The sequence below is a fragment of the Helianthus annuus genome, chromosome 11 (genome assembly GCF_002127325.2).
Source record: "Helianthus annuus cultivar XRQ/B chromosome 11, HanXRQr2.0-SUNRISE, whole genome shotgun sequence".
Classification (NCBI taxonomy): domain Eukaryota; kingdom Viridiplantae; phylum Streptophyta; class Magnoliopsida; order Asterales; family Asteraceae; genus Helianthus; species Helianthus annuus.
The window spans coordinates 156,100,648-156,172,736 of NC_035443.2; the positions used below are offsets into that span (position 1 = coordinate 156,100,648).

Here is a 72,089-nt window from a genome sequence, read left to right on the forward strand (position 1 = left end):
TCAAAAGTTCGAACTCGATGCCAAAGCATTTAGCATCATAGCTTCTGCATTACCCAATGAAATCTATGCTGGGCTATTACACTGTAACAGTGCCAAAGAATTGTGGGATGCATTGAAGGAACAATCTGGGGGAATGGAAGAGGTTATTGGAAACAACAGGGAAATTCTGAATCAGCAGTATGAAACATTTTGTCACATCAAAGGTGAATCATTAACCCAACAATTTGAACGTTTTAGCTGTCTCATTAGTGAACTAAGGCTTGTTAAAGTTACATTCCCAAATGCAACTCAAAATAGCAGGTTTCTTAGATCACTACGTGAAAAATGGGACACAATTGCTTTTGTCACCAGGAATTCAGTTGAGTTCAAAGATCTGACCCTGACCCAACTCCATGGTAGACTCCTGACCTATGAAAGGGAGTTAAACCAGAAAAGGAAGTTGCAAGAGTCTGGTAAAGTTGCTGATGACTATTCATTTGGCAGCACAGCTCTTTTTGGTCAGGAAGAATCTGGTAGCAGCAGTAAGGATCAGAGTTATGATCATTTTATTGACATAACTGCTGGTGGAAATTTTAACAACTCTGATTCTCACTCTGCAAATTATGCTTTCACTGCAAATTGTGAAAACCAGATGTCAGATAACTTGTGCTTTGAACTCAATGATTTGTAACACTTTGATCCCACTGACTTAGAAGAGATGGACATTTTGCATCAATTGGCTTTGCTTAGTGTTAGAACAAGCAAATTCTACAAAAGAACAGGGAGAAAATTCCCAGGACTTCATGGGAATTTGAGGGTGGGATTGGATAAATCAAAACTGAAATGTTACAAGTGCAATAGGCTAGGTCATTTTGCTAGGGAATGCAGAAGTCAAACCACGGGTCCAATAATTACGCATCCTAGCTCAAACCCTAGACCTCAACAACAAAGCACTGTGCACTATACCCAATATGCCCCTGCAGCACATGTTAACACTGCTCACTATGCTGCAACCCCTGTGCCTGTGCATTATGTTCAAACCACTGTTCCATAAATTCAGTATGTTCAAGCCCCTGTTCCTCAGGCACAAGTGCAACCTGTTGCACCTCAACAGGCTGCTCCAACAGTGGTACAACCAGATCAGCAAAGCTTTTTCACACAAGGCTTTGTTGATTGGAGCAGCATGCCTGATGAGCTTGGTGATGAAAATTCTGCTCTCTATGCTTCTAATGATACTTTTGATGATGAATTTTGTTTGATGGCATTAGAGTCAATACCAGAAGGGGTAGAAACTGAAGGTGAACAGCTAAGTGCTGAAACAGTGGATGAAGTTGCTGAAGTAGTGGTTACTGCAGTTGCTGGAGAACTACTGCTGGGAGAAAATTCAGAAACCCTGATTGAACCACTGTCAGACCCTTGGTCCAAAGAAGACAAAGAGAAAGAGAAAGTGAAGAAAGCTTGTGAGGAATAAGGGAGAGCAGATGAAGAAGGTGATCATCAATGTGATTGTGCCATGATGGCTGCTGCCAAGGTAACACCTCAAGTTCTTGAAAAACTGTGTTCAGACAAATGTATTATTGCATTTGCTAACATTAAAGAGGTAAATGAAAACCTTAGGGATAAAGTCTTGTCTGATGAAGTCAAATTTGAAAAGTCATTAAAAGAACTTAGAAACAAATTGGCTGAAAAAGATAAAGTGATCAGCATTCTCAAAGAAGAGCAGAGCATAACCAAAACTCAACTCTAAACTATGGTAGAAAAATACCAAGTTTGCAAAAAGGAGTTGGAGTTCACCCAGATCACCTGTGAAAGATGGGTGGAATCTTGTAAAGGGTATGAGGTTATGCTTGCAAAATAGCTTAAAAGCAATGTCAAGTTTGGTATAGGACACAGAAAATATGATGATCTTGTAAACACTCTAGAAAAACAAGCTGGTTCAACTGAAATAATACCAACCAACAAGAATGGCCAAGAAGTTAAAATAACTGACAAACTTGGTAACAAAATTACTCTGGAAAGATATGTGGGATCCTCAACTTTTGAGGAAATTGAGAAATATCAATTTAAACCCACATGGTTTGATGAGTGTGACATCCTGGAAAATTTCAAACCAATGGATTTCACAACCACTGATGGTGTAAAAGCTCCAAAAGCAAAGGTCATTCCTATCAAAGATATCCCAACAGTGGTTCAAAACTCTGTTGCAAAGGAATCTGAGAAAAGGAAGAAGGGAGAAAAGATTAAAACCTCTTTTGTGATTTTTGTGAAAAAAGAAATCATCTAACAAAAGACTGTTTTCATCTAAAAGCACATGATCTAAACAAAACAAGTGTCATTGTACCTGCTGAAAGCTGCACCATCTGTGGTAAAAATAACCACAAAACTAAGGAATGTGTGTATCTCAAAAACTTTGATGAGAAAAAGAATGAGTACATTGCAAAAACATCCTTAAGTTCATCAGCATCATCTGTCAAATTCACCAAGAAACAACCACTGTTTGTCCCTGTCCAAACAGCTGTCACAAAACAGCTGAATTAAACATCTGTTCAAAGAGATGTTCAAGTGACTGATGCGCCTCCTGCCAATCAATTCAGGAGAGGCAAAGGACAACCATCATAACAAAGGATCCCACATGTTTATGAGGCTTACAAAAAGCCCTCTAAACCAAGAGTGAACAGGCATCCTTTTAGTTATCAACAGGTGATTGGCAATGACCCACAACAGTGGTTAGAGAAAACCATTTCCAAAAATGTTCAAACCCCTGAGCTAACCACTGTCCATGCATCTGCCTCCATATTAAACACTGTTGAGACTCCATCCAAAGCCTTATTGGCTTTGGAGACCTTAATGAACTAATCCTTTTACTTCATGTGCAGGGAGCTTCTGCATGCTTAGATAGTCTTTGGTATGTAGATAGTGGAGGCTCCAGGCACATGACAGGATGTAAAGCCCTTCTTCAAGACTTCAAAATTCATGGAGGGGGTGATATATCCTTTGGTAATAATAGTAAAGGGAAAGTTCTGGGGTCTGGTACAGTGAAATCTGGTAATGTAAAATTTGAAAATGTCAATCTTATAGACAATCTAAAATTCAACCTCCTGAGTGTATCCCAAATGAGTGATAAGGGGTATGGATCATTCTTCACAAAGGAGTGTTGTAGGATTGTTGGACCAGAAATGGTTGAAAAGATTGAAGCAATAATCAAAAATGGTAAAACTAAACTTGTTGCTCAAAGAAGTGGCAATGTTTATGTTGTTGATATGTCAAAAGAGTGTCCCAGAACTGATGCCTGCCTGTTCTCAGCTGCATCAAACAAAGAGACAGAACTATGGCACAGAAGATTGGGGCACACAAATCTTAAGACAATCACTGCCATTTCAAAACAGGGGCTGGTAAGGGGTTTACCTCAAAAACTATTCACCTGTCCTGAGCATTGTGTTTCCTGCCTAAAAGGAAAACAACATAAAAGCTCCTACAAATCCATTGATGAGTCCAAAACAACCAAATGTTTGCATATGCTTCATATGGATTTGTTTGGCCCAGTGAAAGTCATGAGTCTCAAGAAAAAGAGATACTGTTTAGTTATTGTTGATGACTTCTCTAGGTTTACATGGACTTACTTTCTACACTCAAAAGATGAGACTGCAGGCATTCTGTAAGACTTTGTGAAACAGGTTGAAAAGCAGTTTGACCTTCCAGTAAAAATCTTCAGAAGTGACAATGGCACAGAGTTCAGGAGCAATGAGTTGGATGATTTCTGTGTGTCAAAAGGAATTGTGAGGCAATACAGCATTCCAAGGACACCAGAACAAAATGGGGTTGTTGAAAGAAAGAACAAAACTTTGATTGAGGCTGCCAGAACCATGCTTGCAGATTCAGGTTTGCCATTAACTTTTTGGGCAGAGGCAGTAAACACTGCTTGTTATGTTCAAAACAGAGTTTTAATCAACCCCAGGCATCAAAAGACTGCATATGAACTGCTATATAAAATAAAGCCATTAATCTCATATTTCAAAGTTTTTGGCTGCCCATGCTTCATTTTAAACTTAAAAGATTCTATCTCAAAGTTTGCAGCCAAAATTGATTGTGGATATCACCTGGGATACTCAACCACTGCTAAGGCCTACAAAGTGTTTAACACACGGACCAAAGCAGTGGAAGAGACTTTGAATGTAAAGTTCAATGAACTTTCATCACTGAAAATCCCAGCAAATCCTGCAGATTTGTTTGATCTTGATAGGTTCACTTTTGAAAATACTGCTGTCAAGACTAACAGTGCAGGTCCATCTGAGAATTCATCACCGGACTATGGGTATGAGGTCATCATTCCTCAACAAAAGTCTGCCACAATGGGAAGAGCAACAGGTGTTCAAAACAGTTGTCAAAGCTCAAGCACTGCTACCTCAACTGTTGTTGACCAAAGTAGCCCCTCAGCCACTGCTTCCACATCATCAAGCACTGTTGATAAAAGTCCTCAAACAATGGATCAAAGTCAGCATGTGTCCACACCTCTACCCCCTATGCCACCACCTTTTGAAGCCACTGCTGGGTCATCAAAGTCACCAGCAGTGGTTGGCTGAGATGATACACATCTGCAGCCCTCACCACTTAATGCCATTGTTCCATACCAAGGAGAGCTCATCTTCTTGAAATCTCATCCACCAGATCAAATTATTGGCAACATCAATGAAGGGGTGCTTACAAGAAGTCAATCCCAAAACATTTGTCTTTTTGCTGGTTTTCTATCACTCCATCAGCCAGTCAAGTACCAAGAGGCACTGAAAGACAACAGCTGGGTAGAAGCCATGCAAGAGGAGCTCCAACAGTTTAGAAGACAACAAGTATGGGAGCTTGTTCGATTGCCAGAGGGTGTAAGTCCTATTGGCACAAAATGGGTCTTCAAAAATAAAACTGATGAAAGGGGTATTGTTGTCAAGAATAAAGCTAGGCTTGTGGTTCAAGGTTTCAGACAAGAAGAGGGCATTGACTATGATGAAACTTTTTCCCCTGTTGCAAGACTTGAAGCAATCAGACTATTTCTGGCCTTTGCTGTCAACCACAACATCAAGGTGTATCAAATGGATATTAAATGTGCATTCCTCTTTGGTAAGATTTAAGAAGAGGTATATGTTTGTCAACCTCCAGGTTTTGAGGATCCATTTAATCCAGATCATGTCTACAAGCTAAATAAAGCTTTGTATGACCTGAAACAAGCACCAAGAGCCTGGTATGAAACTCTGTCCACCTTTCTACTCACCATTGGGTTCACAAGAGGAAGAATAGATAAAACATTATTTTTAAAATGGAGAGTAAAAGATTTGATGATTGTCCAAATTTATGTGGATGACATCATTTTTGGAAGCACATGTAATAAAATGTGTGAGGAGTTCAGGCAACTCATGACAGCTGAGTTTGAAATGAGTGAAATGGGTGAACTCCAGTGCTTTCTTGGTCTCCAAGTAAGGCAGCTGCAAAATGGCACTTTTATCCATCAAGGAAAATATGCCAAAGAACTTTTAAAGAAATTTGGTATGGATGATTGTAAGCCATGCAGTACACCCATTGCAACCAATAAATTAGTCATATCTGATGAAAAGGATGATTTGGTTGATCAAACTTTATATAGAAGCATGATTGGGTCTTTATTGTACCTAACTGCATCTAGGCCAGATATCATGTTTGCAACATGTGTCTGTGCAAGATCCCAATCAGCCCCTAGAAAGTCAAACCTTATTGCTGTAAAAAGGATATTCAGATACCTAAAAGGTGCTCCCACACTTGGTATCTGGTATCCAGCTGATGGTAAAATTGAGCTTTCAGGTTTCTCAGATAGTGACTTTGCTGGATGTAACAAGACAAGGAAGTCCACTTCAGGAGGGTGTCAATTCCTAGGCAATTGCTTAGTGTCTTGGCAAAGCAAAAAGCAAGCAGCTGTTTCCACATCCACTGCTGAGGCAGAATATATAGCTGCTGCAAGCTGTACAGCCCAACTGCTCTGGCTTCAAAATCAGTTGCTGGATTTTGGTATCACTGCCTTGAAGACACCACTCATGTTGGACAGCCAGGCAGCTGTAACACCCCAAAAATATAAAACTTTATATTTTATTATAAAGTATTAGTCAAACAAGAATCAACCAACTAGGAACCTATAACCCACCTAGCTACAAGTCTTGAAATAACTCATAATAGGGTTAAAACACTTAAACTTGAGGTTAAATCAAAGTTGAGGGACCAAACTAGTCAAATGTGAAACTTAATTGCTGAATTAGTAAACAAACACACCAAACACACACTGGTGTGTGTGCTTGGATCGAACAGAAAGAAGGGCGACCAGGGGATTCCCTTCAAACCCTAGTTCTTCACAAAAAGCTCAAATTGGAAGCCTAAATCAAGTCTGAATAAAATTCTGGTTATATATTAGTGATCACCTCGACAAAGGGATCATAAGGTATGCAAAATTGTGGTATTTTGATACATCTCAAAATCTAGGTTAAATGTGTAAAACAAAAATTTAACTTGATTATTTGATGCATGGATGAAATTAGGGGTAACATGATGTCTAGGGATAAAACCCTAGATGAATTCTTGTTAAAACTTAGTATGATAATTGTAGAGATTATAATCATCATTATAGGTGATTATTGGGTTTGTAGAGACTAGATAAACACTAGGGTTGTGATTACCATTCTAGTGAAAACTGAATTCATGTATCAAATTCAATATTTTTGATGTTGAAATTTAATGTAAAATGCCTAATTAAGGTGAATGAGGTTAAAAATAACATGTCAAGAACCTAGTAATGATTATTTAAAAATCATTCCCGCTAGGTGTTTGTTAAAACGCCTAAGTGAGGAATAAAAAGTTAAAGATCGGACAAAAACGCAGATTTGAATATCATAATGAATTGTCCGTCGTTGGTTATAAAAGAGTTCTAAATTGATTGTGAATGGAACTCTTTAGGTAAAGAATCCGGATCGTCAAGTGGACAAGCCGGAGGTGATACACGCTTGAAGGATGCGCTTTAAAGGTACGAAATTTACCGTTTCGTTACATTAAGTTTATTGTTAGTCTTATGTCGTTATTTTGAAACATGATAAACAAGATAGACCAATATGTCACAGATGTGACTAAGTGTCTTAAACAAGTAAAACGGGTCAAAACAAGTCTTGTAGTAAACTTTGAAGCTAGATACCATTACTTGATGTATGGTTATAAACAATGCGTAAGCCGTGTAGCGGACACGCTGAATTAGTTGAGAAATTTAACCCCTAATACAGGAGTTAAAGTTCTAAATTTTAAGCATGTCAAGTAGTATAAAAAGGCAAGCTCGATATCTTGAAAATAAGCATGTGGATTATGGCGTAAGCAATCCCTTGAGAGGGAAGCGAATGTCATTGTTGGTAAAGATATAGACATGAGTAATTAGCCTTAGTTATGTGATACACGTGTCCGAAATTAAATTAAGGTGACATAGGAGAGGTATCGGCAAAACTGCAAAAACAAGAAAAGAAGTACAATAGCTACCGTAAATTACGGTGGCTACCGTAATTTACGGTAGCGAGTAAAACATTACGGTGGGTTCCTACTGAGTTACGGCAGACCACAGCTACCCAGGGGCCACCGTAACTTACGGTGGCTACCGTAAGTTACGGTAGCGCCCAGTCACAAAAGCTGAATTTTTATATTTTTCGGTTACTTGAATTTGTTTTTGAACATGGTTTCGATTATGTTAATATCCAAGGACTTTAATACTAACGTTTATCTAAAATTTCAGTTTCTAGGTAATACATGTATGGGGGATGATGATCAAGCAAAAGCAATCGAACTGAACACACCAATCAACGCTTCCGCACTTGATCTATTTTGTTTTATGATTATGTAAACACTTTTAGTTGTGTCATGAATGTTTGATTGTAGAATTTTAAGTTGAATATTAGGATCATATATGGTTTTGAAAACACAAAGTCTTTTGTAAACTCTAAATTTTTATACTAAATGCAAGTTACTTATCATTAATCCTGTTAGTTAAAGTTGGGTGTTACAAGTTGGTAATCAGAGCTCAAGGTTGTCAATAAGTGTTCGGTTCAAGCTCCATCAAGCATCCGGTAAGAGCTAATCGTTTAAGTGAATTTAGAGAATCTAGAAATAAATCATGAACAAATATGCATGAAAAGAGTGTGTAAGCTCACTCAAACACAAGAAATGCATGAAACAAGAACGGTTGAATCAAGTTATGAACTTGATTGAATCAAAACAAGTAAATCATGTGTTATAAATGAAATGTTTAACAATCTATGTAAACATTTTAGTAATAAAGAAGGCGGATGGAGGTAAGGATGATGCGGTGCAAGAGTCACTGAACAAATGAGAGAAGTGATTGCCGACGAGGTTGGAAAGGCGATCGAAAACTGTTTGTCGGGCTTTATTGATAAAATTCAAAACACAGTTTTATCAATAGTAGATGAGAGAATCAAGAAATTGGAAGATGATTCAAATTTAGCAAAGGAAAAGCCTGGAGGACGGGAGCCTTGTTCATACAAGGAATTCATGGCATGTAAACCACCAATATTTAATGGGGAGATTGATCCAATAGTGTGCCAACGATGGCTAAGTGATATCGAAGGGGTATTCGAGAGGACCCATTGTGATGAAGATGACTACGTAGCCTATGGTACGGGTCAATTAAGTGGTCAAGCGAAAGATTGGTGGGACAACAAAAAGAGAGAGGTTGGTAGTGAAGCGACTAAGGTCATGACATGGGAAGAATTCAAGACGCCATTTCTTAAACATCATAGCCCCAAGGCGGTTGTGAATAAAATCAAGGAGGAGTTCATGCAACTTAGGCACAAGGGTGAGACCATAGACAAGATTACGGCAACGTTTATGGATAAGATGAAGTTTTGCAATGAACAAGTGACGAATGAAGAACAAAAGATATACTACTACCATAACATGTTGAGTGCTGAGTATAGGGAGTTTATCACCCCTTCAAAATACGAGACCCTTACCGAGATCATAAATGCTGCTCAGGAAAGGGAGATCGAACTGAAAAAGAGCATTGAACGGGGTGAACGGAAGGCACAAGATGTAAACCCAAGCCCTACCAAGAAGGCACGAACAAGCGAAACAGGGAAGAAATCGGATGCAAAAGGCGGGTCGCCAAGTTGCAAAATCTGCGGAAAAGGTCATAAAGGCGAATGTCGTTTCAAGGATAAGCCTTGCCCCATATGTCGAAAGACGGGACATATAGCTATATCATGCCCGGAGAAAGTAACGGTTTGCTACAATTGTTACCGACCGGGTCACAAAAGATCAGAAGCCCGGAGCTGGCTGTAAAGAAAGATGGGCAGGACCCGAAAGGTGAAGCCCCAAAAGCAAAGGCAAGATCTTTTCAACCGACCGCCGCAGAAGCGAAAGTTGAACCTGAAGTGGTCTCAGGTATATTTGTTGTAAACTCGATTCCTGCACGTGTGTTATTTGATACGGGTGCGAATAAATCCTTTATTTCATATGAATTTATTCGACATCCTTGATTTGTTCTAACAAAATTACCTATGCCCTTAGAAGTAGAGATAGGTAATAACAAGAGCTTTATTGTTTGTGATGTATGTGAAAACTGTAAACTGAGCATTGATGACGAAGAATGCACGATAGATTTGATCCCGATGTCAATGGGGGAATTCCAAGTGATTGTAGGGATGGATTGGTTGTCCCGATTCCACGTGAAGGTAGTTTGTTTTCGAAAGGAAATAAAACTAACATCTCCTAGCGGAAAGCATGTTACGATATACGGTGAGAAAGGGGGTAACACGGTGGTATGCTCAATACTAGAAGCCCACAAATTTATGAGGCATGGATGCAAGGCCTTCATGGTATGCGCAAGCGAGTCGGAGAAAGAGTCCCTCAAAATTGGAGACGTGCCAGTGGTGCGTGAGTATGAAGATGTATTCCCGGAAGAACTACCGGGAATACCACCAGAACGGGAGGTAGAGTTCGGGATTGAATTGATTCCGGACGCAAAGGCCGTGGCCAAGGCGCCGTACCGACTTGCGCCGTCGGAGCTACAAGAATTGATGTCTCAAATCCAAGAATTGCTCGACAAAGGGTTTATTCGACCAAGTGTGTCCCTGTGGGGCGCACCAGTTCTATTCGTGAAAAAGAAGGACGGCAGTATGCGCATGTGTATCGATTACCGAGAGTTAAACAAACTCACGGTGAAGAATCGATACCCACTCCCAAGAATTGATGATTTGTTTGACCAGCTACAGGGAGCAAGTTGGTTCTCCAAGATTGATCTCAGATCTGGTTATCACCAATTGAAAGTCAAGGAAGAGGACGTACCGAAGACGGCCTTTCGTACACGGTACGGGCATTATGAGTTCCTTGTAATGCCCTTTGGGTTGACTAATGCACCCGCGGCTTTCATGGACCTCATGAACCGGGTTTGCAAACCTATGCTGGATAAGTCGGTAATTGTATTTATCGATGACATTTTAGTATATTCGAAGAATGAAGCTGAGCACGTGTGTCATTTGCAAGAAGTATTAGAGACACTCAGACGAGAAAAGCTGTATGCAAAATTCTCAAAGTGCGCTTTTTGGTTACGAGAAGTGCAGTTCCTTGGGCATATCATTAGTGCCGACGGGGTACTAGTGGATCCCTCAAAGGTAGAAGCCGTGTCAAAATGGAACGCTCCAAGGAATCCCTCGGAAATCCGAAGCTTTTTAGGGCTCGCAGGATATTATAGGAGATTCATACAAGATTTCTCCAAAATTGCTTTACCATTGACCAAATTGACTCGCAAGGAGGAAAAGTTCGTATGGGGCATCGAACAAGAGGAAGCCTTCCAAGCGCTAAAGGAAAAGTTGACTCATGCTCTGGTATTAACATTACCGGAGGGAGTGGACGACATGGTAGTTTACTCGGATGCGTCGCATTCGGGGCTCGGATGTGTTTTAATGCAACGAGGCAAGGTCATCGCCTACGCCTCGAGGCAATTGAAGATCCATGAAAAGAAATACCCGACTCACGACTTGGAACTGGCGGCAGTAGTGTTTGCTTTAAAAATATGGAGGCATTACTTATATGGGGTAAAATGTACAATCTTTATCGACCATAAAAGTTTGAAATATTTCTTCGATCAGAAGGAACTAAACATGAGACAAAGGTGGTGGCTGGAAAACGGTCAAGGATTTCGATTGTGAAATAAACTACCACCCAGGGAAAGCCAATGTAGTAGCTGATGCGTTGAGCAGAAAGGCAGATTATACCCCGATATGGGTACAATCGTTGCAGCTCATTGTGACCTCGGGCTTACTAGAACAAATCCGAGGAGCACAAAATGAAGCAGTAAAGACGAAAAACTGGAGAAACGAAAGGATCGTTGGCCAAGTTAAAGATCTCAAGGTAGGCAGTCACGGTTTGAAGACACGTTTCGATAGAATTTGGGTTCCTAACACATGTGGAGTTAAAAAGCTTCTACTTGATGAAGCTCACAAGTCCCGTTATTCCATTCATCCGGGAGCAACCAAGATGTATAAAGACTTAAAACAAAACTATTGGTGGCCCGGAATGAAAAGAGATGTCGTGAAATACGTGGAAAAGTGTTTGACATGTCTACAAGTCAAGGCGGAGTACCAAAAGCCATAAGGCAAATTTCAACCATTAGAAATCCCAGTTTGGAAATGGGAACATATTACGATGGACCTATTAACCAAACTACCAAAAACGAACCGCGGTTTCAATGCTATATGGGTAGTTGTAGATAGATTGACGAAAAGTGCTCACTTCATTCCAATTCGTGAGACTTATACGTTAGAAAAGATGTCAGAAGTTTACACTAATGAGATAATAGCACGCCATGTAGTATCGGTGTCCATCGTGTCCGATAGGGATACCCGGTTCACTTCAAATTTCTGGCAAAATTTCCAAGAACAAATGGGAACCAAACTGTTCATCAGCACTGCGTACCATCCTCAGACGGATGGACAAAGTGAAAGAACAATACAAACGTTGGAAGACATGCTACGGGCATGTATAATCGACTTTGGAGGCTGTTGGGATGTCTATCTACCCTTGGTCGAGTTTTCTTATAACAACAGCTACCATGTTAGTATTGGGATGGCACCGTACGAAATGCTCTATGGTAGGAAATGTTGAACCCCGGTATGTTGGGGTGAAGTGGGCCCACGTGAACTTGCCCACCAAGATATAGTACGAGCCACTAATGAAAAGATTGATGTGGTTCGGGCTCACTTGAAAGCGGCTCAAGATAGACAAAAGTTGTATGCTGACAAAAGAAGGAGACCGATCGAATTCCAGGTTGGCGATAAAGTCATGCTCAAAGTATCCCCATGGAAGGGGGTTATCCGGTTTAGAAAGAGAGGGAAGTTGTGCCCGAGATTTATCGGGCCGTTTTCGATTGTTGAACGGGTAGGAAAGGTAGCTTACCGCCTTGAACTACTGGAGGAACTAAGCGGAATTCATAGCACATTTCATGTGTCACATCTTCGGAAATGTCTAGTGAATGAGACAACTTATATCCACCACGATGACATCGAGGTGGATGACAGACTAAACTATGTGGTAAGGCCCATTGCGATTTTGGATCGCAAGGTGAAAACCTTAAGGAATAAAGAGATAAATCAAGTAAAGGTCAAATGGGAACACAGGAAGGGTGCGGATACCACATGGGAATCCGAAGAGGAGATGCAACGGCTCTACCCTACTTTATTTGGTACGTAATTCGGTTTTGGGGACGAAACCCTTTTTAAGGGGGGTGGACTTGTAACACCCCAAAAATATAAAACTTTATATTTTATTATAAAGTATTAATCAAACAAGAATCAACCAACTAGGAACCTATAACCCACCTAGCTACAAGTCTTGAAATAACTCATAATAGGGTTAAAACACTTAAACTTGAGGTTAAATCAAAGTTGAGGGACCAAACTAGTCAAATCTGAAACTTAATTGCTGAATTAGTAAACAAACACACCAAACACGCACTGGTGTGTGTGCTTGGATCGAACAGAAAGAAGGGCGACCAGGGGATTCCCTTCAAACCCTAGTTCTTCACAAAAAGCTCAAATTGGAAGCCTAAATCAAGTCTGAATCGAATTCTGGTTATATATTAGTGATCACCTCGACAAAGGGGTCATAAGGTATGCAAAATTGTGGTATTTTGATACATCTCGAAATCTAGGTTAAATGTGTAAAACGAAAATTTAACTTGATTATTTGATGCATGGATGAAATTAGGCGTAACATGATGTCTAGGGATAAAATCCTAGATGAATTCTTGTTAAAACTTAGTATGATAATTGTAGAGATTATAATCATCATTGTAGGTGATTATTGGGTTTGTAGAGACTAGATAAACACTAGGATTGTGATTACCATTCTAGTGAAAACTGAATTCATGTATCAAATTCAGTATTTTTGATGTTGAAATTTAATGTAAAATGCCTAATTAAGGTGAATGAGGTTAAAAATAACATGTCAAGAACCTAGTAATGATTATGTAAAAATCATTCCCGCTAGGTGTTTGTTAAAACGCCTAAGTGAGGAATAAAAAGTTAAAGATCGGACAAAAACGCAGATTTGAATATCATAATGAATTGTCCGTCGTTGGTTATAAAAGAGTTCTAAATTGACTGTGAATGGAACTCTTTAACTCTAGTCGTACTATTCGATATCATCTAGCAAAGAAGTCAGCTACTTTTTCTCTTCATTCGAGTAAAGAATCTGGATCGTCAAGTGGACAAGCCGGAGGTGATACACGCTTGAAGGGTGCGCTTTAAAGGTACGAAAATTACCGTTTCGACAATAAGTTTATTGTTAGTCTTATGTCGTTATTTTGAAACATGATAAACAAGATAGACCAATATGTCACGGATGTGACTAAGTGTCTTAAACAAGTAAAACGGGTCAAAACAAGTCGTGTAGTAAACTTTGAAGCTAGATACCATTACTTGATGTATGGTTATAAACAATGCGTAAGCCGTGTAGCGGACACGCTGAATTAGTTGAGAAATTTAACCCCTAATACAGGAGTTAAAGTTCTAAATTTTAAGCATGTCAAGTAGTATAAAAAGGCAAGCTCGATATCTTGAAAACAAGCATGTGGATTATGGCGTAAGCAATCCCTTGAGAGGGAAGCGAATGTCATAGTTGGTAAAGATATAGGCATGAGTAATTAGCCTTAGTTATGTGATAAACGTGTCCGAAATTATATTAAGGTGACATAGGAGAGGAATCGGCAAAACTGCAAAAACAAGAAAAGAAGTACAGCAGCTACCGTAAATTACGATGGCTACCGTAATTTACGGTAGCGAGTAAAACATAACGGTGGGTTCCTACTGAGTTACGGCACACCACAGCTACCCAGGGGCCACCGTAACTTATGGTGGCTACTGTAAGTTATGCGCCCAGTCACAAAAGCTGAATTTTTATATTTTTCGGTTACTTGAATTTGTTTTTGAACATGGTTTCGATTCTGTTAATATCCAAGGACTTTAATACTAACGTTTATCTAAAATTTCAGTTTCTTGGTAATACATGTATGGGGGATGATGATCAAGCAAAAGCAATCGAACCGAACACACCAATCCATGCTTCCGCACTTGATCTATTTTGTTTTATGATTATGTAAACACTTTTAGTTGTGTCATGAATGTTTGATTGTAGAATTTTAAGTTGAATATTAGGATCATATATGGTCTTGAAAACACAAAGTCTTTTGTAAACTCTAAAGTTTTATACTAAATGCAAGTTACTTATCATTAATCTTGTTAGTTAAAGTTGGGTGTTAGAGCAGCAGAAAATATCATCAAAAATCCAGTTTCTCACTCAACCACCAAACACATTGACATCAGACATCACTTTGTGAGGGATTGCTATGAAAAAGGTTTGATTTCTCTGCATCATGTACAAACTAAAGATCAGCTGGCAGATGTGCTAACCAAAGCATTAGACACATCCACCTTTGAAAGCTTGATCTCTAGGATTGGCATGCTAAACATGGAATAACAGGCAAAATCCTGTTTTTCTATGAATAAAAGCGTTAAAATGTTTTCAGAAAATCAAAAATCCATCCTTAAAAATAGATAAAAATGACTTTTCATTAAAATCCTTAAAAGTCTGCCATAACCACTGATGAGTTCAAAAGTCTGTTCTACTTCAAGAGTCTGTCCACTGCTGAAAGTCATCCCCTGTTCCCATATTCCTTTGATAAGCACTGTATTCAAAATCAGTGTTGTATCCACTGCTGTGCTATCCACTGATAGTAAAAAGCATCCACTGCCCTCTTTACCGTTGCAACCACTGCCTTCACCAGTAGTTTTCACAAAAGTACTGTCCTTCGCTTCATCAGGGGATGGCACGTGGACAGTACATAGTGGTCAGACCTTTTGTAACCGCTGCCACGTCAGCACTCACTTTTTCTCTATAAAACCCCCTTCCAAAACCCCAAACAGGGTTTTACTGTCGAATTGAATTCTTAAAAATTCTCTTCTCAAAGAAGTTTTCATCACATTTCATCAAATTTCTTCGCAAAATTCGATCGTCTTCTTCAAAATGACTAAATCGAAGTCCTCCGCAAAATCTTCTAAAGGGGCCTCTCAAAAGGCTAAACCCACAGAAATTCCACACAAACCTTCTCACAATCTTCTGGGTCTTCTCACAAAACCCGGCACCATAGATACCTTCGATTCCATCCTCGATATGATCACTGCGTCAAAGTACAAAACTTTGCTTACAGCAGATGCTCCCAACTACCTGCAAACCCAGAGAGAGTTTTGGAAAAATTGTACCCTTGAAAAACAAGGCGAATATGTCATAGCCATTAACTCTACTCTATAGGGAAAAGCAGTCCAAATCACACCACAATCCATATCAGAGGTCTTTCAGCTTGATGATCAACAAGGTAAAACTTGCTTCTCTAAAAACGAGTTAAAAATTGACTTCATTGAAAGAGGGTATGCAGACACTATGATGAAGAGGGATACCTTACAAAAAGGTTTCTTCCCTCCTGCAACAAGATTTTTATTCCATACCCTCCTAATGTGTGTTTCAAATAAAACAACTTCTTTTAATGAAATACCATTAAAGATTCAAAACCTGGGGTATGCTATTCTTCAAGAAGAAAATTTTAATTATTCTCAGGTAATCTTTAATGATATGGTTAAAAATGTTGAAACAAAATCATTCTTACTGTTTCCAAGATTTCTAAGCTATTATTTTGAAAAGAAATTCAGTAAGGATGATATTTCAGTAATAAACCAAGGTGACTATTTTCAAATGCACATCTTAACTGCTGAAACTTTTACTAGAATGTCAACACCTTGCAAAACACAAACAGAGGTGCCTGAGCAGAATTTAGCAGCTCACGCTGCTCCTCAGGTATCTGCTGCTGAGCCCACTGCTCAAGGTGATCAAAGTAGCAAAACAACTGCTTTGAAACCCACACCTACAATCACCAAAAAGCCACAGAAAAAGAAAACTCAAAAACCCCCAAACCTAACAAAAAGGCAAATCTGGAGGATGAGATACCAGAGCAACTGCCTGTGACAACACAAAAGTCACAACAAACCACTGCTGCTACTTCCTCACAACAGTTGGTACAAATATCTCAACCCATAACTGAAACTCCTCCTGCTTCTTCTCAAAAAGAACAGGTTGTACAAATAGGGACACCACATCATGATGCTCTGGAAGCACTTGTTTCCATCATCCACAGCCCAATGCCCGGGGCAAATTCTCTTTCTACACCTGCCCTCACATCCACAATTCTACCAAATACAAAAATTCTGTTGGATGCAATTGATTTGAACCAGGCACAAACCAGTCCTTCTCCATCACTTGTTCATGAGAATATGCCTCAACAAAAGACTGGGCCTGCTGTATCAATCCTTGCTAACCCACCAACACAACCTGAGGAGGTTACACCCCTTAAGTTACAAGTAACTCTTGGTGGTAATCCAAGTGAAGCAGCCACTACAAGTGTTGAACCCACTGGTTTACACTTGGACAGTGGTTACATTAATAAGACTTCCTTGGAGGCAATTCCTTCCATAGCACCGCTGACATCCACCAGTGGATTCATTCTGACCACTGGCAACATCAAAAGGTTGTCAAGTGTTGAAGGAAGAAGACCCCGGTACCAAGAAAAAGGGGCATCAGTGGTTAATGTTTGGAGTACACTCCCCACCTCAACCACTGATAAAACCACTGCTAGTGGGAAATCAGATGATCCCATTAAATTGGGTGATGGTTTAAAGTACCAGGAATTGACGGCCAGAGTCGAAAAACTAAATACTTCTGTTGCAGAAATCAAAGATATGCTGCATCAGTTGTTGACAGTACAAAAGGTGCAGTCTACTGTTGTTCCACCTCAAGCACCTGCTCCACAACAAGCAGTTGCTGCAAATGAGCTATGGAACCTCTTTCAACCTTTTCTCCAAAAACAAAAAGAAAAGGCCGATCAGCAACATGAGATACATGTACAAAAGCTGCGAAACGCCATGGAGTCTAGGTTCAAGAACACACAAGCAAATATTAAGGCACTCAAGGCCCACATATTGGAAACCACTGGCACTGCTCCTCCAACTGTTCTATTTATTGATCAACTGCCCCTAGATAATGCCAAAAAGGGGGAGAAAATTCAGGAGTGGAAAAAGAAGGGTATAGATGATGGGTTGTATGTTGAACCTCAAAAGGATGCTATGACCAGAAAAATTCCCTTGCCAGATGGTAGTAAAAAGGTTGATGTTACCCAAAATGCACTTGATGAAGCTGTAGCAAGTGTAAAAGGGGACAGAGCGGCAAAGGATATGTCAAAGTGGAATGAGGAGAAAAGAGCTTACATGGAGCTGAATGCACAGGGTTGTTCTGGGCTAAAGGATGTTCAAAATCTCGTGCCAAAAAGAAATCCTACTAGAAAAGTAAGGGAACCTAAGTCCACACCATCCAGACTCACAAAGCCTATTCCAAAACCACCGTCCAAAAGCCCCCAACATCAAACCTCCACCCAAACAGCTGTTGTAACTCCTGTTGTATCAACAACTGCTGGTACTTCAGTTGTTTCAACATCTGTTATCACTTCAACACACACCACTACCAATGCCATACCACCACCACCATCACCACCAAAGAAAACATCACTACCATTTCCTCCTGCCAAAAAGCAGAAGACATCAGATGTTACAACATCTGCTGTAATGACAACAGTGGTTGAAACACCAGTTGTTTCAACAACTGTTAGTCAATCAGAAACCACTGCACTCAAATCACCACCACTGATCCACTCAAAACATTATCTGCCTCTCCTACAATAAAAAGGAGAAGGATTATCATTTCAGATGATGATTCTCCATCACCACCACCAACATCTTCAAAATCTCTATCACTTGTCACAATTCTAAAACCCATTCCTCTCTCTTCAACTCAAATCCAAAAGCCATTACCTCCTGCAGGTGTTCAATTCCCTCTTGAACTCATAACAGTTAGAGAAGAAATCAAATCTTTCTATTATGAGGATGACCCTGCTAAAAGGAGTGTGCCATCAGTTGAAGGATATCCTAGGCCAAAACAATATTGAAGAATATTTAAAAATCAAGGCCAAGCAAGCAGAGGATATCTCAAAGAAAAATTCACAAGGGAAATCTGATAGAGAGATTCAGCAGAACTATCAATACTTGCTTACATAAGTCAGATCCCTAGAGCAATTTGCAAAAAATGTGTGTCAACAAATCTCAGAGAGAGCAGATGAAACTCTGAGAAAAGACTACATTGAAAGCATCATGGTTACCAAGAAATACAAGGGGGAGAAACACATGTACAAAGACTAGACCATTCCTGAGCTTGAAAGTGAGGCAGCCAGGATTTAAGAAATGATCAAGAATAAGGTCAAGCATACTCCTCCTGAAAAATTCAAAAAGAATATTGCTGACAAGGCTCTAGAATTGAAGAGAATGAGAGAGGAGCTGGTAGCAGCTGATTATGGGTCAAAGAATTTTGTGTCAAAGTGGAGAGAAGACAGGGTCAGGGCCACCTACAAAAGGTTGGAGGAACTTAGAAAGAAAGATCCAAAAGTTCCACAAAAACCTGACTATTCCAAAGCAGAGGTCTCAAGAAGACCACCAAAGCTGCATGTCAAAAGAACCACTGCTCCAGCTGGTGCTACCATCTACAAAAGAAGGAATCAAAACCAGATGGGTGCAGAAACAATCCAAGAACTAATGGCTGGTGATGCTCTTGTAAAAGAGGACATTAAGATAATGATTAAAGAAGAATCTGGATTAGAACAATCTGCAAGTACTGTTCAGACAGTCATGAATAGGCCTGCATCACCAAACTCCTCATCTAATAAAAATCTCCCAAGAAACCCACCAGGCTCAAAAGTACTAAAGTGGAAAACTGATAAACAGACCCACGTACTGACAGTGTTCAAGTCTAGTGGAGAAAGTGAAGAAATTAACAAGGGAACAAGCTCTTGGCCCGAGTCTTGAAGATTTGCAGGATCTCCTTGATCTTCCACTTAGCAGGGATGATGATGACACATATGCCTTAACCTTTGAATTACAACTCAAAGGGCAAATAAGGGAACTGCTGATGAGGCAATAAAGATCTACCAATAATGAAGAGTTTTGCCATTATCTGTTCCAGGGGGAGATTGTTGGGATTGAACTCTGCCAAAGGAACAGATAATTAAAGCCAAAACTGGATCAGAGCAGTGGATCCAGAATAAGCAGATGTTATGCATACAAGTCTCTCCCCTTGAAAGTGGTTTCAACATCTACTGACCTCCTATCTACTGATCATACAAACTGTTGACCTACAACTGCTGATCAAGTCAAAGACTGATGAAGAACTAAAGCCCTGCTGCCCAATCTACTGCCTTGAGTCAAGCACTGCTAATCATGACAAGTACTGCTGGGTTCACAACAGTGGAAGGATGTAGTAGTAGTTTTATTTACTTCATGTAATGTATTGTAATATCAGTAGTTAACATAGCAGTGTTTGTATAGGCCAGAGATTAGAGTTTGTTAGGAGGTTAGATGTTACTTTCATGGTGACGTCAGCTTAGATGCTTCAGTGGTTTGCTCGTGCCTATAAATAGAACAGTGCTCTGTACTGTTCTATTAGCTCTTTCACCATCTTCTTCCTACACGAACCAATACTGTGAGCTCGGGCTGAGGGGGAGTTTGTTGCATACTTGCATATTGTAATCGTTGTTGAAAATAAATTCAATCATTCGGTTCATTGTTAAACTTGTATGTTAAAAGCATTTCTCCTGTTTGATTGTGAAAAGTTTGCTTCCATATTAATTCCGCTGCACAACTCATTCATCTTTATCTTAATTCAAACGTAAAACACAATCAAAACCAAACTCAGATCCTAACAAATGTATTTCGGAATTTGTCAAAGAAATGATACATATGCACATGTGCATGGATAATTGTTAGTCGAAAAAAATAAATTATTGGTGACGAAATATAGCGATTTTTTAAAAAAAAAATATTAAAATTTTTTTTGAGTGTTTTTTTGATTTTTTAGGTATTTTTTGGTTGTGTTCACACTTGGTTCTCGCAATAAAGGGTGGTTCCTAACGAATCCTTCTCCTATATATATATATATTCACGAGTAAATTGCCTGGATAGTCCCTGTGGTTTTGTAAAATAACACCTATAGTCCTCAATTTTTGGAAATTACACCGCTGCTCCCTTTGGTTTGACGAGTTGTTACTCGGATAGTCCCTGGAGAGGATGTCCGTTAGTTTTCACCGTTAAGGCCATGTAAAATTACTTATTTACCCCACACCCAGCAATAACATGATGTAAATGTGTAAACAACACCAATTAAAAATCATCATCCATCTTAAAGACATGATTATCCCCACCCTCATTCAATTTTACGTTACACACACACATATCCCCTTCGTTCTCTCTCAATCAGCTCTAATGGTGAAACCCAAATCCATCAAGAATCATCCTCAATTTGTCCTCCTCTTCAACCTAAAAACCCCCCAAAAATCATCCTTCACACCTTCAACATACATCCTCTTATTGATCACTCTCGTACTCGCTTCGATCCTATGTTTTACGACAATCAATCCGTTCGTTATCAAGATCCACACATCTACACACTCACCTCTGTGTGTACGGTGGTGGGTATTTCTACGGTGTATGTCATTGGAGCGAGAACGTGACCGGAGGTGGTCAAGGGAACGGGTTCGTGATATGGTGTGGTGGGAACGGTCATGGTCGAGATGGCGGTGCCGGGGACGGTCACGGTCGTCCTTGCCTTGTTTTTTCTCTTTGTCTCAATCTCGATCTCGTCTCTTCCATCGGCCATAGTTAGGGCAAAGATGTGGGTTGTTACAGAGGCGAATTAAGGTTTCTATGAAGACTGTATTGTATATTTGTATGTATGTGTGTGATAATGTGTTTTAATTTAATACTAAGGGCATTTTGGTCATTTTACATGGACTGAACGGTGAAAACTAATGAACATCCACTCCAGGGACTATCCGAGTAACAACTCGTCAAACCACACGGAGCACCGGTGTAATTTTCAAAAGGTGGGAACTATAGGTGTTATTTTACAAAACCACAGGGACTATCGGGCATTTTACTCTATATTCATCCTTCAACTTTCAACTTTTTGGAAAGCACTATCCATCACGTCCAATTTCTTGAAATAATTCCATGCAAATATGAGTTAAATATGAAACAAATCATTTTCGAAAGTAAACAAAAAGCTTGTAGCCTAAAAACTTTCAAAGAGCTTAACCTATTTAATTTGTCCTCAACTAAAATGCAGCTTTATATGCGTTATTATTTTGAGTTCAAACTCGAACAGAAAAAAAACTATTTCATGAAAGTAAACCTAGAGAAAAGAATTAAGCCGCATAGAATGTGGGGCGTTTTTGTCATCTGATATATATTCATCGTTTTAAGTTTTGGCTTTTTGGAGGTAACAGAATGTTGCAATCTGTTCAATGGTTCAATTCAATAGTTTTTGTTTTGAATAGTTCTATTGTTATTGCTCAGGGTACAAATTTGAAGGTTTTATATGGCAGTTTAATGGTCAATTGATTATTAAGAGTGGTGATCAATTAAATATTAACAATGGACCAATGGATCGAGATAACATGACATCTTCAAAACCAATGTGGGAGTTCAAGTTGCAATCAGCGACCGTTGAGTACGTGAAGAGTTTTTATTTCCTTAGGTCATGCTATTGTTGCAAACCTTAACTCAAGTTAAAAATGGGTAAAACTAATTTTAAGCTCTACGTTTTTGTGTGTTTTGGTGGGTAGAAAGAAGAGAAACCAGAGAGGTTATGATTGGTGGCTATTGTTGGCCAGTGCGCGGATCTAAAAGAAAAATTTAGTAGTATCCTATTTTTTTACCTAGGCCCATCCCTAAAACTTCCTTTTACCTTAGGTTTTTAGGGGTTGGGGGGGGGGGTTGGGGGTTGGCCGGTGTTTAGGTGTTTTTTGTAGTGTTGCACATGTGTAATACAAATTTGTTTTTTTTTTTTTTGTATTTAAAAATACTAGATTTACAGCTAAAAATGTTAAAAAAAATATATTTGTTGAGTTTTTTAAGCTAAACGGAATCAGGAGAAAACGCCCTAAAGTGTGAGAACGTTGAGAACGCATCCTGATTAAACACGTGGTGCGGGATATAATCATGGTGCCAGGGTTTTTTTTGTCTTTGTAATCTTCTTTTTTCCCAATTTCGTGTATCACAATGCTGCTTCATTTTTGGCGTCTAAGATATTTTTGGCGTTAATTAGATTCAATAATTACCTGGCGTTTTACTGTATTTTTGGATCTGTCTCGTTGAATTAATTGTTTTTGTCATATAGATAATTTTTTTTTGGCGTTATGGCGTTTCCCAGGTCAATTAATCCCATATATGTTATAAAGGTAAATTTTTTTGGCGTTCATGGCGTTGTTAAAAATTCATTATCATACATTAATATTTCATAAGATTACAATAAGATGAAATCAAAACAAACTAATAGTCTTCCGTGTATGGGATTACATCAGAGATGTACCCATCACTTTGTTCATCACTTTCTTCAGATTCAACATCATCATATTTTGCATTGGCGTATAACGCCATCATCTCGTCTCTTCTTTGCTGCAGCCTATACTTAAATATCATTACAACCCTGGATCTTGCATCGTTCGAATGTGCTAAATCACAGAGTTGTTCAAGAAGATGTAGCCTCTCTGTCTTCAACATTTCCTCCATCGGCAATGAATATTCCACCCCGTGTCGATAAGTCACTTTAAATGTTCCTGTTTCTTCATGCACCACTCAACTGCTAACTGTTGGTAGAGGAGTATCGCCATCATCATCATCATCATCATCATCTGCTGGAAATTTTCTTTCCAATCTTCTTATTACCTTTCGAGTTCTTTCACAATCATTGGCCATTGGAACCCCAAGGACCAGAATATCCCTAGAATATCCCTAGAATATCCCTCTGAACCCCTTCATCCATACTAAGCATGGTCTTGATTGTCTTGACTTTCACCCTTCTCCTATCAGAGAACTTTAGGATGAAACATTTCTCCGACCTCTCAAACCTCCGTCCATGCAATAATAGCCATTTTTTTAAAGTTGTATGCCGTTTTGGACAATATGTGGCGTTTAAGATAATATGTGGAGTGTTAAGTTGTGTTTACATGTTCTACTTTTATAATGACTTTTTTTCCCGCCATGTAGGATGCAGTCCTATAAAGTGACAGGTAGTTATGGCGTTTTGAAAAGATAAATAAATTCAATTTCCCATAGAGTGGCTTTTAATATAATAAATGTTAGTAATAAAGTTTTCGTCGCTTCAGTTTAGTGTTTGTAGTTACTATTTGTTCAGCTTCATCTGTTTATTGCTTCAGTACTGTTTGTAGTTACCTTTCGAGATTTTGATGTTTTGTATTTTTAATGGCGTTTAGATAAATATGGCATTTTGTTCTATTCTCTTGCACATTGTTTTATACGTTTTTTTGAGTTTTTAATAATACTTGTCCAAAGTAATTTTATTATAGTTTGTGAGTTTTGGGCGTTTTTATGGCATGATGGCTTTTCACAAGCATTTGTCTGTGTGGCGTTTTATTATATTTTTTTAGAGAACTAATGTATTTGTTCTTAGCTGAAAATTACATAACAAACAACAGAAAAAGAAAATTAAAAAAAGAAATAGAAACAATTCATCTTCCAAATCTTCACTGTCATTTCTTCTTTTGAAACTACAAGAACTGTCACATATAATTGGCGTTTTGGTTTTGGTGTGGCTTTTTGTTGTTCGTGTGTTGAAGTGGCTTTGTGGATGTTGGAGACATAGATCGACACCGTGTGAGTGGATGCTATTTGTCTGTCATCTTCATTATCATCATGGAGTCCAAAATAGCATTTACACTGGGATCGATCTCTTCTCCTCGTCCAAACCTTCTTCAAGAACAAAGAAGACAAAATGACATATGGGTGTCATCAGTCTCTTTTTCTTGAAATTTGTCCATCTCATGCAGCAAAATGTTACTCCCCTCACCTAACAAACCATTCGGTGGAACTTCATGCAGAACAATACTAAATATCCAAGAAATGATGTTTGCCATGGTTGATTTTTTTAACTTTTTTGCGTTTTATAGTCAGTGGTATTTAGGAACCATGATGTTTGTTTTTTTAGTGTGATCAATGGAAGGTGCTGAGACGTTTCTCTTTATAGGATGTTTTGGCGCGTAGTTTAGACGGGATATTATTATAACAATAAATGCAATTAATAAAGTATCCGGTTTTGCTCAGCTTTATCTGTTAAGTTTGTAACACGTCCCATCTTTCAAGCTTGATGTTTATATTTGATGGCGTATATTTTATGGTGTTTTGTAGGCCAAGACCTTAACTAAAACACAGAAAAAACTACGCAGTAATAAAATTGGCGTTTTGTATTTACTTGGCATTTTATATTTTTAATAGCGTTTTATGTATGAAAAGATGTTTACCCTTTTCACCCTTAAAGAAGCACGTTCTAGTAATAAAATTGATGTTATTTACGATAACGCCACCGCGCCAATCTAGTCCATAGATTCTTTTGATCTGACGATCCATAACCGTTCTCACATTTTTCACCATTTTCCCTAAATCCTGACCCTATATATATATATAGGGTTAAAAACCCTTGTATTATATGGGGTGAAAAAAAATATTAAACAATTAGTAATAAGATTTAGAAATTATAATTATGTGGAGGCTAAGGTGATGAGTTTGGAGGTTGTGAATGCGGTGGAATATCAAGGCAAACCCGACCTGAGTCACCAACACCAGAGGTAAAACTTTGTAACCCGAAATGTTTTATCCTAGAACCCGTATAATATTATTAACCGGTGATATGAATGGGCAACAACGGATTGATTATATGATTAAAGACTGGGTTCGTGGACTTCACATACATGTCGTATAAAAGATTAAAAGCGTGATACCGGCTAGATTTCTACAACGTAGCCTAGACAAAAACACACAACCTATTAACTATATATTTTTTGCATCACTTCACTTTAGTATAGATCATATATAAACTTCTACGATTTCATGGATATCCTTAATAAATTATGTAATATTTTATATCTTTTAAATATATTTATAACCAACTTGTGTGTTAATCTGGATAAGTGCAACTAATTAATATAAGAGAATGATGAAAGGAAAAACATGAGGGTCTTACTAGAATTCCATGCGTTGATTGAAGCTCCAATGCTTTGTTAGGTTTAGCAATTACTTGGGTCGTATTTGGACGTTGTGTTTGCTCCTCCTTTAAGCAATAATATGAAGGAAAAAAATTAGCTATAAAAAATTAGAAACTATAAACTGTTGATAAAATTAGAAATTACTAATAACTTATAACTTTCCACACTCTCCTAGTGATGTGTAATTTTTTTATGGCACCCTTGTGGTGTATATGGAAAATACGGAACAAGAAACGGTTTTCGAACAAGGAAATCTAAGTGGAGCAGATTATGGATGAGATCAAAAGCCTTGTTTCTTTTGTTCTAACATAGGTCGAAGTTTTAGTCCAAGATTGGTGTAAATTTAAGATTGTATAGTTTTTGTGTAGTTTACCTCTAACATGTTTTTGTTGCCCTTTTTTTTCTTTTAGGGGGTCGTGGTGAATGAAATTTACCTTTAAAAATAGGTAAACTCTTCATGTATATGTAGCCAACCACATAATTAATAGATTTTTCCAACGAACATTAATGGAAACTATACAACCAAAGAATAGTTGTATTCTCATATCTCTTCCTCTTCCTATTATAAAAAGATTAAATGTTATATAAAAAGTTACCAAACATATTACATATACATATTACTTATTTAATATAAAATTTTCCCAAAATTTTTATTTATTATATCATACAGCTTTCAATTTGTTTGCCATATTTACGAGGCAATGTTCCATGTTTAACAATTAAAATGCTAAAATAGTGTGTTGCAATGACGATGAACGCAGAGGTTGAGGGGTCCATCCTTAACTTTCTTGGTGAAGTGCAATTTTTTTTTGTTTTATGCAGATCTGTCAGTGTGGATTTGTTTTTTCTAAATCTTCCACAATTTACAACTAATTTTCTTTGGGATACCACTGAATTTTTCTTCTAGATCCATCACCAGTTGAACGTATGGTTGCTATAATGAGTTACATTGTATATATAGTACTAAAATACGAAAAAAAAATGTGGTATAATAGCATTGAAACTGTGTGTTTGGCTTCCTGCTCTAAGATCACATATTCAGACATACTAATTGAACATAAACTAATCATGGTTAATAAACGACCCCTTAATTAAACAGACACGTAGTAAAGCAGTTATTTCGTGTCCCTTTTCACAAACGTATAATACATTCAAATTATGCGGTGCTGCTGGTTGTATTGAATTTTAAATTCAGTCATTGGATAATTAAGATTACAATACCCTGCATACATTCTTACTTATCACAAGGCAAGGCAGAGATGACTTATGATGGGGAAACAATCCTACAAAATGTTTGGTTGCTATTGACACCACGGCAAACCATTATAAAAAAAAAATCTTACATTGTCTTAAGTTGATAAACTATATTTTCATATTTGAAGAAATTAAACTAAAACTTTGAAGATGAAAAACTAAAAAATATGCATAATAGATAAACCTTTCTATGCAATTTGCGTAGTGACACGACTTGGTTATCAAAAGTGCATGTGAGAATGGTATGTGAGTGAAAAACTGATACGTGACCAGGAAACCAAGTTTGTTACGATGAAAAAGGTTTGATACTTGAGAAGATGTAGATCTTTTATGTGACCTTACAATAACGGTATACGAAGTTATATCCTCTAATAGAATAAGCACTAACATTTTTGTAATTATGATACGTGGATGTTTGGTTGCAAAAAACAAAATTAAATTTAACTAGGTTTATCACTGACGGCGCGTTGCGGCAAACTTCTTTTGTTATTTAGTCTGTGTTTACATGTATTTTGAAATCACTACGAGCGTTTTACGCACGGAACCGCTGACAAGAATAAAAAGAAAATGTAGAAAAAACACTAAAAGATAACCCAAAGAAAATCAACCCAAAAGTTGTATGGTAATGATGTTGTTCGTATGAAACCTACCTGTGGTCAGAGATAAGCAAATAGTACTGGGCACCGCTTGTGACAACCGGTAATTTTCGGTTTATAGTTACGCATATAGCGAACATTAAGACAATTATAAATATTGTTTTAATACACAAATTAACTTAATTAGGCCTTTGAATTGCCCAGGAACGTCTATTCGATCTTACGGTACGCGAATGTTGATTTGCGGGAAACCTGACGAACATTAAACGGTAACGAACTGACACCGGACGAAATACTGACAACGCCAAAAAATACGAGTTTTATACATATATTTTTAAACACACGAATTGGTTATGCTGAATTATCATGCTTTCGAACGTCACAATATGCATACGTGAACGAAAAACGCGACTGTAGGAACGCATCGACAACGAAGCGGAATCATCGGGCTCGTGTATTACATTAAATCTGAAATATTATGATATATTTAGGCAATTTAGCTTCGTAATCGAATTCTAATATTCACAGTTGAAATGGGACCGAAAAACGGACTAGAAACGACCACCGAAGTATTTTACGCAATTTTAACGCAACCGACGAATGAACGCGTCACACATCTGCTTCCGACACTATTTTATATATTTCTGATCCTGAAATGACATTTTACGACATTACACGAAGTACGGATTCGAAAACGGGCATCGTAGACGCATGGGCCGGACAAAACATAAGAAACGAGCTAATGGGCGTTGGGCCCAACCCACTTAAACCTAAGTATAAATACCCTATTATAACTCATCCTTCTCATTTTTTTCCCTAACCCTAGCCGCAATCCCCTTTCTTTCTCTAGAACGCCGACGGCGGATCACGGCGGTGCCAGCGAAGTCCTTCGGTGTTTCGGCGAAGGCGAACGGCGGCGCCGCCGCTCACGGCGGCTTTAGCGGCGGAATTTCACAGCGGAACCAAGGCGTACCCCCTAAATCATCCCTTCCGAACCCGTTTCCGGCACTAGTTTTCCCATACGAGCAACAGAGGTAGCGATTTCGAGCTCCGGCAACCGTGTTTCATGAGTTCGTCGCGGGTAAGTTCATCTCCTCCACTTTCTAAGCTTAGATCTGTTTAGATCTCGTTCACTTAAAGCTTCTTATTTTGGTTTTTTTTTTCTTTTTAGTGGTGTTTGGGGTGTCGGCCATGGTGGTGGCCGGCGTGGTGATGTCGAGGTGGCTGAAGTGGGGATGACGGCAGCAGTGGGGAGCCACCGGAGTTAGAGGCGGCGGTAGCAGGTCTCATGGCGGTGGTGGCGGGTCCGGTAGCGGTTATTGTTCGTGTTGTTTGAGAGCGGAGCAACGAAAGGGGGGCAGGGTGGTGGTGCGACGCTGCAGCCGGCCGGCGGCGGTAACGGTGGTGGATGGTTCGGGTTGGGTCGGGTTGGTTTGGGTTTACATGGATCAAGGGGGACTCGGGTTTTCAGTTTGGGATTTGGGTCTCGACTCGGGGTCGGGTCAACAAGTCAAACTCGGTCAAAGCAAGTCAACACGGGTGGGTCAACATGGTCAAACCTGGTCAACGGGTCAAATTCGGTTCGGGTCAACCAGTCAACGCGAGTCTTGGTAAAATAATAATAACGCAATATTACTATATAGTTTAGGGCTGTTCATGAACCGAGCCGAGCTAGGGCAAGCTCGGGCTTGACTCGATTATAAACCAAGCTGGCTCAGCTCGGCACGGATTTGAAACTGAGCTGAAAGTCTAAGTTCGGGCTCGGCTTGGTTTTAAACCGAGCTGGCACGGCTTGGCTTGGTTGGCTCGATTTTAAAAATAAAAATTAATACATTGCTCTCAAAATTTAGTAGTCTAAAATATTATTAAATACTTCAAAAGAACATATTCAAAATACATTACAAGTCAAAATCACGTACAATAACGCAAAATAAGTTTTATATTTTAAGTAAATACAATATTTGTTCATTAGCACGACAATCAACCTTTAAATATGTCATAGATATCAAACTACAAGCCTAAATACATGTAAATAATAATCACTTTTTTCTAATATATTATATGTATATAAAAATAAAATATATTAAATGTAAAATAATTCGAGCTAAGCCGAGCAGAGCTACCAAGCGAGCCAAACCGAGCCAATTTGGCTCGTCACGAGCCGAGCCGAGCTAGGCTCACTTTCTAACCGAGCCATATCGAGCGAGCTTTTTGGACCGCCCTAATATAGTTATTTGAATTTTATCCTAAATCGACACCTAGCTCTAACCCGAATCAACTAACAAAATCGTTAAGAAAATAAAATTCTTTGAGTTATACGTGATTTTGTTTATATAACTTGCATAAATACATATGTATATGTATTAGTCAAAAACCAAACCAACACATGATTTATTAATATATATATATATATATATATATATATATATATATATATATATATATAGTGGAGGGTTCAAATGAGAAAAATTTATTTGTAAGAAGAAAAAAAGAAGAAGTTTCAACCAATAAGAATACTTCATTTTACTTCATTTAATATTTGAATTCAATTTTAATATAAGGGTATATTGGTAAACTTACATAAATCATTAATTTATATTTTTCCAGTTTAATAACTAACTAAATTAAATTTGTAACTCCTTTTCAAAATATATACTTTTTTTCCAAATTAATAAAACAACTTAATTTAAAGTGTAGAATAAATTACGAGTTGTGTAGGATATATTTGGAGGTGTATAGGATAAATTTCGACTGTGTAGGATAAAATTCTATAATGTGTAGGGTATATGTAGGAAATTTTTATATGTGTAGGTTTGTAGATTATATGTAGGATAATTAATGATTTGTTGACTAATTAATTAAAGAGAGAAAAATTAATGATATAAGTTATAAATGAAATAATATTTTACTAATATGCCATTTCTTCTTTTTGTTCTCACATTAAAATTCTTCTCAAATGAACCTTCCCCTATATATATATATATATATATATATATATATATATATATATATATATATATATATATATATATATATATATATATATATAGGGAGCCGCTAGAATGAAAACCACCCCGAATTGTTAGAACCGCGAGAACTACACCCCACGGGTGGGCGTTCACCATGATTTTTTTTTACAACTAGATGTGTGTATTATAAACACAGCCGTAAAAAAAAAAATTTAAACGCCGCGGCCGAGGGTGTAGTTTTTTACACCACAAGTTTGGTGAAAAAAAATAGAAAAAAGAAAAAAAATTAAAAACACCAAACTTGTGGTGTAAAAAACTACCCCTCGGCCGCGGCGTTTAAATTTTTCTTTTTTTTTACGGCTGTGTTTATGATACACACATCTAGTTGTAAAAAAAATCATGGTGAACGCCCACCCGTGGGGTGTAGTTCTCGCGGTTCTTACAACTCGAGGTGGTTTTCATTTTAGCAGCCCCCTATATATATATATATATATATATATATATATATATATATATATATATATATATATATATATATATATATAGGGTAGGGTTCTAAAATGAACAATGGTTAACTTGTGAACAAAATGAATAGATCTTGGTCCTTCATCTGTTATATGATCAAAATTAATGCTAATGCCAAACTTATAAATATTAAATTAAATATAAAAAAGAAATGGGGCTAATAGGGGCATTCACGTAAATGTGTACTATTAGTATTTTTGATATCCTATCATAACTGAATATTGTTTTTTTTTAATATAACAAAATCAAATCCCTTTAAACCAGGAATGTCAGTGTACAGTCCGTTGTTCCTACAATGTACATTGTTGTGCATATGTGTATTGTACTCATGTACACAAGTGTACAGGCTGTTGTTCGTACACTGTACACTGTTGTACATCTATATATTGTACTCATGTACACCTGTGTATATAAACAATAAAACGCTGGAAAACGAAAAATGCATATGTTATTCGTTTTTATTAAAAAAACTATAGCAATATCATACTAAAATTAAAGAGAATAAAAAACTCGTTTTTATGGTGTATTTAAATAAAAAAATATTAACGTATGAAAAATTTATAACTACTTAAATATCATAAGGGGTAGTTAGTTTAATTATAACAAAAATATATAACTTCCTAATTTAAACTGATTATATCCTTTACATCTAAAAAAATGATCAATGGCTCAGATTGGTTCACACAGTTCACAAACGAGGATGTAATTCACTCATGAACCTCATCCTATATATATATATATATATATATATATATATATATATATATATATATATATATATATATATTGAATTTACGAGACGAGAAAGTGGCATTTTGGATACAATGAAAGATACACGTGTATTGTTACATTAGATTGTTGTGTTTTGAAATTTATCGACAATTTGTGATGTGCTTTCAAGTGCATATCTTGGTTGATGAGTTTATTCTAAAACACTTTGTGATGGGCTTTCAATTGTATTTCTCGGCTATTCCTTTGACACGAATTACTAATTACAAAAGTAAGCATAAATTAATAGACATAAGAAAAGGGTGTGCCTATTGGCACACTAATGTGCCTATTGGCACACCAAACCCTAGCAAAACTAGGGTTTATATACGCAGCTGCGTATTGACCTATACGATGCGTATATAAACCATGGATCTCAGTGCCTAATAACCAATCATTGCACAGAAAACAAGGTTTATATACGCTGCGTATAGGTCTCTAAGCAGCGTATATAAACCATCTGAAAATTTGGGGTCATTTTGGTATTCACAAGGTTTATATACGCAGCGTATATAAAGGTCTGAAAATGTCCTTTATACCCTTGTGTTGAGGCTATACAAAGCCAAATATAAGGGTAGTTGTGTCATTTTTGTCTCATACGCTGCGTAGGGATCTATACGCAGCGTATATAAAGCTCCATTTTTGTAATTTTTTTGTGTATTTCTTTGTTTATTTATAAAAAAAAAAGAAAATTATTTATAAAAAAAACAATATTATTGGTAATACAAATATAAATTATAAATATTAAAAATAATACAAATATTATGAATTATAAAAACTAAAAATAATACAAATATTATGAATTATAAAAATTAAAAATAATACAAATATTATGAATTATAAAAATAAAAAATAATACAAATATTATGAATTACAAGACCTACAGAGAACCTATACGAGACTTACACTATACAATATACGATACGATATAACACCCGTATAGGCCTATAGGCGTGGTTTAGGTCCCGTATTGACCTCGTATAAGCCTATAAGTGTTATATCGTATCGTATAGGTGTAGTATAGGTCACGTATTGACCTCGTATAAGCAATAAGTGTGATATCGTATTGTATAGGTGTGGTATAGGTCTCGTATTGACCTCGTATAAGCCTATAAGTGTGATATCGTATCGTATAGGTGTAGTATAGGTCACATATTGACTTCGTATAAGCCTATAAGTGTGATATCGTATTGTATAGCGTAGTATATGTCCCGTATAGCCTATAAGTGTGGTTTAGATCCCGTATAGGCCTATAGGTGTGGTTTAGGCCCCGTATAGGCCTATAGGTGTGGTTTAAGTCCCGTGTAGGTCCCGTATAGGCCTATACGGGACCTAAACCACACCTATAGGTCTATGCGGGACCTATACGGGTGTTATATCCTATCGTATAGTGTATAGTATAAGTCTCGTATAGGTTTCATGTAGGTCTTGTATACGCCTATAGGCCTACACGGGACCTAAACCACACCTATAGGCCTATACGGGACATATATACACCTATAGACCTATACGAGTGTTATATCGTATCGTATAGTAGCGTATCGTGTTGCATCGTATCGTATAGCGTATAGTATAAGTCTCGTATAGGTGATGTATATGCCTATAGGCCTATACGGGACATATAATACGCTATACGATACGATATCACACTTATAGGCTTATACGAGGTCAATACGTGACATATACTACGCTATATGATATGATATCACACTTATAGGCTTATACGAGGCCAATTCGTGACCTATACTACACCTATACGATTCGATATAACCTTTATAAAAAAATCTTCATATACGCTGCTGCGTATAGGTCTATACGCAACGTATATAAAGGGTCAAAAAGACCATTTAGCCCTTCATTTGGGGCTATACGAAGCCAAATGCAAGGGTAAAAATGTCTTTTGACCCTTTATATACGCTGCGTATGGGTCTATACGCAGCTTATAGTGGGAAAGACCATTTTACCCCTGCATTTGGGGCTATATGCAGCCATATGCAAGGGTAAAATTGTCTTTTTGACACTTTATATACGCTGCGTATAGGTCTATACGCAGCGTATATAAAGGGTAATTTTTATTTTTAACCACAAACTTGTGGTAAAAATATACTTTTTGACCCTTTATATACGCTGCGTATAGGCCTATACGCAACGTATATAAAGGATGAATTTAAAAAAACATTTTTAAGTATCGTATCGTATAGTATAAGTCTCGTATAAACCTCGTATAAGTCTCATATATGTCTTGTATCTGCCTATTGGCCTATACGTGACCTATACTATAGTGTCGTATCGTATTGTATCATATGGTATCGTATCGTATCGTATAGTATACATTATCGTATCATATCGTATAGTGTATAGTATAAGTCTCGTATAGGTTCCATGTAGGTCTTGTATATGCCTATACGGGACATATATACACCTATAGACCTATACGGGTGTTATATCATATCGTATAGTAGCGTATCGTGTTGCATCGTATCGTATAGTGTATAGTATAAGTGTCGTATAGGTGATGTATATGCCTATAGGCCTACACGGGACCTCAACCACACCTATAGGCCTATACGGGACATATATATACCTATAGACCTATACGGGTGTTATATCGTGTCGTATAGTAGCGTATCGTGTTGCATCGTATTGTATAGTGTAGTAGCGTATAGGTTCCATGTAGGTCTTGTATAGGTTCCATGTAGGTCTTCGTATAGGTTCCATGTAGGTCTTGTATATGCCTATAGGCCTAGACGGGACCTAAACCACACCTATAGGCCTATACGGGACATATATACACCTATAGACCTATACGGGTGTTATATCGTATCGTATAGTAGCGTATCGTGTTGCACCGTATCGTATAGTGTATAGTATAAGTCTCGTATAGGTGATGTATATGCCTATAGGCCTACACGGGACCTCAACCACACCTATAGGCCTATACGAGACATATATACACCTATAGACCTATGCGGGTGTTATATCGTATCGTATAGTAGCGTATCGTGTTGCATCGTATCGTATAGTGTAGTAGCGTATCGTGTTGCATCGTATCGTATAATATATTTGTATTATTTACCAATAATATTGTTTTTTTATAAATAATTTTCTTTTTTAATTTTTATAATTCATAATAGTTGTATTATTTTTAATTTTTATAATTTATATTTGTATTATTTACCAATAATATTGTTTTTTATAAATAATTTTTTTTATTTTATTATTAATTAATAGTAGTTGTATTATTTTTAATTTTTATAATTTATATTTGTATTATTTACCAATAATATTGTTTTTTTTGTAAATAATTTTCTTTTTTAATTTTTATAATTCATAATAGTTGTATTATTTTTAATTTTTATAATTTATATTTGTATTATTTACCAATAATATTGTTTTTTTTTATAAATAATTTTCTTTATTTATATATAAATAAAGGAATACGTAAAAAAAAATACAAAAATTGAGCTTTATATACGCTGCGTATATAAACCCTTGTTTTCTGTGCAATGATTGCTGATAAGGCTCTGAAATCCATGGTTTATATACGCCGAGTATAGGTCTATACGCAGCGTATAGGTATAGGTCTATACGCAGCGTAGGTAAACTCTAAGTGTGCAGATAGTTAAACCCTAAGAAAATGATATGAGAGTGGTGAAAAGAAAAGAATAAAATGTCTTACATGATTGTTCTCTTCATTCAACTGAAGTTCCATTGTTTTCTCAAGTTTACTGACAACGTGGTCTGTTTCTGGGCCTTGCACTCGATCCTCCTTTAAGCAGTTATTTTAGGAAGGGAATTAGTTCTAAAAGCTAGAAACCCTAAGTGTGCAGATAGGCAAACAGGGTGTGCAGATAGTTAAACCCTAAGAAAATGATATGAGTGGTGAAAAGAAAAGAATAAAATGTCTTACATGATTGTTCTCTTCATTCAACTGAAGTTCCATTGTTTTCTCAAGTTTACTGACAACGTGGTCTGTTTCTGGGCCTTGCACTCGATCCTCCTTTAAACAGTTATTTTAGGAAGGGAATTAGTTCTAAAAGCTAGAAATGAATGATAAAAACTTTATATTGGTGAAGCAAATAAAAAAAAAATACTAAGAAAACCAATAAACTCAAGACTGCCATTAGGGATCAATAGTATGAATACAGAAAGATTATCCTTTATAAATGCATATATATATATTACCTGGCTCGTTTGAAAAAATAATGCTTTCTCAAGTTCCTTAACGACGACTTTCATCGTTGGACGTTCGTCTTGAGTTGCAGCTACACACCGATTTGCAATTTCAATATATATTTCTAGAGAACCCTTGTTGGGTCCTTTATTAGGAATAAAACTGCTTTCACCAATTTCTTCCATTATTATATGATCTATTATGTTCTCTAGTGTTCCAGTGTGGTAACTTTGTCTTGCCACAGATACTAGCCCCTCCTTATGGTAAATCGGGTCATAGGCTGGTCTTCCACATAGAATTTCAAACAAAACTATTCCAAAACTATAAACATCCGATTCTCTTTTTAACGTACCACTCTTCTCATATTCTGGATCTATGTAGTAATTTGTGCCAGCAATGTTTGTGAGATGTAGAGCTTCGCCATTTTGATTTGGAGGCAAGAATACAGAAAGCCCAAACTCAACAATCTTTGCCCTCAAATTCTCGTCTAACCCAATGTTGTCACTCTTTATATCACGGTTTATTATCATCTTTTGGGCTTCCATCTCTGAGTGAAGGTACTTCAATGCGTGTGCAACATCAATGCAAATTTTCAAACGTTTTTCCCACGTCAAAATACGCATGTCATTGACGTTTCCCAAATGATCACCAAGGCATCTATTAGAAACATTCTCAGTGACAAGGATCATCTCCGAACCTTCAACACAAATTCCAAGTAGAGTGATTATGTTATGATGCTTAACACTAGTAAGCATGTCAAGTTCTGTGAAAAATGCTCCTTCTCCTTGCTCATCGTCTCTAGAAAGTATGCGTTTTATAAGTACAATGTTGTGTCTCTTGAGTGGTTCACCTTTATTCATCGCTTCTATGGGAGAAGTTTTTTCAAAGTCAAAAGTTGCTCTATACAAATTACAGTATGCTGTAACTCCAATTTTGTATGTGTCTGAAAAATCATCGGTGGCCAGCTTTATATCACTAAGATGAATCTTCAAGTGTTTCAAGTTCTCTATCTACATATATGTAACAAAGGAAAAAGGTCATAACTTATATATACTTGTTAGAAAAACATAAGTTAAAAAGAAACGGTCATTATTTTGTTGACCCCTTTAGAAAAATAAAGAGGACTTTGAATTGTTTTCTATTTCAAAGTTCATGTATAATATGTGTATACTTTATAACATTTACGAAATCCGACACAAGTTATTTTAATTAATAAACTAGAATGTAAGATAAAAATAATCAGTATTCTTTGTCGTTTTTTTTTTCAAACTTGGGTTAGGCCCTCCCATATCTGAACCAATCTATGGTCTCGATTTTCCAATTAATATATAAAGTTGTAGGACAATCCTTGGTAATTAGAAAGATTGATAAGGTGGTAATTAGAAAGATTGATAAGGTTAAATATAAATAAATGAATTAACGAATAAACTGACCAAAAAAAATAAGGGGTAAATTACATTTTTCGTCCTTTATGTCTGTATCGGATTGCAATGGATGACCTTTAACTTCAATAATTACAGTAACGGTCCTTTATTTGAAAAAATCACTACACCTTACGTCCTTTAGCACTAACCATGTTAAAATTTTAAGTTAAGTCTAGTCATGTGACTTGCATATGAGGGCAGATTGGTAATTTTACTCATTTATTTAAAAAAATTATATATGTATGCATATAAATCCACATAATTCTGGTCACCTTCTTCCTCTCTTCAACCCTCCTCTCTCTCTTCAACCACCACCACCATTGCTGCCGCCGCCACCACCGAATCAAGCCCCACCACCACTACCACCAGAACCACCGAATCAATCCACACCGCCATATGTCATTTTCTTTCTCTCTTCTCTGTCTAAACCTGCCATTTTTTTCTCTTTGTACCATCCAAACCACCACTTCCACCATTTTCTTTCTCTCTCTCCTTTCATCTTCACCACAATCCTTACTAACCTAATCCAAAACCCCCCAAATCCCCAAACCAAACCCTAAATCAAAACACGTTGCATCATCTCTTTGTCTCCGGCTGAAAAGAAAATGTGTTTGTAGTTGTGGAGACAACCGGCCGGCAAAGATTGTGGGTCACCGGAGACAACCGGTTGAATCTGTGTTCTAACATTTACGTGATGATGTCTAATTACGCCGGGGATAAACAGTCAGAATGAAGCAGTTCACAGCAGGAAGTGAGGAAGACGATTGAACCGCTAGATCTGTTACCGTTGAAGCGGTTAGCAGAGGAGTGTATAGGCAACAACAACACCTGTGGAAGTAATGGTGTAGAAGGGACAGATGAGTTGATGAATCCTAGATTATTTGGTGTAACAAAAAAACCCAAAAAAAAACGACCACCAAAAGAACCCACCATCTATGGTTGTCAACGCCAGCCACCAAAAAAACCCACCGGCCAGCAAAGAAACCCACAACCTGTGACTACCATCGTCGCTTGTCACCATCACACCGACCACCAATCCGGCCACGATCTACGATATTTGATATCGAGATGTATAATTTTGAACATCATCAGATCGATATTTCAACCCTCTTCAATATTCACCTCTACTGGTTAAAACTCTATACCCTGCTATTAAAGATTCAAACTTTACAATAAATTCACGCGTATAACAAAGGGCTTTTGATTCATTGGGATTAGGGTTTGATTTGGAGTTTCTGGATAAAGGGGAACATGTTAGACAAAAGATCTTGGAGTTTCTGGATGTGGTGTGTGTGACTGTTGATATTCATCGCAATGAATAAATATATTTTAAATAAAAATGGCCAAATGACTAACTTACCCTTATTTGCAAGGCATATATTATATTTAATTGAAAATTTTAACCTGGTTAGTATTAAAGGACGAAACGTGTAATGAATTTTCCAAATAAAGGATTGTGACTGTAATTATTAAAGTTAAAGGCTATCCATTGCAATTAGACTGAAATTTTCCGTTCAATTAATCAAATGGAAAAATTTGCCGTTCAAAAAAGAAAAAAATTAATCAAATGGAATTGCCAAAATTAAATTATACGGTGGAACATCTTGTGTGGATAAAGGTCCCAAAGCCTATTGATGTGTCAAAACTGACCGGGATTATAGAGTGTTTGGAGGCGGCGCCAGGCAGTAAAAAATGGAAGAAGCTTGTCAACGAAGTGGCTTTAGCAACAGTCTGGAGGCTTTGGCACGCGAGAAATCTAAAGGTTTTCAAAGTGGTCTTTCTTTCGATTACCAACACGGTTGAATTAATCAAGGAGGACACCTTGTTATGGTTGACACACAGGGCGAAATCCAGTCTCCGATTTGGGAGAAGTGGATCGATTTTGATGTAACGGATCTTTTTAGGGATGAGCATTTGGTACCGGGTACTGGTACCGAACCGTACCTGGTATATTCGGTACCCATTTTACTCGTTTTTTGGTACCGGTACCGAACCGGTATAATTGGTACTGGTACTTTCGGTATGGAACGAGTACCGTGCTCATCCCTAGATCTCTTGTAATTTTGTTCAGTTCTTCTGTTTTTGGTCGTGTTGTTTGTATCTTGTATTTTTCAGTCTCTTGTTGTGCCCTTTATATTTATATATAAAGTGTGTTATAAAAGTTGTACAACCAAATTGAAAATTTAACTATCACAATGCGTGATCAACATTTTACTATGTAAAAAGTTACAATCAAGTTTAAAATTTAATACGAGGTTGAACTCTGTTTCTCTAGTTATTTTTTTCAAGTTGTTTTTTTCACATACATAATACAAATTTGGTTAGACAAAATGATTCTTTACGTGAGATTCTTTACGTGAGATTTGAGTGTGTGTTCTTGGACCTGAACCAACAAATGGTATAAGAGCGAAGGTCGAAAAATGAGAGTCGGTTACGAGAGGAGGGGAGCAGCCCTCTAAATTGCAGGGGGTGAGAAGATAGAGAGAACGAGATTGATAACGGTTATGGAAGTTCGAGGAAAGAAACAAGAGGAGTGGGTTCTGTGTGAACCGAATGTGGTTCTGAACGAGGCGTGTGAAGAAGGAAGAAGATGATCTGAGTGATCATGGTAGAGATCTGTGTGAGCCATGATCTTGTGAAGTAGACAACCATGTGGTGTTGTTTAGAGAAAGAATCAAAAGAAAAGTTCTGATCGAAAACCTTAGTGGTGCTGTGTGAATCGATTTGGAAAAAAAAGAATCCCTGTGATTCAAGTATCTGTGTGAGAAGATTGAAAAGATCTGTGTGATCCAAAGAAAAAGAATTCGGTGAGAAATTGATAAGTGGTGAAGATCTGTGTGATCGAAGGAAGGATATTGTGCGGTGTAGAGAAAGAACAGTTGGATCTGCATGATCGAAAAAATCTGTGTGATTTTGTAGACCAGACTTTGTTTTTGGGAACAGGTGGACAAACCAAGAAGCAGGTGCAGGGCACGCAAGCCGAGGATGTAACTGTTTTTTATTTGGCAACATGTTTAGGTTGTTGATGTGCTTAAAGGCAAGAACCAGGATGTTGGAAGCATGTTTAGGCTATTGTTGATATGGGCCAGCTCCAGAACCTGCTGGCTTCGGTCTCGTTGTCTCGTTGTCTGATCAAAGAGATAGGTGGGCTTGGATGGGTCATAAGTCTAACGAGTTCGGTGTGAAATTTGTGAAAAATATGTTAGCTAAAAATCAAAGCAAAGTCGACATCTTCAAGTTCAGCTGGTGTAAATGGCTGCCCGCAAAGTGCAACATTTTTGCTTGGCGAGCCGGCTTAGGCAGTATAGCGACCGTGGATGCTCTTAAAAGGAGAAATATCAATATTCAAGACACAAAATGTTGTGTTTGCAACAAAGAAGAGGAGTCTATTGATCACTTATTTACGGGGTGTTTAGTTGCAAGGATCATGTGGCAAGCTATAAGTAGATGGTGTCGTACCCAACAAATATTTGCTTTCTCTTTTCGGGATTTGCTGGAGGTAAATAATCACCTTGGCCTGAAGGAGCCGGAGAAATCTTCTGTTTGTGGTATCATTATCATAGGTTGTTGGAGTATATGGAGATCAAGGAAAGAAGCGAGATTTGCGAACAAGACGGTCAAAATGGATAAGATCATTAGCGAAGTGAAGTCAGTTGGGTTTCTTTGGGCTAGGAATAGATCTAAATGTAAGGATTTATCTTGGGAAAACTGGTGTAAATTTGTAATTATGTAGTTTCGGTGTGTTGTTTGGTCTCCTGGTTTTCGGGTTGGTGGCGTTTCTAATGAAGTTTTCTTTTCAAAAAAAAGGCTATTGATGTATGAAGCATCCATGCTAGGCCCGTCCCCTGCAAGTCCAGTTCAGGCCCAAAAGGAAGCAGTCCAGCAGAAGAGAGAAGCAATTCAGAGGCCCAAAAGAATGCAAAAGAAGCCCAGCAAGCTGATGGATTGATTCGCAAGTTTTAAGGGGAATATTCTGAGGAATTAGGCTACATGCATTTTATTTTTAGCACATGTTAATTAGTTATGCATTAGTGGGTAGTTAGTGGAGCATGGTAGGTTATTGTCACATGCATGTCTCCAAGAAATAAGGTACATCGGCCCCAACTCGTTTTCCACCCTTCGGGCATTTCTGGGCCTTACCGTTTATTACCGACGTTTTGTAAAGGGTTATGCTCAAATTGCAGCACCTTTAACCGATATCTTGAAACAAAAAGATTTTGCATGGAATGCACAGGCACTGAGGCATTTATCCAATTGAAGAAAAACATGCAACAGTTAGTGACACTTGCACTTCCCAATTTTAACGAGCCTTTCGATGTCACTACCGATGCTTCCGGGCAAGCTATCGGTGCCGTACTCTCCCAAAATAACCAACCTATAGCCTTTTTCAGTAAAAAAAACTCTGCTCCACCATGCAAGCTCAATCCACGTATACCAAGGAGCTGTATCCCATTACCGAAGCGGTAAAAGAATGGCGACAATATCTTTTGGGCCGTCGATTTCGTATTTACACTGATCATCACAGACTTCAACACATCATTTCCCAAACCATTCAGACACCGGAGCAACAAAAGTGGGTTACGAAACTTATGGGTTTCGATTTTGAAATCCATTTTAAACCGGGCAGAGAAAACACCGTGGCTGATGCATTGATGCATTAAGCCGCCTTGACATTCCATCTTTTTTATCCATTTCCTATCCAACGGCCACTTGGTTGGAAGAACTCCGTTCTTATTTTCTATCCGACAAGATTGGCAGCCAACTTGTCGCCGATGTTAAAAAGGACCCGACAAGTTTTCCATACCATTCTTTCGTGATGGTTTGCTCTTCGTGCATGGGAAACTTTTAGTGCCTCCCATTTCAGACTTGCGCCACAGACTACTAGAGGAGTTCCATTCATCATTTCTGGGCGGCCATGCAGGCGTTAATGCAACCACGAAACGCTTGGCCAGTTCTTTTACTTGGTTGGGGTTAAAACAGGATGTTTCCAACTTTGTTAGATCGTGCCAAGTATGTCAAACCATCAAAACTCCGAACCATAAACCATACAGTCTATTGCAGCCACTGCCCACACCTGAATACCCATGGGTCGACATATCGATGGACTTTATAACCGGACTTCCCAACTCCAAAGGGAAAACGGCTATATGGGTTGTTGTCGATCGACTTTCCAAATTTGCCCATTTTATCGCCTTACCAACCAATTATACCGCGGTTTCTTTAGCTTCGATTTTTATGAGAGAAATTTATCGATTACATGGTTTACCAAAAACCATTGTTTCAGATCGTGACTCGTTATTCGTAAGCCAATTTTGGAAGGAGTTATTCAAACAAATGGGAACCAAGTTGTTACACTCGAGTGCTTACCATCCGCAAACGGATGGGCAAACCGAAGTGGTAAATCGTGGTCTTGAGATGTATTTCCGAGCATTTGTGCTTGATGCACCAAAGACGTGGGAACGATATCTGTATTTGGCTGATTTTTCATATAATACAAGTCATCATTCGGCAATTAAAATGCCACCCTTTCAAGCACTGTATGGACGCGATGTTGCTACTATTCATGATTATGTCCCCGGGTCGAATAAAACGGGTTCCATCGACGACTCTCTAGTTCAGCATCAACAGATTTTACAAGCATTAAAGGGGTATATCACAGCCGCTAAAGATCGAATGGTGAAGCAGGCTAACAAGAAACGTACTGACAAAGAATTTAATGTGGGTGATTACGTTTATCTGAGGCTACACAAATATCGCCAAATGACGGTTCTAGTCGTATTAATCAGAAGTTGTCTCGTCGTTTTTATGGGCCGTACAAAATCCTGGAACGTATCGGGAAGGTAGCTTATAAGTTGGAATTACCGGCCGGGTCAAAAGTTCATCCGATGTTTCATGTCTCGCTTCTTAAGCAAAGTTATGGTTCAGTTGCAACTCCGGGTGGCGATCTTGCGAAAATCTTTCCGGATATGGAAGTAGCTCCACTACCAGAGTCCATCATTGAGCAGCGTTTCGATAATGCTAAGCAACAAGTACTCATCAAATGGGCCAACAAGCCGTTGGAGGAAGCTACATGGGAAGACTTTGATGACATACAACGATTGTTTCCGGAATTCATAGACATTAGGGGCAATGTCAATTTCCAAGAGGAGGGGAATGATGCATCCCTGCCAGTCCCGTCCCCTGCAAGTCCAGTTCAGGCCCAAAAGGAAGCAGTCCAGCAGAAGAGAGAAGCAATTCAGAGGCCCAAAAGAATGCAAAAGAAGCCCAGCAAGCTGATGGATTGATTCGCAAGTTTTAAGGGGAATATTATGAGGAATTAGGCTGCATGCATTTTATTTTTAGCACATGTTAATTAGTTATACATTTGTGGGTAGTTAGTGGAGCATGGTAAGTTATTGTCACATGCATGTCTCCAAGAAATAAGGTACATGGGCATAGTGTGCTCACATCCATTGCATATTTAATTCGCTGTAATTTTGATTTTGAGATATCAAAATTTTGATTTTGATTTTGAGATATCCAGAAAATTGTTCCAAAAAAACCTTGCCTTCCCTCTATTGTTCTTAGGAGTGTTTGCCTACTAGAAAAGGCTTGCAACAATGTAGTTATTGTTTTTTATTTGTCAACCTCATTAAAACACTTTTAAAACTTGGTTGTTATTTTGTAACATTTTCCCTTTCTTTATTGTATAACAATATGCGTATTAAAAAATTGTACGTATAAATAAATTGTAACAATAAAATATATTAATTGTAATTAAAAATAGGAGTTTATTTAACAAATGTTATATGACACTTAACTGCAAATTAATTTAAACCGGAAATAAAGTAATAACATCAAAGCAAAAGTAAAAAAAAAATGGGTCTTACAAGATTTAAACGTTGAACTTGTTGAAGTTGAAAATCTTCAAGTTCGCTGACGATATTGTTTGTATCCATACGGTTTGTTCGCTCCCCATTTATGCAAGAATATGCTACTTTTGAGTATCTTTTGAGTGAATGCGGGGACATTTGATTCCGTAGAGCAGGATGGATTATCTCCTTTAGCATTTTTTTTTCACATTGATGTATGGCCAATGGAGCTAGTAACCTATTAGCATCATTCGGAACAAATGCTTTCCTCCCGCACAATATTTCGAATAAGACGACACCGAATGAGTAGATGTCCGACTTGTAGGTCACACCTTTGGTCTTTTCAATTTCCGGGTCCACATACCCTATTGTGCCAATAGGTTCAGAAAGGATGACCTGGTTCATTCGGTTAAGCGATTGTTTGATGGAAACTTTAAAACCGGATAACTTGGGTTCCCAGTTCTCGTCTAATAAAATTGTCGAGCTATTGATGTTAAGATGTATAACACCATAGCCACGTCCCTCGTCATAATGGAGGTAACTCAACGCACGAGCCACGCCTACACATATCTTCAATCTTTGCGTCCATGTGAGGTTCGGATTGCTTAGATGCTCCTTGAGACTTCCATTTTTGGCCTCATACGTGGTCACAATGATCTTCTCATGTTCCTCATCACAAAATCCAACCATAGAGACTATATTTGGATGCTTGAGATCAGAAAGCATTGAAACTTCGGTCCAGAACTCGACGACTCCTCCACCTTTCTTACGATCTAACCTCAGCGCAGAAATCGTGATCAACTCCCCGGAGCGCTGGAGTTGTCCTTTGTATACATGTCCCAATCCACCGCGTCCGATGATGTTATCATGATGAAAATTGGCGGTGGCCTTTACTACGTCTTCAAGTGGGATTTGCAAGTGAGCGAACTTGGGAATTGTTGTTGTCATGTTTCTGTTTATAAAGTAAAAAAAAAAGAGTGAAAATGAGTGGGTTACAACTTACAAATGAATGAGATAATGTAACTTAAACATATGAGCAACCAGACTATATAAGAAAATTTAAAGGCTGTTAAAAAATGATGTCCTTTTCTTCTAGATTTCAAAAGTATTGTAACCGGGTGGGTTCTGGTCGCGTTGATTTACCAAAACCACCTCAACAACAAACATTTTGTAAAAATGGGTTGAAAGGTCGAACCTGGTGATCCGAAGAGTAGCAGTGAGCAAGCGGTGGTGAAAGAGATGTAGATAATAATAGTAGCAGCAGCAAAGCAAGCAACAGCCGGATCTGTAACTAACTGCAGCGACAAGCAAGTGATCTAATGGGAGCCGGATGGATGTGAGAGGATGTTGCAGGGAAAGGAATGATGGGAAAAAGGCTAAAGTTGGTCAATGAAAAAAGCAGTGGAAATTTGGGAGTGTTGCAGACTTGATTTAATTTGGGAAAAAAGCAAAAGTTGGTCAGGGAAAAGGGTAGGAAGCTATTTGTATTTAAGAATTTACATTTTTCTAAATTTAATTTTGATTTATTTATTTTTGATTGTTTATCAATATGGAATTGTTTTTAAAACTAGCTATTTGCTCATGGACGCGCGTTGGGCGGCGTCACAACGTGTAGTACTCGAATTTATAGGGTCGAATAAAAAAGTATTGTATTTTACTCAATTCCTTACAGTTACACTGATGACATTAACATGTACTACACTCGCGTAGCATGACACGTTTACGACTTCATTAAATTTATTAAGATCATGACATTAATGTGGTTAGACATTGATACAAAAAAAGAGTTTTATGTGTCATACGTTGCGGTGTGAACTCATAAACGTAATTTAAAAAAGAATAAAAATAAAAACCAAAAGGAAAAAAATAAAAAAAAAGGAAAAAATGCCAGAAAAAAAGTAAAGACCAAAGTCGAACCCAGGTCTCTTGGTTGCAAGTTGAACAAGTTAGTCATTTAACCACCCAACCTTGCCATTATTATAACAAATAAAAAAAATATATAAACACACTTTTTCCGTACAAACATCAAAGAAAAAAAGAGAATTAAATAGTGGTCCAATAAGAACAGGTCACGTGGCCCAATCCAAAGTCCCATTGACCTTTATATTTTTTTAGATTAATTACAAGTGTTTTTATCATTTAGATAAATTATGAAGGTGTGTTAAACCGTAAAAAAAGATTAACGTCCTTACATAAGTACATACTTTATCATATCATGTATAAGTACATAATTTATCATACTAAAAAAAATCCTCAATTGCGAATACAACTCTGTTTTTAACAAACTTTGTTCCGACCCACGGTAACAATGTTGTTTATATTATTTGTACAGTATTCATAGCGTACACTTAATTAATACCATATGAATTCTTATCCTTTTTCTTTTACAAACCTTTTATATTCCTTTTTTTTACCAAATGTAAAACTCATCGTCTTATTTTAAATCAACATGTATGTTTTATTACAAATCTTGATATGCTGGTAAGCACTCTTTTTGTTTATTTAACATAGATAATCAGCTGCTAAAATAATAACCATGTTTTAGGCTAATAATTTAAAATAGAGGCCATGATATACAATGTAACCAAACCTAACCCACCCATAACCATCCAACTTTGTGCCAATGATGGTCTAGTAGAGTTGGGCACAATAATGAAACTAGTCTGTAGGTCAGGGAGAGATACAAGGTTCAAGTCTTGAAAGAGGCATGAATTATTCGGAATGTTAAATATTGATTATCACAATAATATTCACAAACTGGGAGTTATCATCAACGATTGTTTTTCATTAATCATCAAGATTTAAATGTTTTACAACTCAATTGACTCTAGAAACTCCCCATCAGGTGATCACACAAACAAAATCAGTTTGTACAAGAGTAAATTTGAGTGTGTGTGGTAAATAGATCACTAACAGGTGTGATCTATTTATGCAAGTATGAAAGCTCTGTTACGAGATCAGCTGACGTCACCCTCATAGTGACATCTAACATTCTTAACAGAAAAGATTATCAGATGTTTGCAAACATCTAAGCTGCAAACATCTAAGCAACACCTTATCATCCGATCTAGGCTATACTAAAACATCGATGAAATAAAATGATGTTACACTGAGAAAACATTGTCTAAATTATCCTCTATTGTAGTTGTCCAAACATCTGTTTGGCTTAACAGATGTTTACATCTGTTTGGCTTAACAGATGTTTGGTCTTCTTCAACAGACCTTGGCTTGATCAGGGCTTTGGTCTTCAACAAATGCTAGCCTTCAACATATGCTTGTACTCTTGAACAACGTTTCTAAGTCTTCAACAGATGTTAGCCATGCTTTTGATCAAATGATTTTAATAGGTGTTTAAGATTCACTATGATTGGGGAGAGTCTGGTTCAGTCTTTTCCTTATTTCTTGGTCGATGAATCATGCTTTGGCTTTTGGATATCATCTGTTCTTTTATAGGTGCAACTGGAAACTTCCCGTGGCAACACATGGGATCAAACTTGGGTTGGTGGAATGGTGACGGACTATGCCCGGTTTTGGGAAGACTCCTCTCCCATTCAGTTGGTCGTTTAAAAAAATCATCTACCTTTGATTAACCCATTGTGTACAACTTCCCTTCACCTTTTTCTCTCTCTAAAACTTGTTTTCCTCTCTGAAGTCCTCATAGATTTGCATTCAGTCTTACTTTAGGAAACAATTCAACCCATGTCTCCTTTTCCTTCTACTTCGATATCTCCACCTTACTCACTCTATGCGAACTCCAAACCGGCAACACCGGAACGAACAACGATGATGGTAACCAAGTATTCCGACCTGACGATGAAGGTAGAGAGAAAACACCGATAAACTGGTCGGAAAATAATGACCGTCGGTGACTCCACCTGAGGAGAGATTTGATGACATTTCATAATTAGACGGGAAGAGAGAGACCATTGTGTGTAAATTGTAACCAACAGTGAAAGACATTATTGTAATTTCATGACTAAGGGCATTCTTGTAATTTATTGGTAACAAAGCCACCTTTTACTTTAAGAATATAGATAATAAGTACGACATGTCCAACAAGAACAATAAATCTAGAGCGTTGGTTCGGTTTTTTTTTTTTGGATTAATTCAAAGTTGTTGACAAGACTATGGAATTGTCATTTTCTTTAATTTCTTGTAGGTGAGTGTTACTTGTTAGGATAGACGGAATCATCATCGCCATCTTTCGGTCACATTAGCTCCACTAAACTATTTTTCCATCCTTTTCATCCTTAAATCATGGAAATGGGTACTCGCAATCTCACTCATTCTCAAACCATTTTTTAATAATTTTTTTGAAAGGCCAACAAAATCTATTAGTTCTTCAGGTTAACCCACTGTTAAGCAGAAGGATTCACCAAAGTTCATACAGCTCATACACCAAACACATTTATAACCCCAAACTAATCAAATCAAAGTTGCACCAATTCTCTAGGCGAGAATAGGGGTGGTTGCCTAGCATTTTTATCCCTTCTTTCATCCTTGTCAAATACACTCACTTAGCATTGAAAGTAGCTTCATTTTGCGTTCTCCATATTACCCAGGCTATTGTTTGAATCACCAAAGATATTACCTTCTACCACTTTCCCGATCCTCTATTTTGCTGATGGATGCTTGCAAGATGCTTTAATTCCAGAATATAAATAGAGTTTAGCCTACACAACTGAGACACCAAGTCCCAAATCTTCTCTATTACATAACACGAACCGAAGAGATGCAAGGTTGATTCTTCCTCCTCATTACATAGTTTACACCAAATGTTTCGAACCATAATATTTCTTCTTGCTAGGGTCGCTACCGTAAGAACCTTTTCTTGTATAACCCTCCATAACAGAAAATTTACCTTAATTGGAGCTTGTTGTGAAACAACGACCTAGTAGCAACAATATATAAAGTATATAAACATATGAACTAAGATTAGAGAGATTATGGAGACAAAGGGAAAATGGAGAATGTAAGAAGCTCATTCTTACTTATGTGTATCATACAAAATACAGGAGCCACTATATATAGGCTATAACATTAATACAAACATAAATATGACATGGGAGTTAGAAATGTGAATAGTTACCATTAATTGATGTATTCATAACACTCCCCCTTGACTATTCACATGATGATATACTATTTTTTAATACTCTTGGTGATGTTGTCTCGTTAAAAACCTTGCTAGGAAAACCTAGTGGGATAAAACCTCAGCTAAGGGAAAAAGAGTGCAGCGCGTATTGTCTCCCCCTAATACTTATGGATCAGGTATGTTGCCTCATTAAAAACCTTACTAAGAAAACCCAATGGGACAAAACTTAGTCAAGGGAAAAAGAGTGCAACTTGAATAAGTCTCCCCCTCATTTTAACATGTATCCTTTATGGGACGTGTGTCCATCTTCCTTGAAAGTCAAACAAAGTTTTTGTAGCCAATGATTTGTCGCTTGACCCCTTAATGTGCACGACTGTGTTTTGTTACATTCCTGCATCTACAAGACTAACCAAACTTGTTTTGATGTGTTAGTAAAATATAATCAAATATCGTTTATACCTGTAATATTTCTTTGAACTCATTCCAATGTCTCTTCGCTTGACAAAGGTTATATCATGAAAATAAGTTCAAGTGAAAGATATTATAACCATACTTAGCTAGCAAAACATATTAATGCACTTATGCATTTAACGATGGTACTTCTAGAATGAGAATCTTTACTTTGGTAGGAGATGATAATAGGCATTTCTTATAACAAATGACTTAACAACCTTTAATATACTTTAAGGTTCAACTATGTCCATACTAAAATATCCAAACATCATCTTCTAGATGTACTTGAGGGATTAGTAAAATATAATTACATATATACTCGAACTGCAGTTCGAGTAATAATTAGACCGTGCCAAGGTCATTCAAAAATTCTCCCTCTAAAAGCTCGACAATTTCTCTCAATGATGCTTAGACATCATTACTGTAAATTGCGATTATAGTGAACTTTTAAAAGTAGAATGTTCATAGAACATGGCTAATTTAATCAAACTTTTATCCCTCTTTATGCGAATATCTCGAGTTGTGCAACACTCGTTTCGACTATTTAGTCCATACGTATTTTGTGAACTTCATATAATACGTTCTTGAGGTTTTGACATCATTAATGCTTCTTGCATTATCAATCCATGAGGGAATTCTTTCCATCTTATCCAAATATGCACGTGCTTTCACTCTTTAGAAGTTTTGCTATATAAATTTGCCCATTTAACACATAGATATCTATATCATATGCAAAAATGTCATGAACACTTGCTTTTATCTTCAAAATCCATATTGTACCATGCGTATACACTATTTATTGAGATATCACAATCACCGGGTACAAGTTTCTATGTACGTTTCTTGGTGCACAAGTATTACATCGTTAAGATGTTTCAATTAACCTTTTAAGTACTCAATTGCTTTAGAAACTCATCTGGAGTTTCAATTATATCCAAAATGTAAAAAATCATAACCTATGCGAAATCCGAATATGTATACAATGATCACATTGTTATCGAGAACTTACTTTACATGACCTACGTAATTTAATCCTTCAGGACTCTCATGTAAACTTTCAGTATCAAATGATACATAACATTCATAAGACGAATATCAATTCTCTCTTTATATTACCAGACTAATAAAATATTGGAAAACCAATGCATCACCACTGGAGAAAATGTATTCTCATAATCAATCATATGTCTTTGCGAAAATTATTGTGCCACTAATTTTTTTTTTCTTATATCAATCAATTTGATTTTCACATAATTCGCATAAAAGACACTTTTGTATCCAACATATTTTACAACTTCAGTTGTATGGACTGTTGGTCTAGAAACTTTCCATTTCATTAGAGAACTAAACTCTGCCTTATTTGCGTCTTTCTAATTTGGCCAATCATTTCTTAATATTCATTCATAGGCAAATCTTAAATCTTGATCCTCATCATTTAATCATTTTAAGCGCTACATTATATACAAAAGTATAACGACGTCTATTTTTATTTCGATTCCATACATATCTTAGACATGATACAACTTATCGAGATATCTTTATTTTCAGGTACCTAGGGTTCTTCTTGAACGATCATGTCTATTGTCTCTTCAGGAGATCTTATTACTATAACCTCGACTTGACCAATTTTCGAGGAATTTTATTATTGGAATTAACTAGTCTACAACGCTTTAGGCGTGCAATAGACTCATGAAAAATATGTGGTTGTCCTCTTGGGACACAAATATAACTGGAGCATAAGCAGTTGATTATGTAACTTACTTAGTCACTCTATTTAGGTCAGTGAACTTTTTTGGTAATATGTATTTTAATATTGGTAATTGAATTATACTTTAAACTTCTAGTTCATAGTTTATATTCTGAGGATCAAGATGGCATGATAATTCATTTCACTTTTCACTTTCCAACTGCTTGTTATCTCCCCCTAATGTTGGGAACATTCATTCACTAAAGTGAAAACCAGAGCCCTAAACAAATTTCTCACTAATGGCTTTAACTATTCAATCATAGATGATTATTTATACCCAACATACTCTCAAACTTTTTAGAAGTCCCATCTTTATGCGGTGTGGTGAATGAGTTTCAATATATGTTGTACAACCAAAATATTTGATGGGACATCTTTGGTTCCTGACCAAAAAACCAACTATATGGGGAGAACTATAACTTATTGGCCTGATGTGAATTGATGGTACTATATATAAAATTACATGTACCTAAATGATTTTTTTGATCCTCTCATGATCATTGGCTTTGTAACCAATAGTAGACGTTTAGTGATCATCTCATTAATAACACTTATTCCAATGATTGTTAATAACTTGGGAATCAAATTCAGTATTACCAAATAAATATACTAATCTGGATTAATATGTTTGCTATCATATTAGCTAAGCCACAATCACACAAGCTTCAGGTTGTGAATTTGATAACCATTTAGACGATGCATCGATTAAGAAAAACTAAATGGAATGATGTTGGATATGCATATCCTTTAAACGCTTCCAGGATATTTAGGTGTACACACCCTCGTTTATTTTGCAAATATATAATTTCCCTTGAGAGCAAACATTACATGCTAATTATTATCTTGAAGAATCTTCTAGTTATTCATTATGTTTCACATCATCATTGACTCGGTGTGGTCTAACCGGTCATGCCAACTAATTAAATAATTATGATCCATAAACTTCTGGTTTATTGTCACACCCCAACCGCGTAAAACAACAAATCGCGGCGGAATCGTCGGGGAGTGTTGTAACAGAATCATTATTTCATAACACACGGAAATTTGAAGTTTTGTTTTATTTAAAGATTAATAATTTACATTGTCTTGAAACTTAAACAAACAAGTTAAACATAGTCTATCATTGTTATTAAGTCACTAAGGCCTCATCCAGTCCTATGTGAGCATGCATCCTAGCAATCAACATCATTCAACAACACCTGAAACATATGTAAATACAAAGTCAGCAAAGAAATGCTGGCGAGCACATAGGTTTTATGAGAGTGTCGGATTCATGGCTAGTTTAAATGTTGCAATACCAAATTAAAAACCTTATTTTGAAAAAAGTGTATAGTATTGCAACATAATTAACCAACTCAAATCAAGTGGGTTATACTTTATAAAATCCCGTAGCCATGATTCTTAACCCCAAAACATTTGTTTAATTAAATCAAATTGTAAAACATCTCGTAAAAACTTGTTAATAAAACTCGTATGGTTTATATTATTTAGAAAACATCATTGTGTGACATCGTTTCAAAATCGCTTACCCAAGTGAACTAAATAACGCCACGGTATGTAATATGATGAAAACACTTATATATAAGAAGTACCAGCGGCGTATCTACCATGTTTTCATCACATTACACCCGTCCCGTTATCTAAACACTAACCAAAAACCAATCGTTTACTCAAATCGTTTAATTCGTTAAAATCGCTTCAGACATTTAAATCATTCTCGTTTTAATTGTGAAAACTACTTTTGGTCGGCTCGCTAATAACATCCAAACCTTCGCAACTCGCCTATCGCTTCTCGCATTAATGAACCACCAAAGGGTAAATTAACAATCACAGATTCAGTCGTTACCCACCTAACCCACACATAACCATGGGTGCAGTCTGATAACGGGATATGTCAGATCCTATGGTACCATAACCTAATACCGGTCGGTTCGGCCAAAACTAATGAATGTTATTCGCTATGTAATTACAACCAACAAGTTATCGAAATCGTTATTAATTTAATATAAACCATTTTAATCATTTTCGAAACCATCGTTAAAACATCGAAAATATTTAACACATATGAATCACCACAAAACAATTGAAAACAGTAAAATAGAGGAACTATGTACTCACTTGAGAATGCTTAGAAGTCTTGAATAACAACCAAGAAAAGCTAGAGGGATTACGGAAATCAATCGGCACCTAATATAAGTAACTATGTAAATAAACCGGACCTAAATCGGAAGATCGGATAAGATGAGGTTTTGTAAACCAAATGAGTATTGGAACTCATATGATATGGTTTAACAAAGCCTACATACTAAATCGAAACCTAACCTAAGTGCTTACGCCCCATTACGACTCGTTTAGGTAGCTTACGCTACTTTAACGCGTCGTTCGCGTGAAACGCGTGCAGACCGCCTAACTAGTCCTATGACAAGTATTATACACCTTAACATGTCTAATAATGTTACCTAATTAGTTTAGATATAAAAATTTAGGTTACATATGCTTAAAATGAATTTATGCGTAAAAAGGGCATTTTGGTCATTTTCCTAAGGCATATAAATCACCTATCATACAACTAACTAAACGAAGTGACCATAAGGTATAACCTCGGAAGGTTATTCCCTATACAACTATGGTCACAAAACATGTTTGGTCGGATCCTAATGATCAACCAAACGGGTCGGGTTCGAAAGTCTAAGCGGTTGTTTAGACCGCTTATCTTACGACCCTAAATAAGCACTAAACTAAAAGTGACGAGTTAAACATGTTTAAACATGTTCAACGAAGTTAGTAAACAAGTTTGATATCAAAAGAAACGGTTTTAATATACAAGAATAGTTTGGTTGCAAAATACACTTGAATACGCATTTTGACCGAAACTATGACTCGTCACTATACCTAATCAACGTGGTAATCAGTAGGTATAGTCACAAGGGACTATAACTGATGCGTGTGAAGTGCGATATAATTTAGATGTATATTTTAAGCCCTTTTTACACTTTTTAGCCAAGTTTTAAATTTATAAAACACGATATTTACTAACACTAAACACACATATGGGCAAGTGCACCCATCGTGGACGTAGTATAGTGTTGGTAAGATACCAAGGTCGTCCAAGGACACAAGAGCTTTTAGTACCGGTTTATCCTCAACGTCTAATCAAATCAAAAAGTTAGAAAAAGATTTTTAAACTAGAAAAATAAAACTAACTAAAATGCTGAAAAATAAAATAAAATAAAAACAGATAGACAAAATGAATCACTTGGATCCGACTCGTGATTAGTGTAACCTTTGATTATTTTCGCACTTTTGCACTTATTTAAGAGATTATCTTAGTTATTGTAGTAGGCCACTCTTTTGAAGGCGACGTTACCCTCAACCCAGTAGTTTGAGTCAGCAAGGATACAATCCTAAAGGGTCAGATTATTGAAAGATAATTAATTAAGTTATTAATGCATAATGTGGTAGGCCCCTCTTTTGAAGGCGACGTTACCCTCAGCTAAGTAGTCTGAGTCAGCAGGGATACAGTCCTAAGTAGCTGGGTTAAAGTTTTAATAGTAGTTTAACTTATGAGGGGATCAAAGAGTTTGGACCCCCGCCATCCAATACCTTTGGGCATTGAAGGAGGTCCTACTAAATTTAATCCAGGTCCTTTGCAGGATCTATACACTGAACAATGGCAAGACTCTTACCAAACTGTTCCCTTAACCCCCGACCAGGTAGCCAACATACCTCCATATAGACCATGGAGATATGAATGGTGAAAATCTTTTATTTTATATAGACAGTAAAATAATGCCAAGACACCACGGACAAACGATAAGGAAGAATCACCTTCAACATAAGAAACTAGTAATTAAAGTCATTAATACAAAAACCAATTAAAAAGTGCAAAAGATTAAAAATAAAAAGTATTACACTAAACACTTGTCTTCACCAAGTGATGTAAGAGACTTAGGCAAACATGACCTTTGATTGTCAAGAACTCTTACGATCAATCTTGGATCCCGAGACGACTCACACACTCTATGATGGACAATGGATGATGGTGGTGGATGATGGTGTTGTGATGGTGGTGGGTGGTGGGTGAAGTGTATGAGAGGTGGTGTGCCAAGGGATGAGTTGCAAGAGCTCCAAACACTCCTATTTATAGGCTGAACAGAAGCTTGGGCACGGCCCCGTGTCCGCTGGGCACGGCCCCGTGTCCATCCGCGTCTCTCTCTTCATTAATTGCAATTCGCAATTGCAATAAATGCGTCTGCAGGAAGTTGACCACGCCCCCGTGTCCGGTGGGCACGGCCCCGTGGTGGGCAACAGAAGCTTCTATGAGTTTGTCTTTTCTGCTGACCTTTGGGCACGGCCCCGTGCTCACTGAGCACGGGGCGTGTTCAGCCTTCTGTCTTCTTTGTTTTGCTTGGGAAGATGCTGTTGGGAGGTCGGGCATGCCACTTTTGTTCCTTTTCTTGTATTTATGTTAGATTTAGTTGTCTTTTTGCTTCTTTTGTTAATTTGAGCTCATTTAATCCTGAAAATACAAAAGGAAGACAAAAACACACTTTTTCCAACATTAGTACTAAAAAAGGGTTAGTTTTATGCCACAATTGATGTATTTTATATGTTGTATTTTGTGGACATCAAATACCCCACACTTGAATCTTTGCTTGTCCTCAAGCAAAACTCTTTATAATGTGGCTTTTTCACTCCCAAATGGAATGGGTAGAAGAGAAAGTTTTTTTTTTTTTTTTTTAGCTTGTCATATAGTGTCGGGATTTCCAAGATTCTTTATTTAGGTTTTATTTTTATTTATTTACAATCCTATTCGTCATGATTTATTAAAAATGTTTCATAAGATAAATTACTTATTAAGGCATAACATGCCTTTTTAAAATTCCATTTATATACAAGTTCACATACCTCACGGGGAATCACTCAACACTCGGCCGAATGTGTATTTTTAGTGAATCACTCGAGAGCGGCATGGAACTTACTCCTACCATAAGCTTGCCAAGCAATCAATCATCCTCCTTTTTACCTATATACCCTTGTAAATATCAAGAGGACTTTTGGGTGAAGGATTAGGCTTGGGCTAAAGGTGGGTGGTTGGGTTAGTGGTTAGTAAAAGGGCGAAAAGCGTAACAAACGTTGGTTTTTGAAAGAATTTTTATTTTCACATTTTTATTTATTTTGATGAACCATTTGTTCCAAACAAAGTTATTTTTGATGAACTTGTTTTTTTATTTGGCTTCATCAATTTTTTTTTGGAAGAGTCGTTAGAAAACCGAACGTTGTTACAAAAAAAAAAGTAAAAATAAAAAGGTTTAGGTGGGTAAAAAGGGTGATGGTTTTGGGTTAAGAAATGAAAAGGTTTAGGCTCAAAGGGGTTAACTAGGGGGATTTTGGGTAGGTGGTAAAAAAATGGAAAATGATGGTGTAGAAAGAAAAAAATGGTTAGTCCTAATGCCTCCTTCATTTACTTACTCGGGTTTAAGTTGGTAAGGACCGGGAATGTATTGTCGTGGCAAGTTCTAGAGTCGTACGTACCAAGCAGCTATTCACACAAGAAACGAAAAATGAGCATTTAGTGTAAAGATATGTATTTGTATGCTCGATAAAGGCTCAAAACTCACTTTTGTGGGAAAGGGTTTTTATGTGATCAAGTATATACAATCAAATTTTAACTAAGTTTGTCACGTTGTTTCATAATTTTCTTATGTTGGTCCTTTTTATCACGACGCTATCGGTTGTAAACTTGTAAAAATATAACCTTCTTAGAACTTGAATTCCCAACTTAAACTTAGACAAGTAAAAAAAATGCAAATTTTTTTGTAAAGAAAAAAAAATTTGGGGTGGTTAGCGGTTCCAATAGAGTTTTGTGTAAGGCTTGTTATTAGGACTTGCAAGATTCAAGGTTTTAGCATCCCCCCCCCCCACACTTAAATTACACATTGTCCTCAATTTGTCCAAAAAAAAAGTTTTTAGGTTGATTGAATGTGTAAAATGGTGTTAAAAGCAAAGTTTTATGTTACTGGCATCCTGGACACGGCCCCGTGGTGACCAGGCACGGCCCCGTGTTCAGGTGCCAGTGACAAAAATTAATGAAAAGAAACAGAAGCCTGGACACGGGGGCGTGTTCAGCGAACACGGCCCATGTCCAGTTACCTGAACTAGGCAATTTTCTGCAGAGTGTGCAGCACGGGGCCGTGTTGGGCGGACACGGCCCATGCTGAACTTACTGTGATGAAGAAATTGTTGTCGGATGGCCCTGTTTTCGTGCATGGTGCGATGTTCCTCATTTCCCTTGTTATCCTTCACCATCATGAGTGTGTTTTATTTATTACAACACCATCCAAACATTAAAACCATCATTTCATTAAAAACCATCATAGATAGAATTACATTATGCTAGTAGGTTAGATAAGTGAGCACAAGAAGCTTAAACCAAGGAGGTCTAACCTAAAAGTTATTTTAATTAGCAAAATTTCCAAGAGAATAATATTCTTGGTTGGATGCGGCTTCATAGAACTCCTTCCTCTGGGCATGGACTCCTCATATGTCGGCGAGCCACTCCTCGATCTCCCTTGGGAGGAGGAAGGAGGGTTCGTTGGCGTCGGTTTGAGGAGGTGCAACTTCCACCTGGACTTCTTGTAAATTTTCAAGGGGAGGCTCCACTGGAATGTCATCCCATCCGGTAGGGTTGTTGACTCCAAGTGCTAGGTTCCAATCCTCTTGAGGGAGGACGGGTTCCATGGGAGGTGTTACAAGAATATTTAACCTCTGGTGCAAGAGGTTAATTTCTTGAAAGCTGTTTTCCAGCCCCACCGTAATATAGTTTATACGGTCTATTAGGACCTCCTCTACCGAAGTCATTTCATCGAGAGCTTCCCGTAGCGCCATGACGTAGTGTACAAGGGTAGCTTCAATGGAAGGCCTCATTCCCCTTCTACTGTTTCTTGAATGCACGGACGATGTTCCACTGTTTTCACTTGACATTCTACGAAAATAAACCGAAAACAGCTTATTTTAATGAAACAGTACCTTGGACACGGCCCCGTGCTCAATGAGCACGGCCCCGTGTTCAACTTTCTGCAGAATTTTGAAACAAAGAATCTTGAGGTTTTAAGTTATTTTTCTAACTTGTGAAGCCTTTTTGAACAATAGTAACTTAAAACAATGTTATACAACTTATTTTTAACAAGATTCTTTGAACAAAACTCAATAATCCTTGCCATAAAGCTTGAAATCTCAAGCTTTAGTGGAGGCTTTTGGAGAAAGATGAAGAAGAAAGAAATGGATAAAAGAGGAAAGGATAAGATGGTTGTTGGAACCTTCTTTTAGAATATACCTAGGATGGTAGGAGAGAAGATCCCTTCAAATCTCTGTCCCTGGATGGTCCAAATGTGCAGGATTCTTGGCTGCATTTATAGAAAATGACAGCGTGCTGGACACGGCCCCGTGTTGGCTGGACACGGCCCCGTGTGCAGACAGAATCCTGACACAGTTTGTCCGTATTCTGACGTAAAGTCAGAAAGGAATCTTTTGGTGGACACGGGGGCGTGTTGGCTGGGCACGGCCCCGTGTCGAAAGGCTGATTTATGAAGTTTGTCTATTTTCAAGGAACTTATCCGGATCGGGCGGTTCCTTACTGGATGGAACAACCCCAAAGTGCCTAAGATACCTTAATTGATCTAGATTAAGACGAGAACGCAAGAGGTTGTCGGTGAGGGTGATTCCTATGCTAAATGTAGGTGGACAAGTCCAACCCTTTTCCGGGCTCTCGTTAAAGAAGGGGTATGCCGAATCGCTCAGGTCTATGTATGCATCGAATGAAGTCTTTGAGGAGTCCTTCACGACACAATCGGCACAGGGACGACTATCGTCCAAGTCTTCGCTAGAGTTGAAGGTATTATTGGGAGCAACAAGGTTGTTTGAATGCGACCCTAACACTTCTTCTTGGTCATCGTCTTGAGATGAATTAAGGAAATCCATCTTAAGTTCCTTTAACCAATTAAGAACCAGATCTTCTAGTTGAAATAGTTCATCAAGAAGCATTTCTCCTAAAATATCCGGTTGGGCGCATTCGAGGGAGAGATAAGGATTATTTTTACTTTCGCCCCTCTTAAGGCTACAGGCAAACGATGGGTCTATATAGTGGGGCTTATAATTTAGAAAATAACATTCTAATTCTTTATGACCGCCTCCACATAATTGACACCACGTACCATAAGAGTGCCGAAAGTAAAAAAGATCATTACCCCTCATTTTTGTGTCAGAGATTACCAACCGTCGGGATCTTACGGTTCTGTTTTCAGTAACTGAATCTTGGGCATGGGGGCGTGTTGAGTGGGCACGGCCCCGTGTTCAGCGTACTGTCTGACTTAAAACAAGATTGCCAGTTCCAATGATTGGGCACGGGGCGTGTTCAGCGGGCACGGCCCGTGCTGAGTTCTGCAGAAGCTGAAAATTTAAGAAAATCCTAAAAAAATAAAAAGAAAAATAAAAAAAATGATTAGGCTGTTGATTCCTAACTTTCTTAAAATCCTTGTGTCCCCGGCAACGGTGCCAAAAACTTGATGCGTGTGAAGTGCGATATAATTTAGATGTATATTTTAAGCCCCTTTTTACACTTTTTAGCCAAGTTTTAAATTTATAAAACACGATATTTATTAACACTAAACACACATATGGGCAAGTGCACCCATCGTGGACGTAGTATAGTGTTGGTAAGATACCGAGGTCGTCCAAGGACACAAGAGCTTTTAGTACCGGTTTATCCTCAACGTCTAATCAAATCAAAAAGTTAGAAAAAATTTTTTAAACTAGAAAAATAAAACTAACTAAAATGCTGAAAAATAAAATAAAATCAGATAGACAAGATGAATAACGTGGATCCGACTCGTGTGTAGTGTAACCTTTGATTATTTTCGCACTTTTGCACTTATTTAAGAGATTATCTTAGTTATTGAAGTAGGCCCCTCTTTTGAAGGCGACGTTACCCTCAACCCAGTAGTTTAAGTCAGCAAGGATACGATCCTAAAGGTTCGGATTATTGAAAGATAATTAATTAAGTTATTAATGCATAATGTGGTAGGCCCCTCTTTTGAAGGCGACGTTACCCTCAGCTAAGTAGTCTGAGTAAGCAGGGATACAGTCCTAAGTAGCTGGGTTAAAGTTTTAATAGTAGTTTAACTTATGAGGGGATCAAAGAGTTTGGACCCCCGCCATCCAATACCTTTGGGCATTGAAGGAGGTCCTACTAAATTTGATCCAGGTCCTTTGCAGGATCTATACACTGAACAATGGCAAGACTCTTACCAAACCGTTCCCTTAACCCCCGACCAGGTAGCCAACATACCTCCATATAGACCGTGGAGATATGAATGGTGAAAATCTTTTATTTTATATAGACAGTAAAATAATGCCAAGACACCACAGAGAAACGATAAGGAAGAATCACCTTCAACATAAGAAACTAGTAATTAAAGTCATTAATACAAAACCAATTAAAAAGTGCAAAAGATTAAAAATAAAAAGTATTACACTAAACACTTGTCTTTACCAAGTGATGTAAGAGACTTAGGCAAACATGGCCTTTGATTGTCAAGAACTCTTACGATCAATCTTGGATCCCGAGACGACTCACACACTCTATGATGGACAATGGATGATGGTGGTGGATGATGGTGTTGTGATGCTGGTGGGTGGTGGGTGAAGTGTGTGAGAGGTGGTGTGCCAAGGGATGTGTTGCAAGAGCTCCAAACACTCTTATTTATAGGCTGAACAGAAGCTCGGGCACGGCCCCATGTCCGCTGGGCACGACCCCGTGTCCATCCGCGTCTCTCTCTTCATTAATTGCAATTCGCAATTGCAATAAATGCGTCTGCAGGAAGTTGACCATGCCCCCGTGTCCGCTGGGCACGGCCCCGTGGTAGGCAACAGAAGCTTCTATGAGTTTGTCTTTTCTGCTGACCTTTGGGCACGGCCCCGTGCTCACTGAGCACGGGGCGTGTTCAGCCTTTTGTCTTCTTTGTTTTTCTTGGGAAGATGCTGTCGGGAGGTAGGGCATGCCACTTTTGTTCCTTTTCTTGTATTTATGTTAGATTTAGCTGTCTTTTTGCTTCTTTTGTTAATTTGAGCTCATTTAATCCTGAAAATACAAAAGGAAGACAAAAACATACTTTTTCCAACATTAGTACTAAAAAGGGTTAGTTTTATGCCACAATTGATGTATTTTATATGTTGCATTTTATGCACATCAATAACCATCGTGATTACGCTCACGTTGCGAAGTTCAAACGAACTTCATGTTGGCCATAGACTAGTCAAAGCAGAAAGTCAAACATTCTTTGACTTTCATGCTTGAAAAGCGATAAAAGCACGAAAGAAACTTACAAAGGGTCCAAGCTAGGAAGATCTTGATCCAAAACACTCAGGTATGAAGTTTTAGAACTTCAACTTAGAGTTATTCAGATCAAGGGTGAGCAAAAATGAAAGAGAGCTTGGGTTTATATAGTTTTCGGAGAACCGTTAGGATCGTTTCTCGCAAATTGTGCTTTGATCTTGACCTTACAAGTGGGCACATGGTTTTCTAAACCATGGGAACATCAAAAACAAGCAAAATCCATCAAATGGTATTGAAAAACCATGATCAAAACCATCAAAAACAGCTGGAATGGCCAGGTTCAATGTTTCTGTTACTGGAGTCTGTCGTGCCCAGCGTAATATTAGGGCCAGGGTTACGCGCCCCGCATGGCATCTTTGGCAGATTGTCACTTTTGGTCCCTGCAGCCCAGAAACTTGTATTTTGATGCATTTTTGACACTTTTAAGCCCCGTTAACCCTATTTCAAAGCTCAAAAATGACGTTAAAGTATAGGGAACTTAAAACATGCTCAAAAACATCTCAGATGTCAGTTTGTTTGGTCGCACGGTTGCGTTATTCGGTTAATTACGACGGAAGTAGTAACGAACACAAAAACGATCCAAATTACGCGACGAATTGAATTTTATCATGCCAATCACTAAAATATAATATTTTAATGATTACATAAATTTTTGGATGTCCGGTTATATTCAGAACGTAAGATATGCGCGAAAATGCAAACTTATGCACTTTTTGACGCTTTTAGTCCCTTTTGATCAAATAAGTTTATTTTTGCGCACCAAACACCTCAAAGCCTATTTCTAAGCTATGTAAAGGATATTTAGGGCATGTTTAACTTATGATCATATTCCGGAATGTTCGTTACAGTACGGATCGGCATACTTTCGCAGTTTGTCGAAATTAGTCCCTGTAAGCGAATAAACTTGATTTCGACACACCAAACCTTCCAAAACTTATTTCTAAGTTATGTAAAGGTTATTTAAGGTATGTTAAGCCCATGTCACAAGTCCGGAGTGTTTGTCGCGTTAAACTGATTACGTTTACGCATCAGTTCGCGTATAACTTTCCAGAAAGCGATTTAGAGCTCGAAATTGAACGAGAATTGATATGTGCAAATGATACACATATTTATACAAATCCCAAGTATGAAACACAATATTTCATTGGTTTGGTATTTGTTTGATGGTCGTGGAGGCACAGATGTCACAGTCTCCCCTACTTCAGGAAATTTCGTCCCGAAATTTATTTGGAGGAAACTTGTGAGAGCTCGAAACATGAAGTCAAAAAGATAAAACAACACTGGTTAGGGTTCTGAACTTCTAGTAACTTTAAATAACATTATTCTTGCAATGTAAGAGGGACACTTATATACAAGTATATGAAGTGCGATTGGTGCGTCCACCATACCTCAATTACATTGTTCACGTTTCGTTATTGTTTCCACTATACTTTTTAGAATTATGTACGCGTCCATAATTACGTAATTCCTTGCATAGTCCGCACAGTGCATTTTTAAAATGTGAAGGGGAAAGCCAAATGAACAAACCTGTGATGAGTGTGACTAGACCATCCTAGGGTCCTTTTTAATTAAATCAATAAATGATCTCTTTAAATAGACCACCAAGGAGTCTTTTCAGTTATATCATCACATGCCATTCTTAACCAGATTTTTTAATCAATCTTTTTAACTAGACCACTGATGTGACAACTGGCACAAAACCGGTAATTTCCGTACATTCTAATTATTATTTAATGACTGCAATTATGTGCTTAAATGTCAACATTGTCTGATTTCATACAATACAAGTGAATTCATGCACGTTTTATACTACCAAATATTGCTTTATGCATTAACAAGAGCGTTGCGTCAGAAATAATAGTAAACTCACCGGTAAGACACAATGTGTCAACAGAACTACAGAAAGCAGTCAGACATTAGAATTAGGGCCTAGGTATAGGTCCAACGACAAGAATACATTAGAACCCAAGAGTACATACAAGGGTTAACATATAGACTGTCCGGAGACTAAAATACGCACTAAAAAGCACCCGAAACGCACTTTAAGTGCAAAATTTTACACAAATCAGCAATAAATCAGCTTTTAACACATGAATATCATGCGGAATTTACATTTTATCATCCAGAATTTTTCCCTAAGTGACGGGAATTGAAAACGTCACAAAAGAATACTTAAAAGACACTAAAAGGTGCAATTTAGCACTTTAACGAACCGGTATCTAACCGAACAACCGGACACTACCCGGAACATCAAAATAATATTAGAAGCATTGTTTTAACATTACCAAGCTAGTTATGGTCCCCAAACATCATAGCACACAATGTAACAACTAGTAATCATATAACCTAACTAGTACTTGAATTATAACTAACTAGAGCTTGTAACTTCCAATTGAAATCAAACTAACACCCCCCCCCCCCATAACCGGTTCTAGACAAGGGACCCACCTTGTGATTTTCTTTTGTTAAAACAATGGATCTTGTTCCCTTGTATTAAGCATAAGAACCAAAGGGTAAGTGTGAATGGATGGATTATAAGATGATCCATGAGCACATAACTTTCATAATTCTCACAAAACACAACACACACTCCTTCTCTTCTCCCCCTTGTGCTCTCGGCCGACCCCAACCACACCAACACCACCACCATTCATTCATTCATCCTACACCCATTCCAAGCATATACAAGGGTGTTAGAGGTTACATAAAGAAGCTAGGAGCTTTCGGAAGTTCAAGAACCTCTCTTATTTGCTTTTATCCACTTCATTTGTCCTCTTGATCATCCCTAGCCTTGTGCTAGTGGTAAGAACTTTGATCTTGCTATTTTACATCTATTCTAAGTGGTTAATGATGAATCATGTTCAAAAACATCAAGAACACTAATGAATCATAAGAAGTAAACTTGAACATAAGCTTTAAATATGAAGAAAACTTGATGTACATGAGTTGTTATGATTGTTGGTTATTGTGTGTTGGTAGAAATGATGTAGATCATCATACAATCTTGCTAGATCATGATTAAAAACATAATCTAGCAAGATAAGGGGATGAACGTCTTAAAGATTATGAATCATCCACAAAAAGATCATGAACTTGAAAGAACACTATGTTTTCCTAAAAATAAAGATCAAAGTAAGATGATAAACATGTAGATCTAATTATCCATGAGTGGTTTTTCAAAAGAACCAAGTTAAAAATACAAGTTTTACTTAATCTTTGTTGTTAAACAAATAAACCTTATTTTTGGTGGTTAATAAAGTAAAGATACACATGTGTAACAAGAAAAATGGGGGAAATGAAAATGGCAATGGTAACCGAGTTGGAAATGAAGCTGGGCAAAACCAAGGATGCTTCAATTGTGGAAGCAATGAACATTTCATGAAAGACTGCCCAAAGAGAAACAATGCTTAGGCTCGAGCATTTGTGATTGGAGCAAGGGACGCACGCGAGGACCCTAACGTGGTCACTGGTACGTTTCTCATTAACAATCACTTTGCATCCATATTATTTGACACTGGTGCCGATTATAGTTTCATGACGGTGGAATTTAAACGTATGCTTGGGATAGAGTCTAGTAGATTGAATATTCCTTATTCCATAGAACTAGCCAATGGTAAACTTGTTGAATCGGGCGAAGTTGTTAGAGGCTGCACACTAGAACTTGGTGAACGAAGATTTAGCATCGACCTCTTACCAATTCAATTGGGTAGCTTCGATGTAGTAGTCGGAATGGACTGGTTGTCCAAGAACAAAGCTAAAGTTATTTGTCATGAGAAGACCATTCGCATCCCTTTGGCGAATGATGAAACTCTCATCATACATGGAGAAAAACGAGACGCGCCTCTACGAATCATCAGTTGCATGAAGGCACATAAATGCCTAAGGAAAGGATGTGTTGCTTTCCTAGCTCACGTTGTAGATAAGAAAGCTGAGGAGCCGAAACTCGAAGAAATTCCTGTGGTGAAGGAATTCCCAGATGTTTTTCCCGAAGATCTGCCAGGATTACATCCGCAATGACAAGTCGAATTCCGTATAGACTTGGTTCCAGGAGCCGCTCCTGTAGCCAAGGCACCCTCTCGACTTGCACCATCCAAGATGCAAGAATTATCTACACAACTCCAGGAGTTGTTGGATAAAGGATTCATAAGGCCAAGCTTCTCGCCCTGGGGAGATCCAGTATTGTTCGTGAAGAAAAAGGATGGAACTCTGCGGATGTGTATCGATTAAAGAGAACTGAACAAGCTCACTATTAAGAATCGGTACCCACTACCGAGGATTGATGACTTATTTGATCAGTTGCAAGGATCAAGCTACTATTCCAAGATCAACCTTCGATCTGGATACCATCAGTTAAGGATACAAGGGGAAAGCATACCAAAGACTGAATTCAGAACACGCTATGGGCTTTACGAGTTTCTTGTGATGCCATTCGGACTGATGAATGCGCCAGCGGTATTTATGGATCTGATGAACCGCGTATGCAAACCATATCTCGATAAATTCGTAAATGTATTTATCGATGATATCCTGATCTACTCACGGACGAAAGAAGAGCACGAGCAACACCTCAGAACCATACTAGAACTACTGAAGAAAGAGAAACTCTATGCAAAATTCTCAAAGTGCGAATTCTGGATTCGCGAAGTTCAATTTCTTGGTCACGTTGTGAATGAGAAGGGCATTCACGTAGACCCATCCAAGATTGAAGCCATAAAGAATTGGGAAGCCCCCAAAACCCTAACTGAAGTTCGTCAATTTTTAGGCTTAGCGGGCTATTATCGATGGTTTATTGAGAATTTCTCAAAAATAGCTCAACCGCTAATGACCCTTACGTAGAAAGACAAGAAGTACGACTGGGGTGACAAGCAGGAAGAAGCCTTCCAACTACTCAAAAACAAGCTATGCGATGCACCAATACTATCATTACCGAAGGCACAGAAGACTTCGTGGTATACGGAGACGCTTCACGACAAGGTTTGGGTTGCGTGCTTATACAATGCCAGAAAGTCATCGCTTACGCTTCAAGACAATTGAAAGTACATGAAAGGAACTACACCACGCACGACTTGGAACTGGGTGCGGTGGTATTCGCCTTGAAGATCTGGCGACACTATCTGTATGGTACTCGATGTACAATCTTCACAGATCACAAAAGTCTACAACACATACTTGATCAGAAGGAATTTACATGCACCAGCGGCGATGGGTCGAGTTGCTAAACGATTACGACTGTGAGATTAAGTACCATCCGGGAAAGGCAAACGTTGTAGCGGACGCTTTAAGTCGAAAAGAAAGGGTTAAGACCCTAAGGGTTCGAGCATTGGAAATGACGATTCGAACGAACCTCACAGCACGTATTCGTGACGCCCAGCAAGAAGCCCTTAAAATGGAAAACCGTAAAGCTGAATACCTCCGAGGTGCATTGAAATATATGGTGCCAAATGAAAAGGGAGCCTTATACTTTAAGAAACGTATATGGGTACCGCTCTATGGTGGCCTACGAGAAGTCATCCTTGATGAAGCGCATAAATCGAGATACTCGATCCATCCCGGATCGGACAAGATGTATCAAGACTTAAAAGAATACTATTGGTGGCCGAGACTTAAAAGCGATGTTGCTGTCTACGTTGGAAAGTGCCTAACCTGTGCTAAGGTTAAGGCTGAATATCAGAAACCGTCTGGCCTACTACAACAACCAGAGATCCCCATGTGGAAGTGGGAGCAAATCTCGATGGACTTCATAACGAAATTACCCAGGACCCCTAGAGGGCACGATATTATATGGGTGATAGTCGATCGGCTAACGAAGTCTGCGCATTTCCTACCAATCCGAGAGAAGGATAGCACTGGAAAGCTTGCTGAGATATACTTAAAAGAAATTGTGGCACGTCATGGAGTGCCTATCTCAATCATTTCAGACAGAGATAGACGCTTTGTCTCAAGAATCTGGCAATCATTTCAGGAAGCCTTTGGATCTCAGCTAGATCTAAGCACGACATTCCATCCTCAAACAGACGGCCAGAGCGAACGGACAACACAAACGTTAGAAGATATGCTTCGCGCATGTGTTATGGACCTAGGCGGCAGCTGGGATACTCATCTACCTTTAGTTGAGTTTTCCTACAATAACAGTTATCATACAAGCATAAAAGCCGCACCGTTCGAAGCTCTGTATGGCCGCAAGTGCCGATCGCCCTTATGTTGGGCAGACGCTGGAGATAAGCGTATGGTTGGTCCTAAACTTGTACAAGAGACAACCGACAAGATTACGCAGATCTGAGAATGCATTAAGGCGGCTCGAGATCGACAAAAGAGCTACGCTGATCGAAGACGAAAACCATTAGAGTTCAAGGTGGGAGACAAAGTTTTGCTAAACGTCTCACCCTGGAAGGGCGTAGTGCGATTCAGAAAACGTGGGAAGCTGAATCCCCGATACATCGGACCATTCAAGATCTTAGAAAGAATTGGTACCGTGGGGTATAAGTTGGAATTACCGGAAGAACTTAATGGAGTACATGATACGTTCCATGTATCCAACCTCGAGAAGAGTCCAACACAAGAAAACGTGATCATCCCTGCGGATGAAGTGCATATTGATGACACCCTCCGATTTACAGAACAACCCGTTGAGGTTACAGACTGGAAAGTCAACAAGACCAGGATGAGCACTGTCAGACTTGTCAAAGTACGTTGGAACTCTAAGCACGGACCCGAGTACACGTGGGAATGTGAAGACCAGTTCAAAGAAAAGTATCCCCACCTGTTCAAGAAGACTCCTGCCAGAGCTAGTTCGGGCTGAATTTTGGGACGAAATTCTTTTAACGGGGGGAGACTGTGACAACTGGCACAAAACAGGTAATTTCCGTACATTCTAATTATTATTTAATGACTGCAATTATGTGCTTAAATGTCAACATTATCTGATTTCATACAATACAAGTGAATTCATGCACGTTTTGTACTACCAAATATTGCTTTATGCATTAACGAGAGCGTTGCGTCAGAAATACTAGTAAACTCACCGGTAAGACACAATGTGTCAACAGAACTGCAGAAAGCAGTCAGACATTAGAATTAGGGCCTAGGTATAGGTCCAACGACAAGAATACATTAGAACCCAAGAGTACATACAAGGGTTAACATATAGACTGTCCGGAGACTAAAATACGCACTAAAAAGCACCCGAAACGCACTTTAAGTGCAAAATTTTACACAAATCAGCAATAAATCAGCTTTTAACACATGAATATCATGCATAATTACGTTTTACCATCCAGAATATTTCCCTAAGTGTCGGGAATTGAAAGTGTGACAAAAGAATACTTAAAAGACACTAAAAGGTGCAATTTAGCACTTTAACGAACCGGTATCTAACCGAACAACCGGACATTACCCGGAACATCAAAATAATATTAGAAGCATTTTTTTAACATTACCAAGCTAGTTATGGCCCCCAAACATCATAGCACACAATGTAACAACAAGTAATCATATAACCTAACTAGTACTTGAATTATAACTAACTAGAACTCTTAACTTCCAATTGAAATCAAACTAACACCCCCCCCCCATAACCGGTTCTAGACAAGGGACCCACCTTGTGATTTTCTTTTGTTAAAATAATGGATCTTGTTCCCTTGTATTAAGCATAAGAACCAAAGGGTAACTGTGAATGGATAGATTATAAGATGAACCATGAGCACATAACTTTCATAATTCTCACAAAACACAACACACACTCCTTCTCTTCTCCCCCTTGTGCTCTCGGCCGACCCCAACCACACCAACACCACCACCATTCATTCATTCATCCTACACCCATTCCAAGCATATACAAGGGTGTTAGAGGTTACATAAAGAAGCTAGGAGCTTTCGGAAGTTCAAGAACCTCTCTTATTTGCTTTTATCCACTTCATTTGTCCTCTTGATCATCCCTAGCCTTGTGCTAGTGGTAAGAACTTTGATCTTGCTATTTTACATCTATTCTAAGTGGTTAATGATGAATCATGTTCAAAAACATCAAGAACACTAATGAATCATAAGAAGTAAACTAACATAAGCTTTAAATATGAAGAAAACTTGATGTACATAAGTTGTTATGATTGTGGTTATTGTGTGTTGGTAGAAATGATGTAGATCATCATACAATCTTGCTAGATCATGATTAAAAACATAATCTAGCAAGATAAGGGGATGAACGAGTTAAAGATTATGAATCATCCACAAAAAGATCATGAACTTGAAAGAACACTATGTTTTCCTAAAAATAAAGATCAAAGTAAGATGATAAACATGTAGATCTAAATATCCATGAGTGGTTTTTCAAAAGAACCAAGTTAAAAATACAAGTTTTACTTAATCTTGGTTGTTAAACAAATAAACCTTATTTTTGGTGGTTAATAAAGTAAAGATACACATGTGTAACAAGAAAAATACAAGAAGTAGTATTTTTAGAAAACATGAACATAAGTTGTAAAGAATCATATTCTTTAAAAATGAAGTTTTTAGAGAAGCAGTCACACTTTAAAGGGTAACAAGACTTACTAAATACCCTAGTAATTTACTACACATTTTTATAAATTTTCAAGTTCATGAAATAGAGAAATTAGTGTATGTTGTTGATGATTGTTGTTGAAATTGATTGATGATGATTTTTAAAAGAAAAGAAGCACATGTTTTGAAAACATGGGAAACCTCCATTTTTAGGGGAAACTCTGTCAAAATTTTTATAAGTTTTGACACTTAGAAAATATATAAGTTTTGAGAAACTTATTGTCACGGCCCCCGACCCACCCTGGACGGAGTCGGGGCCCGCGAGGCAGTTCCCGTGGTATTTTAATTTATGCGACAGCGGAAGTCTTTTTACAACAGGATCTTTTCACCGGTAAATGCTCATTTAATATATTACACAAAGTTTAAGGGATAAATCCCATAATTTACAATAAGTTGATTTCACACAGAAATCTTTATTTTTCAAAACACGTTTTATTGGTTTATTTACACTGAGCCACTTCTCTGAGCTTGATAGTGCTTTACTGCACTTTTCCTGGATCACACAGATCACCTGAAACATGTTTGAAAAAGGTTTTGTCAGCGGGGAAATACTGAGTGAATCATTCTGTTTTCTAAAACGACCCGTTAGTTATAAATCACAGTATTAAGAGCGATTACAATGTTTCTATCAACCAATTATCAAGAATGGGTATTTGTCACTCGATTCATTTCTGTGACTGTGGTCTTACCACTATTGGGTCCCGTTGCCCTAATAGTGACGGTGTACTCACACAGAGTAATAATAACTCACATAGAGTAATATTCACTCACATAGAGTGATAATAACAGTAATGTGCACAATACCCCACATACCAACTGTAATTTGGTGATTACAAAGACTTAATCCCTGTAATTATAACCTTGAAAATAATTTGAGGTATTGTAATACTTACTCACAAACTGTGAGAAAACAATTTAAAAAGGAGAATGACTCACATTGCAGATTAACGAGCAATAGATATAAGCCTACTGATTAGCCTTGATTACACCTAGTTTTAACACAATGCACACACAAACAGGTTAGTAACTAATACAGCAGTTACGACAATTCACGAGATTAAACCTTCACAACGATTAATCAGTGCAATACTCGATAATTCAATCGGATTCACAACGAATAACAGAGCATAGTCCGAATTCGAACAGCACTCTAATATTCAAGTCGAAATCACGACGAATAATCAAAGTACAAGCTCAATTGAGCAGCACCTGGACTATCGTTGGATAGTTATAATCGATCGGACGTTGAATCGTAATAGCGATCGAGTTATTACCCTGATTGCGGCAGCGTTTCGATAATTGTGTGTGTGTGTTGGACTGTTTCTGTGATAACTCGCTCTACGTAACTCGGATTTACGTCGTTCCAAAGACAGAATTCAAGTCCCAACCCCCTCTATTTATACCCGAAATTTGACACCGTCGCGTAGCGCGAGGGGTACCCCCTATAGGCGTCGCGCTACGCGAGTGGTAACCTATGTTCATAGGGTAGCTACGTGTGTAACTAGGCTTGCTGTGTTGACAGTTTTATCAAATTCGATTTTGATTGAAAGTT

The 72,089-nt window shown here is 37.7% G+C and overlaps 2 protein-coding genes across 2 annotated transcripts; both read right to left on the reverse strand.

The window, feature by feature from the left end:
• Positions 1-25,647: 25,647 nt before the first annotated feature.
• LOC110891179 (probable receptor-like protein kinase At2g39360) lies at positions 25,648-37,841 on the reverse strand. Its single transcript, XM_035980136.1, has 5 exons — positions 37,755-37,841; positions 36,033-37,031; positions 35,758-35,847; positions 35,527-35,616; positions 25,648-25,800 (listed from the first exon to the last, which is right to left on the reverse strand). The coding sequence occupies exons 1-5, from the start codon at positions 37,839-37,841 to the stop codon at positions 25,648-25,650; spliced, it is 1,419 nt and encodes a 472-aa protein (XP_035836029.1).
• Positions 37,842-44,245: 6,404 nt separating this feature from the next.
• Positions 44,246-45,708, reverse strand: LOC118484265 (receptor-like protein kinase HERK 1). Its single transcript, XM_035980272.1, has 2 exons — positions 45,492-45,708; positions 44,246-45,248 (listed from the first exon to the last, which is right to left on the reverse strand). The coding sequence occupies exon 2, from the start codon at positions 45,242-45,244 to the stop codon at positions 44,282-44,284; it is 963 nt and encodes a 320-aa protein (XP_035836165.1). The 5' UTR covers positions 45,245-45,248; positions 45,492-45,708; the 3' UTR covers positions 44,246-44,281.
• Positions 45,709-72,089: the final 26,381 nt, after the last annotated feature.

What these genes read in the sequence shown, in the direction of transcription:
- LOC110891179 (XM_035980136.1), bottom strand. Translation starts at nt 37,841, where the DNA reads ATGGCGGTGTGGATTGATTCGGTGGTTCTGGTGGTAGTGGTGGTGGGG. An exon ending in CGGCAGCAATGGTGGTGGTG is followed by an intron (nt 37,032 to 37,754) that starts GTTGAAGAGAGA and finishes ACATATATGTAG; the next exon opens with ATAGAGAACTTGAAACACTT. An exon ending in TGAATGAAGAGAACAATCAT is followed by an intron (nt 25,801 to 35,526) that starts GTAAGACATTTT and finishes TATTGCTTAAAG; the next exon opens with GAGGAGCAAACACAACGTCC.
- LOC118484265 (XM_035980272.1), bottom strand. Translation starts at nt 45,244, where the DNA reads ATGACAACAACAATTCCCAAGTTCGCTCACTTGCAAATCCCACTTGAA.